Here is a 72,089-nt window from a genome sequence, read left to right on the forward strand (position 1 = left end):
CTCAGTAGAAAACTAAAATCAAGACTTATTGTAATGATTGGATCACTTTTTTTTTATTGCAATGATTAGAAAACCTCACACAATTTGAATAGATTTCAATTGTAAGCTTCACATTCAAAACCATTACGTATTATTTGAATACCAAGCTTCCCACGATTTGAATACAAGTCCTAGCCGCCAGTGATCTCAATTCCAAATAGCAATTTCAATTGCTTTTGGATTCCCGCGAAGACCAATCCTATTACGAAGTAACACTACAGTAGTCGAATTTTACCCGGAGTGCAAAATACGCAATCCCACATCCACAATTCACCTTCAAGATCTGCCTTATGACTTCTATAAATACAATACTCTTTATTCTATTAGTTTCACTTTCAGCATTTGCAAATTACTTAGGGGTCGTTTGGTTTGAATATAGTTTATGCCGGTATAAGTTATGATGGAATAAGTTATGCTGAGATTAGTTATGCTAGGATTGTTGTTTATCCACTGTTTGGTATGTTGTACAAAAAATAACAATTGCATAATTTCTAAGAAGAAGATATAAGTTATACCGGTGCTAATTACCCCATCCTCTATAAGGTATAAGTTATCCCAGTGTTAAAATTAATACCGGAATAACTTATAACCGGTTTGCTAACCAAACAGAATATTAAGGTGGTATTAAATTTTTATACCACCCTTATACCTTCTTACACCCCATACCAGATGACCCCTTTGAGTCTACTTTTGCTTGAGTCTTCTTCATGATCATCTCGTTAAACAAGAACACATCCTTCTTGTTTGACCTACCAAAAAAAAGGGACTCATATGTCCCCCTTAAGATTGGAAGTTATAGTTCTTTTTAAGGACAGACCCACGAAGAGACCAAATTAAAGTGCAAAGGGACTTATACATCCATCTTAAGATTGGAAAGTTATAGTTTTCTTTTAAGGACAGACCCACCAACTTGGAAAACTTTAAAGATTTGGCGGACTTTGCACATTTTAACTTGAAGACCGACAAACTTGAAGATTCAACGGACTTTGACGTTTCAACCTGAAAACCGACAAACATAAAGTTTCGATAGACTTTGACGTTTCAACCTGAAAAATTTGAGGGCTCAAATATTTCCATGTGAAGACCGATAAGTTTGAGGACCTCAACTTGAAGACTTCAACTTGAATATTTGGAGGTTTAAATATTTCGACTTTAAGACCGACGAATTTGAAGACTGAAACTTGAAGACCGACGGACTTGAAGACTTCAACTTGGAGACTTGGAGGGCTTAAATATTTCAACTTGAAGGGTGGCGAACGTGAAGAATTCAACAGACCAACGAGTTTGAGGACCTCAACTTGAAGACCAACGAGTTTGAGGACCTCAACTTGAAGATTTGGAGGTTTAAATATTTCGACTTTAAGACCGACGAAATTGAAGACTTCAATTTGAAGACCAACGAGCTTGAAGATTTCAACTTGAAAACTTCGAGGGCTTAAATGTTTCAGCTTCTCTTTTGCTTTACATTGTCCAATTTTTATCTTAGGCATAATTTTCAGCTTTAAGCGCTTGTAACAAAAGATTCATATTTTGTCGTGGGAGAGTCCAAATAATGAACCGTTTGATTTCTCGAAAATTAGACTTCAATATCTAAAATATATTCAAAATCTAGAATGAAACACCTTCAGAATCGCCCCAGATAATATTTTTGAATCCAACTTTAGATTCTACCATGTTGAAAATTTCAGATTTGCGCAGTCTCTCCGATAAAATCATATCTTGGTGTGGAAAAGTCAAAATCACAAACCGTTTGATTTTTTGAAAACTTAACTTGCAAATCTATAACATATCCAAAATAAAAAATTTAATGCCTTAAGGATAGTTTCAGATAATAGTTCGAAATTAATATTAAATTCTAACGCACCGACAATTTCGGATTTGCGCAACTTTGCCAAATGTTTTGTATCTTGAAGTAGGAATGTCGAAATCTTGAACCCTTTGATCTATTGGAAACTTACTTACAAATTTATAACATATACAAAATGCAAAAATTTAATTCCTTGAGGATAGTTTTAGATAACATTTCGAAGTCAATACAAAATTCTTACACGGTGATAATTTCAGATTTGCACGACTTCACCAAAACCTTTGTATCTTGATGTAAGAACGTCAAAATTATGAACCACTTGATTTCTTGGAAACTAAACTTAAAAATCTAAAACATATCCAACACGTAAAATTTAATTCCTTAAGGATAGTTTCAGATAATTGTTCGGAATTGATATTAAATTATGATATGCCGACAGTTCCAAATTAGCGTGACTTCACCAAATTTTTTGTATCTTGGTGTGGAAGCCTCGAGATTGTAAGACCTTTTAAATTGACAGAAATTGAAATTTAAGAGCTTCATTCTCGCCAAATATCTTGGACTCAAGTCTCACTGAATTTGAAATGTCGTGAAGGTACACCAAAAACTTGAAGGTTTGACGAACATGAAGACATAGAGAATCCCTAGACTTCAATGCAAATGCTTGGAAATATCCTAAAAGATATTAATCATTTTATTGAAGACACCAATTTGCCATAGCGGCTTGCTCCCTTTAAATCAAATGGGATCCAAAGTTTAACAAAGAATGGTATCTCAGCTTGATTTTCAAATGTTGATTGAATGGATTACATTCCATCGTACTTCATTCGGACAACGATTGGGGGATTATATATCTTTTGAACTTATGCGACTGAACTTAGAATGAAACTCTAAGCTGCCTACATACCTCGGTGAAGAGGATCAAGTCATACCGAAGTTCAGAATGGGTAGAATTTTTTTTATGCCTAACTTTTGCCTGGGCCGCCTCTTTCGAGATTTTCAACCTAGCGGACTCTTTTTTGGGCCGTATAGAGTTTATACTCTTACGGTCCAGGAGTATAGGAACATGCAGTTTAGGCTTATGTGTCAAGGAGCTTTGCAACTTCAAGGATAATACTTCTTCAAAAACTTGTCATTGATAGGACCGATTCTCATGCCATCTGCATCAACCAGCTTGTAAGTTCCACATGAATAAGCTTCTTGCATGACATATGGCCCATCCCATTTTGAAGTGAACTTCCCTATAGGTTTACGACATATAATAATGGATCTTCTTATGGCAAGGACTTGATCTCCTACTTGAAAGGATCTTGGGCAAACTTTTTATTGAAGGCGCGAGACAATCTATATTGATAACATTCAAGACTCTGTTGAGCTTCCAATCTTTTCTCATCAAGAGCCTCTAACTTTGTTAATCGAGGTCGAGCATTTTCTTCATCAGTGATGCCTTCTTGCATAGCTAATCGTAATGAAGGTATTTGACGCTCGAGTGGCAAGACGACTTCAACTCCATAAACGAGTGCATAAGGGGTCGCTTGTGTTGGTATGCAGTGAGTTTTACTACATGCCCATAGAGCTTCTTCCATACAATCATGCCAATCACGTTTGGATTTGGAGACGACTTTCTTTAACAAGTTGCATAGAGTCTTATTGAATGCCTCGGCTAGACCATTGGCAGCAACAATGTACATAGAAGAGTTGTGTTGCTTGAAGCCAAAGAGTTCACAAATCTTGTTCATCAACCTATTGTCGAACGACTTGCCATTATCCGTTATTATGTAACGAGGAATGCCAAATCGATAGATAATATTTACTCGGATGAAACTTGCAACATTTTCTTTATTTACCTCCTTAAGAGCAACAGCTTCAACCCATTTTGAGAAGTAGTTAGTTGCAGCCAAGATGTATAGGTGCCCACCAGAGGACTTTGGCAGTGGTCCAATAACATCCAATCCCCAATCGTCAAACGGCTATGATGCAACAGTCGGGTGCAACACTTCAAGAGGTTGATGAATAAAATTCACATGAAATTTACAAGCCTTGCATCTTCGAGCGTAGTCCAAGCAATATTTTACCATCGTTGGCCAATAATATCCCATCCTTTTTATATGGAAGTGGAGCTTTGGTCCATACTGGTGTGACCCACATACCCTAGAATGTGTCTCTTGCAAAGCTTGGAGTGCTTCTTCTTCCCCTAAGCATCGCAAGAGCACTCCCTCGAATGACCTTCTGTATAGAGTATCTTTGTAGTAAAGGAAGCGAGGTGCACGATGACGGATTTCAGTCCTTCTCCTAGACTTTTCTGGAAGTATCCCATAGCATAAGCAGTTGATAATGGGTTGTCGCCATTCTTCTTTCTCCACTTCAGAACAACGACAAGATGCTTGAGTTTATTTTCTTCACCTTCAACCTCATTTGGAGGTGGTACTATCCATTTTTGGCAGATAGTAACTTGCGTTTGATCATGCAGGATTAACTATGAAGCTAGGGCAGCTAAAGCATCATCCTTCTTATTTTCTTTCCTTAGCACATGCTGAATAGTAATATCGTCGAGCCACCCCATTAATTTTTTAGCGTAATCATGATATGGGCGTAGTTCAGGCTTCTTGACCTGGTAACTACCTAAAAGCTGATTGAGCACTAACTGGGAGTCTCCAAAGACTTGCAATTGCAATTGCTTCATATCAACGGCCATTTCAAGCCTAAGTATTAATGCTTGATACTCAACAACATTGTTGGAACAGAGTTGTGTTAAGGTGAAGGAGTAGTGCAAGATTTCACCTTGGGAAGTGACAAATACTACACGAGCACCAGCTTCTCCACGATGCGCAGCACCATCAAAGTACATCTTCCATGAAGGTTGAACTTCAACGATCATTGCGTCCTCATCAGGTAGTCCGTCAGCTAGCTCCCAATCATCAGGTATAGGGTGATCTGCCAAGAAGTCCGCTAACGCTTGTCCTTTTATAGCCTTTTGAGGGATGTACACGATTTCAAATTGTTGAAACTGGAGGTACCAGCTTGCTAGTCGATCACTATAGACATGTTTTGACATCACGAACTTGATAGGATTTGCTTTAGAAACCAAATGAATGACATGGGTTTGAAAGTAGTGTTTCAACTTTTGGATTGAGAAGACTAGCGCCAAACATAACTTTTCAATTGGCGAATAATTCAGCTCATTCGGTGTCATCATCCTGCTTAAGTAGTAAAGAGAGTTTTCTTTCCCTTCACTATTTTCTTGGGACAACATCGCTCCAACAAACCTTTCTTGTACTGAAATGTATAGTATTAGTGGCTTTCCAAGTATGGGGTCTGCCAAAATCGGAGGCTTCATCAAGTAGGATTTAATGATCTCAAAGATATTGCTACACGCTTGGTCCTATTTGAAAGGTACACCTTTCTTCATAAGGCGACTGAATGGTTGGCACCTCCCAGCTAAGTTTAAGATGAATCTCCTAAGGTATGCTAGCTGTTGATACCCAATTTTTCCCTATATATTTCTAATATGCAAAATACTTTCAAAATAGCATATGTATACATATATAAGTATGTCCCAATGTTTTATTATTTTTCCTTAATTTTTAAAGATTTTAAAAATCAATTTATTGCCCTATTTTATCCATAAAAAATCCAATAATTATTTCCAAAATTATCATTTTTGGTGATTTATTTATTGGACTCCTATATTTATACTAAACTATATCTAATGTGATTTTTGCATATTTTTACAAATTTATTTAGTATTTTTAAAGCTAAATTGCATATAATTGCAATATTAGCCTCTTTTAGATTTAATCACGTTTATGTCTATAAAAATCAGGTCCAATATTTTTAATTTGATAATTACGTACTATTAATCATTTTAGTATCTTTAATTTATTTCCAAAAATTATTTTATTATTTTTTATAAATCAAATAGGGAAAAGTGACTATTTAAATTTTAGCCTCATTTTGTTTCAATTATGGCCTGAATTGAACCCCAATTTGGAGCCCAATTACTAGGACCCAATCCCTATCTGAACCGACCCATTACCCCTTTTAAACGACCCGTCCGGATTCCCATTTAATCCCAGCCGTTGATCGCTCAGATCAACGACTCACATTAAACCTTTCATTTTTTAATTCCCAACTACCCCTAACCCTAATCACTTTCCACCTGCAACTGCCTTTGAATTCCCCCTTCTCTCCCAATTCTCTCTCAAACTCCCTCAAACCCTAGCCGCCACCTTCAACCACCACCCTAAAACCGCCTGAATCAATGACTTCCAAAGCCATTAAAGGCCTATATCTACCTCTTATGACTTGTACCTGCCTGATTATCATGTTTTCAAGGCCGGACCTTGAATAAGTTTTGGTCCAGACCTGGGTTGATTTCAGTTCTATGGCTGTCTCCGACCTTGCTCCGGCCAGCCATGGCTATTCAAGCCTGATCTTGACTTCTCTTGCTTAGAACAATGACTTTCCAAGCCTTTCTCACCATCTGGGTTCTTCTGAAACCCTAAACCTTTGAGGTTCTTCCGATTCTTTTAGATCCATTATAGATCTGTGTTTACTCTAAACTTCTAAATGTTTTCTCAAAGTTTCTTTCAAAACTTTACCTTCAGAACCTTTATCTTTTCCGATTTAGGGTTTGGTTAAGTTATTTAGAAGCTTTCTCTAATCTTTAGCATGTTCTACTATGTTTCTTTATGTTGTTTTTCTACTGGAGTGTGCATGATTAAAAGTCTTAGTTCCTTCTTGAGTTTTCTGATTTTATTTTGTTGATGTTTTTGCCTGATTTACTTGTTTTTCATCTCTATACTCGAGTGTTGGTGAAAACCCTAAAATTTGGAGTTCATTTGAGTCCTGAAACTATTTGCTATGTGATTTACTTGTCATACTCTGAATACGATGGGTTTCAAAACCCTGATTCCTTTGAACCTATTCAAGTTTCTGAAGTTGCTTCACCTGTTGCTCGACTGAATTTCAAAATCTTTGTTTCTTTATATGATTCTGACTTCCTGCTAAACTCTATAAGGTCTTTTACTTGACCCCTTTAGCATGCTATTTGATACTCTCTCTTTTCTCTATTACTGAGTTACTAAGATTGACCTATGGGACTACTATGTTCATATAGTCCACTACTTACTGACTTTGTGACTGCATGACGCTTCTCTTTGTCCTAAATTCAGCCTTGCATGCCTAATACTTGTGTACTCTTTTATATGCTGAATTTCCCTCTGAAGTGACCTTCAATTTTGGGATTGATTTCAGAGCTCCTTGTGTAATTTTGATTGCATTCATGTGTTAAGTGATTGACTCTTTCCTTGTTTCGCCTTACTGATTTCCCTATTTTTTGGGTTGATTTGAAAACTTTCCTTAGACTTTCCATTCTCCTGTTTCTGATTTGGTTTATTTGTTTATTCATGGGAACCCATGTTATTCTCCCCAAATCCGTAATTTCAAATCCCTAACTCCTTGATTTACTATTTGCCTCTATATTCTGCAACTTTACTCTGTTTTTTACCTTATTTGGTTAACCGAGTATTTCAAAGATTCTTCCCTTAATTAAACCCCTATGTATTTACCCCTAATTTCCTACTTTGCACAAGATGCTTACTTGATTTCTTTCCTTAAAGGTTTTCTGTCCATTATCGTTTTAGTTTAAACTGCTTAATTAAAGGAAGCTCTTATACTGATTGATTTTAATTGGTACACAGTTCCATAATTATTTTCTTGCCTTATTTTTCTGCCTGTTTTCACACTATAAATACCTTGTTCTTTCATTAACACACACACACGAACACACTCAGTTCTAAAATCTCTTACACTATAAGCATTCTCTCCTGCTTTACTACTACTGTGACCCATTTAGCTGGCTAAAAGCCAAAGCTATTTTCAAAGTCTTGCTACCTGGTTTTACTGTATTTTTCTTCTTTGAACTGGTATGTTCCGATTAAAATTCCAGCATCACAACAATGTGTTTACTTAATACTTTTACCTTCTCGTTTGCCTACTACTTGTGTTCAGTCCAGTACTTATTTTAGCATGCTGTAATTTCCTTCTACCTATTTTGAATCTATTATGTGTCCTAAACCCCTACCCCAATATGTTTGATATTGATGGTTTGTTTGAGGCATGACAGTATTAAGTAGTGCTGTCTATGACTCAAATGTGATTCCCTCAGGATCATAGCCTCTATGTTACCATTATATGGTTGTGTATTCTGGTTGATTTTGTAAGCATAACATCACTCCCTATTGATGTGCATGCCCAGAATTAACTAATGCCTAAGTGTATAGGCCTTTTGCAATCCCCAATCCCTGAACCCCTTTGTGTGAAGTCCTTAATTCTGTAACTGTTTCCCAGCACCTCTTTCCATCTTCTTTACTCTATTTCTTCACCTGCACTCTCTCTTAGACTTAAGTTCTGCCCCCCTCTTGTAAGCCTTGCCTTGGGACCTATGAGCTCCCTCTGAACTTGGACACTTGAGGGCTGGCACATCCACACTGCACTGATCCCTATTCTGGTAATACAATTTGGGTGTGAGCACTGCCTGGAGTCCCATTGAGGCTCTTAGGGAACTCTGACATACTCAAATTGGAGAAAGGCTTTGGATCAATAATCTTTGAGTTGGTTTATCTCGTAACTCAGAGAGGAAGTCGAGAATCATGCCTCCTCTGGTTGTAATTTCTTTGTTGTTTTTCTGTTCTGATGTAATTCGTTATTCTGGTTTGTAATTCGTTGTAATAAACATTTGGGGCTGGCTAGTGAAAAGGGTTGGGTAGCTATGCATGCAAGGGTAGAAGTCATGCTTATAGGAATACTTTAATTTTTGTGTATTCAGTCACATATAGAAATCATGCCTATAGGGTTGTTCTAATTCTACACATTCAACTCCATATAGAAACCATGCTTATAGGACTATTTAATCATGTATACTCAACTGCATTTAGATACATGCCTATAAAGTTTAAAACAAGCTTCTGCATTTAGATACCATGTCTATAAGGCTTAAACGAGTCCTGCATTATGTCTGAAATCAGTCACGCATAGAAATCATACCTATAGGGTTTCTCGAGTAATTCTGATCCGTTCTCATTCACAACCGACGTTAGATATAAAATCAATAATAGTAGAACCTGTAATCAATTTGTTTAAATTCTGTATCTCTTTGAAAATCTAAGCCTCTCGCTTAATAAAGTTTAGCAAGCATGCTTATTGGGGTCAAACAATTCATTTCGAGTTTTACTGTCTTATCCCCTTCTGAATTCGGAAGATATCATGCCTATAGGACCCGTCTAATACTTAGGCAAGCCTTAGAGTAATAACTATAAACTGAACCTGCTCCTATTAATCATTACAACCAGCAGGTAGGCCTGATTCGGGCTTCTTATCTGAGTTATGTAATAAACTAAAACTGCTTCAACAGTCCCCTTTCCCTCGTCTTTAACACCTTAAAATCAGACCTAAATAGTATGTACAAGTCATGCTAATTATGTGCTTTCTTTGTTTAAGGAGGTATATATGAGCCTTGTTTGTGTATATGCTTTCCCCTTGATATGCAATATGTGTTTTGTATGTCGCCTTAGAATTTTTTTACCTTTGAAACTCTAAATAAGCACAACATCCCTCCCTTTTAGGATTAGTAGTCCTAGGTGCCTCCGGGACTGATAGGAATGGGACGGGTAATAGAATGCAGTAAGTAATTGAGACCAATCTGCGCTTTAATACCTTAACGGGGTGGGAAGGGTAGATATGGATATGATGACCACGTGATAATGTCATGTGTAGCCCCTCATTAAGGATTGATTACCAGACATTGTGTGGGGTGATCCATATTTTTTATAAATCTAGGACCCCCTTTTCTTTATTCTTTATTCTTTTAGCAATTTAACTCCTTATTCTAAAAAATCAGCTTTTCTAATTGTTCTTTCAAACTTTATTTATTTTCAAACCATCATGTGTTGAAATCCCCTCTTATTTGAGCCTTATTTGATTATATGGTAATTGCACTCCAAATTCACAATAATTGTTTGGTCGGGAACCACACTAGTGGATTCTGAGGGGTGCCTAACATTTCCCCTTTGAATAAGTTCTAGTCCTTACCCTATTTCTGGTCGTTCAAATCAAACCCTTTGGTGTCCTAATGCACCCTAATCATTAGGTGGCGACTCTTCAAATTCAAAGTCAATTCCCAAAAGGAATGAGTTGTACTTCCAAATGTCATAAACCCGGACTCCGTGAGGAAAAAGGGCGCGCGACAGTGTGGCGACTCTGCTGGGGATCTTTAAGCATTCAATTCCCTTTTCGATTGCCAAACTGACTTGTCTTCTTGTTTCTTTCCTTTACTGCTTTCCTTTACTACTGCTTTAAATTATGAAACTGTTGTATTTACTGTTTTCTTAAACGTGCAAATACATGACAACATGCCTTTAATTGTTGCATAATCATGTTCAACATCATATTCTACTCGTGCCAAAACAAATCATATAGCAACGCTTATAATGAGTGGTTGCGCTCTTCCGATATTATCACCTCCTAAATCCAGAAAAGGCGTATTTGCGGTAAAACCAGTCGATCAATGGTGTAGTCAATGATTCCATGCCTTTCCCCTTTGAGTTGTCCGCTCAAGAGTACCAGTCTAAAACCCCATAGAAACCTTACTCTCTTTAAACTGTGCATGCATCATGGTCAGCCTAGCCGAGTCAGTTATGTTATCCGCATAATGACTCCTTAAGATAGCCTTGTCCAAAGTCCACTAGGTTTCCCTAAACCCAAACGGACATTATCACATTCTGTGCATTTATTTGGAGAACTAAATGCTTTATGCCAATTGTTGATATTAAATAGTCGAGTCCGGTGTGGGTAAGGGCCTAACCCTTTTGTCTTGCAGAAATATGAGGCACAAAGTCCCCAGATTCAGCATGGTCACCAACATCCACCCAAAATTGCTAAGCTGGTGGGGGGATCTTTATTCCAGTGATCAGACTCTTGTTCGAAAATATCTGGGAAATCTACCTTCCCTTCTGGAAATCTAACCTAACAACAAGATCATAGAAGCTGCTACTCTATTCTAGGATTGCGAGAGGTATGTGTTCCGCTTCGGGGATATTGAAATGACCCCTTGCTAGAAGAAATAAGAGGATTGGCTGGTATACCGTGGGAAACTCGGGGTCTGTTAATGCCCGAGAACTGCAAGGGCAGGGGTTTCCTCAAAATGATGGGTCTAAACAAGAATCCGGACCTGACATGTCTGAAAGAATCCTATATCCCTTTTGATTATTTGTACGAGAGGTACGGTCACAACAAACCCTACCGTACCTATCCGGACGAGTTTGCTATCACCTCATTAGGGCATATTCTTTTAAGGGTCTTTGTATTCATGTTCTATTTCCTGGGTATGATCGTGTTTCCAATGAAGAAAGCAAGGATCCATACCAGGCTGGCTATGGTAACTAAAACTCTGATGGAGGGCATTGGTAGGCAGCCATTCAGTATTATGCCCATGATCATTGTGGAAATATATCGAGCCTTGGAAAAGTGTCAAGAGGAGCCAAACACTTCGAGGGCTGCAATTTGCTACTTCAGCTTTGGATTATGGAGCATCTTTAAAGAGGTAAATACCGACAAGAGATCCAACGAAGAGACTGGGATGATCATATCGCTTTCCATCATCCGAGGCGAATGAATTACATGCCCAACATGTTCGCCCAGCCAGAAGACGCAAAGGGATAGGTAGAGCTGTTTGAAAATCTAACTGAGGATCAGGTACAATTGATGTTCGAGTGGTTCCCTACCGAGGAATTCATCGCCCGGTCCAGGGATGCACCCTTTCTGATACTGAGAGGAACATACCCTTACATCCCTCACCGGGTTATGAGGCAAGCTGGTAGGAAGCAGGTTATACTCAGGGTCGACAAGATGAGTCATTTGTGGGCTGACTTCCAGGATGATGACAGCCCTTATAAGTGCTAAGCTCAGCATATATGGCACTACAAGATCATCATGGGAAGAGACACCATTGAGCCAGACAGATACCATGCTGGTTGCGCTCCCTACTATTCGGGCTGGTTGGAAGATAATCACGATGGTCTGGGCCAGCCAGGGTTTGCTAGGGATCACAGGATCATAGGTGAGAGGGCCGAGGCACAGGTTAAATACAATCAACTGCGCAAGGGGATACGGGAATGTGAAAGCGAGCACCGTGAGATACAGGAAGCCAACCAAAAGCTGATTGAGGAGTGGAAAAACATGGCTGTCAGTGCCAACAAGCGACTGGGATACTTGGAGTGAGGCATAATGGAGCTAGAAAGGAAGTTTCTTAAGAGGGTCAAGGACTACCAAAATGCTGAAGGAAACGAAGGCGGACATCTAGCCCGATCCTACCTATTGCTGGGACTTTGCGAGCTGGGAAAGCTGTTCGACAGAGCCAAGGATACCAAGTCTGGAGAGGGTCCTTCTGGGACCAAGTAGATAGGGATTTTTCTTTTGCTTTATGAAATGTAATAAGGCTAGTGGCCATTAGTGACTTTATTTCCTGTTATTTAGTGTCGATTTGAGATTCGTCTATTTTTTTTTAATCAATGAAATGAGGCATTTAGCATTCTGAGTTCTCCAAATCAACTTGTCGCTAGGCCTACCTCGGGCACAAAGAGGTTCCCAAATTAGGACACGATTTACATTCTTGCATTATGTGTTTAAATATTGCAACATTTTCTTATAATCCTCACTAACTTGTTACCTTTTGTTTTTATTTTTTGTTTTATTCCCCTCCCCAAAGGTTAGTTCGTGCACTCTGGCAACATCATCTTATTCCACGAGATCTAGAGGCCCTCCACCCACTCCTCCTCTTAGTCCTGTTAGAAACAAGAACAAAGGAAAAATGGAAGATTTGAACAACGCCAGAAAGGAGAATTCAACTGAACTGTACTCTGGTTCCTAAGGAAAGTGCATCCCAACTTGAACAAAAGCTGCTGAAATTCCAAGAAGAACTTGATCAGGTTCGGAATTTGGCGAATCTGGCATTTTCCCTCACCACTCCAGATGTCAATTTCCCAAATGCTCAGAACCCTACACCTCTACAAAATATCCCAAAACCACAAAACCATCCCGCTCCTTACCACCACTGCAACACCTGCCATACTTCCAACAATACTCTACTGCTCATCCCAGAACACTTGAACTCCACATATGACCACTTCTACACTCATCACAACACTCCCATCTATGTGGAGACCATGCCACACTCCACGCGACACATCTCAATCACACCCGAGTCTGATGATAAAGACTCGCTCATCAGGAACCTGGCGGAAGAACTTAAGAAATTGACTAGCTGAATTCAAAGCGTTGAAGGAAGTAAGGGAATTGAAAGGTTAAATTATGAGGATCTTTGCATACAGCCCGATGTTGAACTGCTCGAGGGGTACAAACCTCCAAAGTTCGAAATGTTTGATGGTACAGGGGATCCAAGGGTCCATTTGAGAACTTACTGTGACAAGCTGGTCGGAGTAGGGAAAGACGAGAGAATCCGTATGAAGCCTTTCATGAGAAGTCTGAAAGGAGATGATCTATCTTGGTACATTAGCAAAGATCCGAAGAAATGGTCAAACTAGGTAGGCATGGAGTCCGACTTTATGGACAGGTTCAGGTTCAACACGGAGAATGCGCTGGATGCGTTCTACATTCTAAATCTAAAGAAGAAACCTACAGAAACATTCGGCGAGTATGCTACTCGCTGGAGGTCTGAAGTTGCTAAGGTCAGACCTGCCTTAGAAGAGGAACAAATGAACAAATTCTTCGTCCGGGCTCAAGACCCACAGTATTATGAAAGGCTGATGTTAATTGAGAGCCATAAATTTTCCGACATTATCAAGCTGGGTGAAAGGATTGAAGAGGGCATCAAAAGTGGTACGGTTACAAACTTCGAGGCTTTGCAAGCTACCAATAAGGCCTTACAATCTGGTGGTATATCCAAAAAAGGAACATAGGGGTCGTAATGTTTGCAATATACACAACTATAATATAGCAAGGACAGCGGGTTAAGAGGGAATACAAAGCAAGACAATCAAAAGCTCAAAACTACGCAGACACTTCATGGCTAATTATTATATTTCATTTGTCTATTAGCTTACAAAATGTAATATCAGTGTTGAGATATCTACTCAATATTAATAATAGGTGCTATGTGATTCTCAAGTTTTATTTTTTTATTTTGTTAGATCTCAGGACAAATTGTTTTGTTTTTTGATTTTTCAATATATAAAAAACTAGCCCTAGGCTATGCCTAGTGGATTGTTAAAAAAAAGAACCGAATCTCCTATCAAATACCAAACCTATCCAATGCCTCCACTCACATATCAGCCTACTCCAAACTACCAAGCACCCTCACCCTCTTACCAGACTCCACCACCCACTTATCAATTACCTCCACCTCCCACATATCAGCCTACTTCACCTAGATATTCCCAACCAACACATGTTTACCAAGCCTACAATGCTCAACCGTCCCACTATCAATCACCTCCCACACGCCAAAACTTCCCTATACTTCGACCAAATTTTGACCGCAGACCTCCAAAACAGTATACAGCCATTGCGGAACCCATTGACCAGTTGTACGAGAGACTCAAAGCTGCTGGTTATGTCACCCCTATCCATGCCGTAACCCCTGAGAACCCTTCTTAGTGGATTAATCTAAACAAATCATGTGCATACCATTCTGGTATGAAAGGGCACACCATCGACGAATGTCGTTCCTTGACGGACAAGATCCAGGCTCTGATTCACAACAATATTATCGTGGCAAAGGAACCCGCTCCAAATGTCCGCAACAACCCTCTGCCAGACCATAAGGGTGGAGGCGTTCACATGATTGAAATAGAGGATGATTGGGATCCCGAGGGGTCTATCAGGTTGATCGCAGAAGGTGATGACCTAAAGAAGCCGATAATGACTATTAAACCGATCGAGGTCCAGATTCAGCCCTCGGGGAACACTGAGATAAATATGTCCGTGCCACTTGAGGTTGAAACCACATCATCTGCAAAGACACCAGCGCCAATTGAGGTCGAATTCGTGTCTCCATACGCCATACGCCATTCGAATTTGTAGTTTTTCCACCCAAAGCCCATGCTCCATTCAGAGTAAACATAGAAGCGCCGATCCCAGTGGCGATGTCGACCATGACACCATTCCACACAAAGGCTATACCATGGGACTATACAGCTGAGGCAAGGAGGAAAGGCAAGGTTAGGTTCGAGAAAATTGTTGTCGCACATGGTATGACAAGAACTGGTAGAGTCTATACCCCGGAACATCTAGCTGAGTCAAGCAAGTAGGCCTCCAATAGGTCGCCCATCATTGAGACGGGTCCAGACGATCTTTGGAGAAAGATACAGGCCAAGGAATACTCGATCATCGACCAGTTGAACAAAACACCGGCGCAGATCTCCATACTTGCTTTGCTACAAAATTCTGAGGCATACAAGAATGCTCTGTTGAAGGTGCTGAGTGAAACATACGTGCCAAATAACATCACTGGCGGGGAAATGGCCAGTATGGTCGGACAGGTATTGGAAAGTCATAAAATTACTTTTCATGAGGATGAGCTACTGCCTGAAGGGTTAGGACACAACAAAGCGTTGCACATCACTGTGCAATGCGAAGACTACTTCATCACCAAGATCCTGATCGAAGGGGGTTCCAGTCTCAACATCTATCCACTGGTAACACTCAAGAAGTTGGGAAAGGGATTGCACGAGGTAAAAGATATGTCGGCATCTTACAATCAACTGTTGGGACGGCCATGGATTCACACTGCCGGAGCCATAGCATCAACACTGCACTAGGCGGTAAAGTTTGAATGGAATCATCAGGAAGTGATCATTCACGGCGATGGTAGCAATCCTATATACAGTCGCCAGACCATTCCATCAATCGAGGGGAGATAGAAGCTGGGAGGAGAGACTTACCATTACATCGAGCGGGTAAATGCTATTGACAAAGACAAATGGTGGGATGACAAGATCAAAAGTATACTAAACTGGAGTAGGTACGAACCTGGCAAAGGGCTTGGAAAGAACCTCCAAGGAATCGTCAAGCCCATAAAACTCAAGAAACATGGCACCACTTTAGGTCTAGGATATGAGTATACTTGGGAAGAATTCAACAACTGGTCGGCACCATGGCGCGGTCCTTACTATCCGCTGGAGCAGCCAATACCACATTTGGAGCAGACTTTCCAACCGGCCGATGTTATCTATGGGTCAGAAGAAGAGGAAGCACTGGCAGCTGTGAAAAACTTATTCTTAGAGGACAATGACATGGATTGTTATATTGTTCTCGAGGAGGAGGGGGAGGAAGGCTCTTCCATACAGGCTGTAAGCAGAGGAGCACGCCTCAATAACTGGACTATTAGGACAACCAGGGCCCGACGAGCCTCGGGGTAGCAAGGCTAAAACAAGCACTATTTTGATTTCCTAAAAGATTTTGTTTTTCGCATGTTTTCAATTACTGCAATAAGATCTTCAACGTTCAAAACGATTATGCAGTTTATCAAAGTATTTTGACCTTTCTTATAAATCAACACTCATTATTATTTTTCTTATAACTTTACTTATACAGCATTACTATTACTTATCTTGATGAACCAATGATTGTGACATGCAACGAGACAACTCAACAAACGGACATAGATTCAGAGGAAGATGGCGTACTAGAAGAGATTATTAAAGAAGTTGAGAAATTTGAGAACAGACCTAAGTCCAACCTGGACGAAACAGAAGTGGTTAACTTGGGAGATGCAGAAAATGTCAAAGAAACACGAATCAACATCCACTTATCGCCATCAGAAAAGAAGGAATACACTAAATTTCTAAGAGAATATGAGGACATATTCGTCTAGTCGTATGATGACATGACTGGTCTAAGTACATCTATTGTGTCTCACAAACTGCCAACCGATCCAACATGTCCGCCGGTAAAGCAAAAGCTCAGAAAGTTGAAGCCTGACATGAGTCTGAAAATCAAGGAAGAAGTCACTAAGCAGGTCAAAGCTAAGGTTCTCAGGGTAGTAGAATACCCGACATGGTTAGCCAACATCGTGCCAGTACCAAAGAAAGACGGGAAGGTTAGAGTCTGTGTCGACTACCGGGATCTCAACCGGGCCAGTCCAAAAGACGACTTCCCTTTGCCAAATATACACATCCTGATCGACAATTGCGCCAAGCATGAGCTGCAATCATTTGTGGACTGTTTCGCTGGTTATCATCAGATCTGGATGGATGAAGAAGATATTAAGAAAACGACTTTCATTATGCCGTGAGGGATATACTATTACAAGATGATGTCGTTCGGCCTAAAGAATGCTGGGGCCACCTACATGAGGGCCATGACTACCATTTTTCACGATATGATACACAAGGAAATAGATGTGTATGTAGATGATGTTATCATCAAGTCCAAGAAGGCCACTGATCACATGGAAGATTTGAGGAAATTCTTCAATAGACTGAGAATGTACAACCTGAAACTAAATCCCGCGAAAAGTGCATTTGGGGTTCCAGCTGGAAAGTTGCTTGGGTTCATTGTGAGTCGTCGAGGGATAGAATTGGACCCATCGAAAGTCAAAGCTATTCAAGAATTGACATCGCCAAAGAACAAGATGAATGTGATGAGTTTCTTGGGGAGACTCAACTACATCAGTCGGTTCATAGCACAATCTATAGTCATCTGTGAGCTAATTTTTAAGATGTTAAAGAAGGACGCCTCTACCAAATGGACTGACGACTGCCAAAAAGCTTTCGACAAAATCAAGGAGTACTTGTCAACACCACCGATTTTGGTCCCGCCCGAGCCAGGTAGACCTCTATTACTCTACCTTGCAGTATTAGATGGATATTTTGGTTGCATTCTGGGGTAGCATGATGAAACGGGGAGTAAGGAGCAGGCCATTTATTACCTCAGTAAGAAGTTCAATCTGTACGAGGCCCGGTATTCTCTGTTAGAGCGCACCTGTTGTGCTTTGACTTGGGTAGCCCAGAAGCTGAGGCACTACTTTTGTGCCTATACCACATACCTCATATCAAGGATGGATCCCTTGAAGTACATCTTTCAGAAGCCCATGCCCACTGGAAAGCTAGCCAAGTGGCAAATCCTGTTGAGAGAATTTGACATTGTCTACGTAACTCAGAAGGCAATCAAGGGACAGGCACTAGCAGATCACCTCGCTAAAAATCCCGTGGACGGAGAATACGAACCCCTGAAAACGTATTTTCCTAACGAGGAGGTATCATTCATAGGAGAAGATATTGCAGAATCCTATGACGGTTGGAGAATGTTTTTTGATGGATCGACAAATTTCAAAGGAGTTGGTATAGGAGCAGTTCTAGTATCGAAAACCGGTCAGCATTATCCAGTGTATGCCAAACTCAAGTTCTCGTGCACCAACAATATGGCCAAATACGAAGCTTGCATCCTAGGGCTCAAGATGGCTATTGACATGAACATTCAGGAGTTGCTAGTGATAGGTGATTCAGACCTACTTATATATCAAGTCCGAGAAGAATGGGCGACCAAGAACTCCAAGATACTTCTGTATCTGCATTATGTGAGCACGTGATTTTTGCCCTACAAGAACTACTCCCAAAAATTCAAAATAAAATAGTTTTGCGTTGTTTGTAATTTATTTGTACTTGTCTGAGCATGTTCATTTTTTACTTTAATTAAGAAAAATACAAAAATATATGTGTTGCATTTGCATTTATAATTTAGGATTAATTAAACAGTAATTTGTTTTACGAAAATAAAAAGATCACAAAAATAATGTACTTTAACATTTTTTGCATTTAATGTCGAATTGTGTGAGTTTATTGTCAATTGGTATTTAATTATATGTGGTAAATATTATTAAGGGTTAATTAGTATTTCCTAAGTTAATTTTGGTTTTACAATTTAATTTATAACTTTTGGTAATTAGGAATTAAAAAAGAAAATAAAAGAAAAGGAAGAAATGAAAGAAAGAGTTGATAAACTCGGACCAGGCCAATTTTTCTACAGGCCCAAACAATATGTCCACAGGCCTAGTTCGAATACCCCTTTTACCCGGTCCAACCGACCTGGCAATACGATGTCCAAACGACGTCGTATCTGTCATGTCCAATCTCAACCGTCCATCCCAATCCATCAATGACCAAGATCATCTCTCCCTTACCCGTTCCTATACCCGCCCTGACCCCGTTACTACCAAACGACCCTGTTTTGATCAACAAATCGATCGTGGCCATTGGATTCCCATCATCCAACGGCCGAAATCAATTGATTAAACTCTAACCTATCAAACCCCCTCCAAATCCCCTACCCTTCTCATTTCCAAACCCCCCCAGTCGTCTCTTTTAGAGACGAACCAAACGACCCTGAAAACCCTACCCGCCACCGTTCCCTTCGCCTTAAAACCCGGCGGCCTGAGGTATGATGACCCTCAAATTCACACCCCTGAGCCTTCTAACCACCCTCAACACAAATCCCTACCCTTTTAACCTCGAATCATCCCGGTTTGTTTCGAATCTTCAATCGAAGATTCGAGCAAAACCCTAAACCAACCCAACCAGTCCCAAGTTCACACCCCAACTCCACCTGACCTCCCTCATTCCCAAACCACCCCTACTTTGGCTCGAATCTTGCTAGAACTGGTCGAATTTTAAATCGATTGAAGAACCCTAGAAGGACCAAACCTGGAGTCGGTCCGAGGGGAAAAAGAAATTGGTGTTTTAATCGACTTTAGTCGAGTGTTCTCAGTCGAGAACACTCGATTAAAGTTCGTTTTTACCTCAAAAGGTTCAAGTCGAAGGTCAAACTGATTGGAGTTCGGTCTATAGATTTTGAGGTATTTCCTTTCCATTTATTTTTCATTTTTTTGTTGTTGTTTGTTGTTTATCTGTTTAAAGTTTCATTGTAGTCCGGTTTTGTTAATGATTTTCCTCCTCCTCTCTTCGAACCTTTTTCTTGGTCCAAATTTTCTAATGTTGATTATATGTTATAATTGTTTAATCAATTGAATAAGTTTCGTCGATTAGTCCGGTAGGTTTGAGTGTTAGTTTAACACGATAGTAGTTTAATTTAGGTTTTGATTTCATAGTTCATTCCAGTCTGTTTCCCCTCCTGCTTCGTTTATGTTCTAAATTTTGTGTTGAAATGAGCCTGTTGATATATTTGAACTTAGAAATGAGCTTGTTGGTATATTCAGTTCATCATATTGAACTGAATTTATTGGTCATTTGTTATCCTGAATCTGTCAATTCCCTTAAAGCTCTTATGGTTGTTTCTTCTTTTGTATTCCCATTTAATTAAGCGTATGCTCGTCTAGTTGATTTCAGTTCATTTGTTTCTGAGCTAAATATGATTGGTTACCCAATATAGTTATTTCAATATGTGCTGCCCTGAACCCTTAGTCTTCATTTTTATGCCATTCGATTTGATATGAGTTTCTATCTTGAATTACTGACTGATTTGATAAGTTGAATTGGTTATAGCTATTGTAGTTTGTTGGTTAATTAGGATTCAGCTTAGTTAGTTGGTAGGTTTGAATAGGTTAGAGCTGAAAGGTTTAATATAGATTAAAAGGGATTGGGTAGGACAGTAATTTCAGGGACTTTAGGAGGGTATTTTGGGATTTAAAAGGTTTGAAAATGGTTTAAGTTGAATGGTCTGACAGTAGGGTACTAAAGTACCATTAAACTAATGAATTATTTAGTAATAGTGGGGAACAAGGCTTAAGGGCGTGGGAGGTTGATTAAACAAGTTAAGTCACCCATAACCTTTGATTAAAACAAAAGAACAAGACATATTATGGTAGTGGGGGTTCAGGGAGTGTGGGCAGAATGTTTTCTGATTAGTTTAAGTGATTCAAGGCAGATAAGGGCTGTAGTTTTGGTATAAATAGGGGTCTGGACAGAGTTAAAAGGGGTTGGCTTTTGAAATTAGACTCAAAGGTGACACAAAAAGAATATCAGGAAATATAGAAAAAAAAGAAGCAATTAGTCCTCTTAGGTTCTGCATTTTAATCCTTCTTTAATCAGTAAAAAAGAGCATTGCAAGCTTGAAGTAAAGTGTCTGATTTTCAATTGTTGGGGGGGGGGGGGGTAGTTTCCAGTTTCCAGCCTGTTTACTGGGGTGTTTGAGGTTCATTGGTTGGTTTTCTTGTTGAGTTTGAGGTCTAATTAGTTGCCCGGAGTTATTTGTTGTTGCTGTTTGGGCTCACAACTGGTTATGAGCTGTGGTCAAGTTTTTTTCTGATTTGAAACTGGGTTTGGAGCTGTTTCTGAATTCCAATTGGCTGTCTGCTGGTGTTATTTGCTGCTGTTGTTGTTTGCTGTGTTGTACTGCTGCTGACTTTCTCTTTATTCTTCTGTTCACTCCAATCCAGGTACACAACTTGATCCTGGTTAATTGTAAACTGAAATGTGAAGAATGGCATAGAAACTGATACACGAGATCATGTGATATAGTCATTTGATTTAGGTGTCAGAATGTTTGATTTCTTAATATAGTAAGACCTTTGCTTGAAGTTGTACTAGTAGGACTGAAATTAGTTATGTAACAATAAACTAAAAAACTGTTGGTATTAGCACGGATTGTTAATCGTTTTGCCCTGAAATGTATGTCAGTTTTCAGCTTTAGTTCGAGTGTTAGTTGTGATTAGGTTCAATATAAGTTGGTATAATAAATTAGGTTAGCTTCAGCCAGTTTCCTATCATGTGCATCCTTTGTAAATACGTTTGAAAAACAAAACCGACAATAAGATAAACTTTCAGTAGTTATCTTTCCTTTCATTTGTAATTAAAAGGAATTTGGGGTATCTCATTTCACATCTGCTCTAATAACTGGAAGCCGGAAAAAGAAAGTATAACTTACAAAGCGAAATGAGTCCATTGCTTAGTTATGTCTGATTAAATGTCAAACACATCGGTGAGCCATTCTGTGGCTTGCTCGGCTATAAGGGTTCGATTCCTTAACCTCGCTTGGGCGGTTCCGCCCCATCCAACTTGGGTCACGTCTCAAGCCCAATATCATGCCTATTAATGTGACTAAGTTTAGACATCTTCTTAAACTGGACCTTAAGCTTTGAGAGTTTTAATTAATTAGGTTTTTTTCTTTGAGAGACAAAAGCAGAAAATCATAGACACTTTAGGATCAACCTGTGAATAAAAATGAGACGAGCCTTGCCAATTAAAAATGCAACTTTGCGGGGCCCTCAATAAATGTACTAAAAATACTTAAGCTTCGGGATGGGCCGTTTAGTGAATTTCACGGCTTTCCCCAGAAATAATAATACGCTAGTCACTTTAGGCGCGCTTTTAATAATTTACTTTCTTAAACTCGGGTGCACATTTATGTGACCCAAATCCAAATCTCAACGGAGTCGAAATGTGTCAATAACCACGAGTGCATTGATTTGACGTGGTTCGAGATGCGTTTTCACGATGTTGCAATTCCCATTAAAAATAATAATAATAAAAGCGGTCAAAAGTTAACCTTTGCACATAGGTTCAACATGTATTAAAACCAAATAAATAAGCCGGATATGACATTTGAGCGACCGTGCTAGAACCACGGAACTTGGGAATGCCTAACACCTTCTCCCGGGTTAACAGAATTACTTATCCGGATTTCTGGTTTGCGGACTGTAATACAGAGTCAATCTTTTCCTCGATTCGGGATTCAACCGGTGACTTGGGACACCATAAATATCCCAAGCGGCGACTCTGAATAAATAATAATAAATCCCGTTTCGATTGTCCTTTAATTGGAAAAACTCCCCCCTATGCCCCTGCGGGCGCAGATAAAAAAGGAGGTGTGACAGCTCTGGCGACTCTACTGGGGACCAAGAACCCAGAATCTCTAGTTCAGGGTTCAGAATTCGAGCTTTAAATAATTGTTATAATTGGCTTGTTTTATCCGATTTTTTACATGTTTGGGCCTAATGTGCTAAGTGATGCTTTTTACCGCTTTGATATTATCTGAACCGCATATAAACTGCTTCAAAGCCCTTCTCTTCTCATCTTCGGGGATGTGCTCGCTGGTCGAGACTCTCTATTCTGTTAGTGTCATACCTTGAAATAAGAAAGAGGCTCAGACAAGTTACTAAGCTGGATGGACTTTTGGTTCCCGGTACGTAGCCCCCTCATCGACTCGAGTTGTCCGCTCAGGTACACAGTCTAGAAAAAATACCCAGGTTATAAACCTAGAATAACTCAGCTTCATGCCGGATCTCTAGTAGGAACGTTTGTTTTCATCACGTGCATTTGACTTTAGAGGCTCAACATAGGGGTTGGGTCTGTCTAGGACATGTGTACCAAAAATGACAAAAGACCATCCTGATGCATCTTACTTGCTAGTTGTGCATTTGTTTGCTTCGGAATTGCATGTTGACCGACTTTTGAATATTTTTAAGGAAAGAGAGATATAGGTACGAGGGTGAAAAAGAGTTAATCGCATGTTTGAAAATAAACCAATGTCCACATAGTGTCGAAACTCTGCCGAATTTTTGAAGAAATGAAAAAGAAAAGGAAAAGAAAAAGAGAAAAAAGGTTTTGTTTATGAAAAATAGTTTTATTTGCCAATGAAAAAGAGTCTTGTTTTCAAAAGAAGTTTGTTTTATCTGCCCGAACTACGCCAGTTTGATTCTCATAGGGTGTGAGATACGTAGGCAACCCCCATCGGGTCCAACTCCACTTTTTGCGAAAATAGCCAAAAGAACAAAGTTTTAAAAAATAATTAGGATGGTGTCATTCTTGTTAGGAATAGCCGAATGTCCCTAAAAGTGCCCCGGAAGGCTATTTTTGCAAGAACAACCTCCTATGGTCATTTTTTCAAGGCTTTCCCCGGTTAGCCGACACAGCCTTAAAATCTTCAACCTCGAGGTGCTGAAAGGCAGTATTGGTAAAATCGGGTTTTATTTTAATTGAAAAAAAAGAAGAGAAAAGTGTCCATGTTATCTTTGAGTCAATTGAATCGTGATTTTGCTTAACCACCCTAATAAATGTGCAGAATGAGCATAGGTCAGAATTTACACGTAACAATTGTGAACAAGATCCCTTTGGAGTTGCATATGTGGTGGGATGACTTGGGCGAATCAGGGCGCGACACAGTCAATCTATACCTGGGAGGCCTCACTGGTTTGCTGAAGATTAATCCTAGGGGGGATGTCATAAAGGCCTTGGTCGCATTCTGGGACCCGGCTCACAATGTATTTCACTTCTCGAATTTTGAACTAACCCCAACATTGGAAGAAATAGCCGGATACATCGGGAGTCCCAAAGTTCCTCTGAGACACCAGTACCTGATTGCTCCAAGGGCCGTAGCCGTACATAGGTTCTTAGAGTCTTTGAAAATAAGCAGGGGGGTCCACAATCCAGACTTGGCAGCTGGTTTTTGTACTTTGCGGTTTATATACAACAGATATGGTCACATAGGGGGTTCAACAAGTCGGAAAACAAAATATGTAGTAAAGGAAACCGCCTTAAGTGGGTAGAACATAGGTGTTTTGCATTCATGATAGCCTTTTTGGGACTCCTGGTGTTTCCTAGAAAAGACGGGAACATTGACATACGAGTATCTGGGGTTGTCAACACTTTACTTACTCAGGCCAACAACAACCTCGCACCCATGATAGTAGCTGAAATCTTCCGCACTCTCACAGCCTGCAAAGCCGGGGTAGACTTTTTTGAGGGGTGCAACGCGTTGCTGCAGATGTGGATGATCGAACACCTATGTCGTCGTCCTCAATTTATGAGTTATGGGTCGACAGAGAAAATGTGCATAGAGGAAATTCCTACGAGGGTTGACGGAATCAGCTTACCAGAAGGGGTCACAGAGTGGACATCGCGCCTCCGTTCTGTCACTGCGGGCCAAATAGAATGGACACTTGGATGGTTGCATGTGGATGAAATCGTATATATGCCAGCCACTGGACCCTATTTCCTTTTGATGGGGCACAAGATTATCCAGCCCTATGCCCCTTATCGAGTTTTGAGGCAGTTGGGGAGATGCCAAATAGTTCCGAAAGATGAAGATCTCAGTGGCCAAGTAGTCGAGATTGGGCCCAACGGACAATTTCATGAAGCAGCGGTCCGACAAATTTGGAGAGAGTGTCAATACTTAACAGCAAATACATGTGTACGTGATCGGTCCAAGGGTGAAGTTTCGCTGGGATACCTTGCTTGGTTTAGGAAAGAAATTGAGTTTGGGAGACCGGCCAAAAGACCCCATCTCCAGGAGTTCGTCAAGGCGTCGCAAGAACAGTGGGATTGGTTGGCTAATGAAGAGAGTTATAGGGCATAAATAGGCAAGCTGAAGCAACAGATTAAAAACCTGGAATTTGAAAATAGTCTGCAAGTTGACGCCGATCAAGAACAAATTGGCCCAAGAAAATGAGGCGTTGAAAGCCCAAATCCGACAAATGAGGATAGATGCTGACAACCAACAAAGGAGTCGATCGGATGACCGGTTAATAAAAGGATTGAAAAGGGAAATCGGTGAGTGCTGGGATGATTTGAAGAAATCTAAGGATACCATACCACAACTCCAGGCACAATGGGCAAAAAGAACGAAAGAGCGCACACAGTACTTACAACAGGCAAGGAAAGATTATGAAAAGACCATTGTCAGTCTAAAAAGGAAGGTGACCACCCTAGAGAGCAAGGCGGCTAAACAAGCCAAGGCTTTTGAAACCAAAAGTAAACACTGCTATAATCTAATGGCCTCGATGGAAGATGAAATACAGCAGTTACAGAAACAACATCTGCATGATTCTCGGGTTTTGAAGGCTAGAGGGGATCAGATAGAACGCTTACTCCTAGAGAAAGACCGAAATAGGGACAATATTCTGACTATTGCTCATGTTATTACCAGGAAATGCCGGGTGTGTGAAAACATGACCCGCACTACTTTCTTCTCGGCGGTGATGATATTTGTGAAGCAAATCATGTATGAATTGGAACAGCTGGAAAGGGACCTTACACCTAAACCTGTGGCGAAGTCGAATGATGCCCCGCGGGCACCCAAATTTAAAACTTTTATGTGTTCATAGTTCGAATATGCATTTTCTTTTTTTAGAGTCTGTTGTCTGTTAGAGTCTATTTTTTCTTTCGCATCAGAGTCTGTCCGAAGTTATTGAGTTCGTACTTGGTTTGGTTTTGAGGCTGTTATTTTCCTTTCCACAAGCGTCTGAGTCGTAATAGAATGTTTATTAATGAAAAATCGAAAATTTCCAAAAAATTGTCTCTTTGCTTTTCACACTTATATGGGTCAGAACTACGCACGGTCTGATTCATGCGGGGACATGATACATAGGCAATCCACATAAGATTCGACCACCATCAAAAAGAAAAAAAATATATATATATATATATATATATATAGAAAAGAGAAAAAAGGAGAAAACAAAGAAAATAAAGGATAATAAGGCGTTCAAAAGGAGCACAATTATAAGAAGCCGGAATGACGCACGTAACTGAAGCAAATGCATTATAGAAAGGGTTAATTGCCTAGTTGCATTGCATCCTCCATGTGTGTTTTCCTATCTGTTGAAAACCCTAACGCTAACCGGTTGCTCCCATTTTGTTCTCTTTCAATCCAGAAAGGTGGTTGGTTATGGTTCTAAAGTAACGCTTCCCTGCAACACGAAGGCAAAAGACAATGGCAGAGAACAACAGAATTAATTGGGTTGGTACCGATGCCCGAAAATAGCTGGTTGAACAGGACTACGGGTTGGTAGAAGAGGTAAAAATGATGATACAACATGTGGAAGACATGTATCGGGCATGGATGACTGGGAAACCACCACTCCCACCACCGCCTAGCTTTCTGAACTCTATCCTTACCCAAACACCTAACACAATAACGGATGATCCTCCATACTCTCCATATCTACCCACTTATGACAGATTTCCCAGCCACCCGAGTAGCTCCATCACTCGTCGTCCAACTATGTTTTTCCAACACCACTCCCCTCCCCAACGCTACTTCTCTCCACGGGACTCCCAAAGACATGCTTCACTTTCCAAGTACCCAACTCCCCAAAGTGCCTATCTACCCCCACGAGCACACCAGAAACCCCCTGGATCAGGTTCTAGGCCAAATCTGGCATTTAGGAACGAGAGGTTGCTGAAACGAGAAAAGGCTCTCACCCCTATCAGAGAATCTTATGCAAGTCTACTTGAAAGGCTAAAGCATGCTGTCCTGATTGAGCCGCTCCCCGGATATACTCCAGATCCACGTGCAAGAAGCTTTGATCCTACTACATGATGCGCATACCACTCCAATGTCCCAGGGCATAGCATTGAGAGTTATCATTCGTTGAAAAGGGAAATAAAAAGAATGATTCACGAAGGAGTGATTGCGATCGACGACAGTAACAAAGAGCAGGTGAACCCTCTTGGGATATTGACTAAAGTTGAATATGTTGAAGTGGATAGTGGTCTCGATGCGAAGCTCAGTGGCTGAGATGCCATGCTTGGTAATTGGGAAGACGCTCCATTCTTTGGTCAGCCAGAGCGGGACTTTTGGTGGTTTATTTTGTTGTCATTTATGTTATCCGGATTATTCTAGGGTTGTGATACGGATATTGTCTTGTGTCAAACCCTCTTATCCTTCCATTTTGTCATAGCGGTTTGCTTAGTTTTGTCCAGGTTTGTTTCAGGTTTGTTCCAAGATTGTACTCTAGTTGCTTTACTTGTCTTGTTGTGCGAACCGTTTCACCAATTGTCTAATGCCAATTCTGGTCTTTTGTTACCTCCTGTCATCTTCTTTGTTTAGTTCTTTTTTATCCTTTTGTGTTTCTTTTGTTCAAACATCGATTCTAGTGACATGACATGCGCACACAGTTTAGGCCTAATCTTAAAAGTTAATTATAAAGCCATGGGGAGATGATCGGGACACTTAAGGGAAATAGGAACAGCTTGAGGTCATTTAAAGCCCGAGCCACGTAAAACTGGGGCAAGTAAAACATAAAGAAATCCATAAAAGCAAGTTAGCCATATTGGCAAGGGGGTCGTTCATGGTAACGAAAGTGAGAGTGTTGCCCAACGGTGCTTTAAAAATGACAAATGAAAAGGCGAATGTATGGATATGGTTATCAAGTCTGGCACAATCAGAAGATGTGGCGAACGTTTAAATGTGTTGTTTGTGCTTGGCATGTTTTGAAGATTGGAATGACGAAGGCATTTTATTCTTCTATCTAAATACTTTATCCTTCGTTAACCCTTTGAGCCTTATTGGTTTTCTTTCATACCCCTCGTTCGGAATCGGTAGCAAAGATTAGAAAACATGAGCATGGAAGATAAAGAAAAGAAAAAGAAAAAGGAAAAGAAAACAACAGAAACAACAAAACAACAAAAGAGAAAGGAGAAAGGAAAAGAAAAAGAAAAGAAAATAATAAATATGTGAAAAGGAAAACAAAAAAGGAATTGGGAAGTACGTCTGACCTGATTCCTCAAAGAGGATACGTAGGCGCTTCACGGCTCGGCGTAGTGTAACAAAAAATCAAAAATCCCCAAGCAGAAACTGGGGTAGAAGTTGTGTTTGAGGTAAAGAAATCTGGTTCCAAACGTTGTAAATTTTGAACCCAAATTGATTCGTTTTGAGCCGCTAGTACCCTTTTTTTCTAGCCCTATCCAAAATCCCACGTTACGGTCCAAAGAAAGAACTTTTGACCAGTCTTCGAAAGATGCCAAGTCATGCAAATGGAAGTCGAGAATAACACTCTGATCCTCGGCAGAAAAGTAATAAAATGAGAGAGTCTTATCGGTGAAAACCTTCACGGACACCTTGAGGCGGCTATAAGTTGAGAGAAAAACCAAAATAAGAGAGGCTTGATAGTGAAAACCCTTCGGGCACTACAAGTCGAATAAAGATTGAGAATCAGATAGGAAAGCACCAGACGAAGATTGTGAAAGGCGATTAACGACAGAGGATAGGCCACGTGTGCATGTCATGGCCAATAGAGTTGGTATCCACATCTGATAGGTTTTACTTTGTAGTTTTCTTGTTAGGAGTCATCTCTTTCTTTTGTCTTTTACTCCGTTCCTTTTTCATCTCCTCTTCGTGAGTTTTTTTGGTCAGAACAAGTGAGAAATGATTTCAAAATTTGCCATTAGCTTTAAAATTATGCAAGACGAGATCTGACTAGTACATCAAAGTGGTATAAGTTAGGAAAGAACAAGCGCAATGACCTGGTAATAGTCAACGTGCTTTGAGGTTCGCGCAAAATACCCAAGATTGGTCCATATCAATTCAGGGATAGTGCAACAAAAGGAGGGCCAGAAGGATTGAACCAAGGGTATATTCGATGGTAAGCTTGACAAAAGGGTGGACGAGTGTCAAGAAGGATATCTCCAGCACAAATCGAAGGTTATAAGGCCAAGGCCAGCAGAAAAATCAAGAAAGAACAACGCGGAAAGCGATGGATATAATTTGGAAATTCATAGGAGACTCAAAGGTTGGGGAAATGCTAGTTCACGAACAGTACCACAAAAGAAGATATTGGGTCTGCACGGGAAAAAGGTACCTCAGTAACACAGACGATGGAGAAAGTGGTTAATCAATAAACATGCAAGATCTTCAAGTGAAATCAGCTGTCATGAAAAATACATGGGGTCAAATAAGGAGACTGGGAAAATGGTTGAGAGTTTTGTGAATAAGGAATCGTCAAGAAGGTCGGAAGGTATCAGCCAAGTTTCAAGATGGTCAGACAACACATATCATGGAAAAAAGAAGGAAAACCATCCCCAGCAGGAGTATCACAACCAACCACCACATTTTAAACTGACCAAATTCTTTCTTTGATTTGAAATAGGGACAGGAAATGCTACTGATAACGGTAAGGTATGATATAAGGAAAGTTATCAAACTGGGGCAGAAAAATTTTCGTTTATTTTTGAAAATTTTCCTGAAGTCAGGTACCCACTTGAAAAAAAGTGTTATCCCCAACAGTTTGCGGAGGAATGAAACACCAGTTTAGAGGGGAGTAGTTTTGAAGAAGGAAAACAATACAAGTTTTGAGGGAAGCAGTTCTGAAGAAAGATAATTCAAGTTAGAAGAAAAATGGTTCAGGAGGCAAGGGGGAACAATGGCAATACGAATACAGTTCTAAGTTGTTGTTGAAGTCAGGAGCCTGCCTGAAGAGAGGAATGGTGTTTTATTTTCGAAGTTGTTGTTGAAGTCAGGAGCCCGCCTAAAGAGAGGAATGTCGTTTTATTTTCGAAGTTGTTGTTGAAGTCAGGAGCCCACCTAAAGAGAGGAATGACGTTTTATTTTCGAAGTTGTTGTTGAAGTCAGGAGCCCGCCTGAAGAGAGGAATGGCGTTTTATTTGCTAAGTTGTTGTTGAAGTCAGGATCCCGCCTGAAGAGAGGAATGGCGTTTTATTTTCGAAGTTGTTATTGAAGTCAGGAGCCCGCCTGAAGAGAGGAATGACGTTTTATTTTCGAAATTGTTGTTGAAGTCAGGAGCCCGCCTGAAGAGAGGAATGACATTTTATTTTCGAAGTTGTTATTGAAGTTAGGAGCCCGCCTGAAGAGAGGAATGGCGTTTTATTTTTTAGTTGTTGTTGAAGTCAGGAGCCCGCCTGAAGAGAGGAATGGCGTTTTATTTTCAAGTCTTGAAGTTGGGAGCCCGCCCATATAACAGAAGAATACATTTCAGTCTTTACATTTCAAGTATTGAAGTCGGAGGCCCGCCCATATAACAGAGGAATACATTGGAGTTTGAAGTCAGTAAAGCGGAGGGTTACAACAAAGATCCCCAGCATAAATTAAAGTTCAGAAGTCGGAAGGAAGGCAACTCTAGTCAAAGAAGGCAGTTCAAGCTTTGAAGGAAAAATAATTCGAAGCTCACAAGAAGGAAATAAGCAGTTCAAATTCGGCAATCAAGAGAGAATACAAGTCAAGTCAGAAGTAAAGAAACACCAGAGGATACACAAGGCAACAAGACTGCAAGGCAACAAGGCAACAACAGTCACATGACCAAGTTTGATAATAAATCTTTGTAATTCATAGACCATAGCTTAGTATAACTGCTTTGTTTTTATCAAGGTGTAATAAGGAGTTCAGTAAGCAGTATCAGCAGCAGCAACAGTAATAATGAAACCACAGTTCATGGTAGTCCCAGCTACCGAAACTTCCCGAACTACATTGACCTGATTCCCTTTTAGACAGGGATATGTAGGAAACCTTTGGATCAGAGGTTCGGTCAAATCTTTCAAAAAATGCTTCACACGGAGTAGCCGAACGGGCAAAAATCGCTCGTATCCGCTCACTTTATCTTTGCACGAAAACTCTTCATGTTTCCGGACAAAGAGGGGCAGCTGTGAGCACATGATTTTTGCCCTACAAGAACTACTCCCAAAAATTCAAAATAAAATAGTTTTGAATTGCTTGTAATTTATTTGTACTTGTCTGTGCATGTTCATTTTTTACTTTAATTAAGAAAAATACAAAAATATATGTGTTGCATTTGCATTTACAATTTAGGATTAATTAAACAGTAATTTGTTTTACGAAAATAAAAAGATCACAAAAATAATGTACTTTTACATTTTTTGCATTTAATGTCGAATTGTGTGAGTTTATTGTCAGTTGGTATTTAATTATATGTGGTAAATATTATTAAAGGTTAATTAGTATTTCCTAAGTTAATTCTGGTTTTACAATTTAATTTATAACTTTTGGTAATTAGGAATTAAAAAAGAAAATAAAAGAAAAGGAAGAAATGAAAGAAAGAGTTGATAAACTCGGACCAGGCCAATTTTTCTACAGGCCCAAACAATATGTCCACAGGCCCAGTCCGAATACCCCTTTTACCCGGTCCAACCGACCTGGCAATATGACGTCCAAACGACGTCGTATCTGTCACATCCAATCTCAACCGTCCATCCCAATCCATCAAGGACCAAGATCATCTATCCCTTACCCGTTCCTATACCAGCCCTGACCCAGTTACTACCAAACGACCCCGTTTTGATCAACAAATCGATCGTCGCCGTTGGATTCCTATCATCCAATGGCCAAAATCAATTGATTAAACTCTAACCTATCAAACCCCCTCCAAATCCCCTACCCCTCTCATTTCCAAACCCCCCCCCCCCAGTCGTCTCTTTTAGAGACGAACCAAACGACCCTGAAAACCCTAGCCGCCACTGTTCCCTTCGCCTGAAAACCCGGCGGCCTGAGGTCCGATGACCCTCAAATTCACACCCCTGAGCCTTCTAACCACCCTCAACACAAATCCCTACCCTTTTAACCTCGAATCATCCTGGTTTGTTTCGAATCTTCAATCGAAGATTCGAGCAAAACCCTAAACCTACCCAACCAGTCCCAAGTTCACACCCCAACTCCACCTGACCTCCCTCGTTCCCAAACCACCCCTACTTTGGCTCGAATCTTGCTAGAACTGGTCGAATTTTAAATCGATTGAAGAACCCTAGAAGGACCAAACCTGGAGTCGGTCCGAGTGGAAAAAGAAATTGGTGTTTTAATCGACTTTAGTCGAGTGTTGTCAGTCGAGAACACTCGATTAAAGTTCGTTTTTACCTCAAAAGGTTCAAGTCGAAGGTCAAACTGATTGGAGTTCGGTCTATAGATTTTGAGGTATTTCCTTTCCATTTCTTTTTCATTTTTTTGTTGTTGTTTGTTGTTTATCTGTTTAAAGTTTCATTGTAGTTCGGTTTTGTCAATGATTTTCCTCCTCCTCTCTTCGGACCTTTTTCTTGGTCCAAATTTTCTGTTGTTGATTATATGTTATAATTGTTTAATCAGTTGAATAAGTTTCATCGATTAGTCCGGTAGGTTTGAGTGTTAGTTTAAAATGATAGTAGTTTAATTTTGGTTTTGATTTCATAGTTAATTCCAGTCTGTTTCCCCTCCTGCTTCGTTTATGTTCTAAATTTTGTGTTGAAATGAGCATGTTGGTATATTTGAACTTAGAACTGATCCTGTTGGTATATTCAGTTCATCACATTGAACTGAATTTATTGGTCATTTGTTATCCTGAATTTGTCAATTCCCTTAAAGCTTTTCTGGCTGTTTCTTCTTTTGTATTCCAATTTAATTAAGCGTATGCTCGTCTAGTTGATTTCAGTTCATTTGTTTCTGAGCTAAATATGATTGGTTACCCAATATAGTTAGTTCAATATGTGCTGCCCTGAACCCTTAGTCTTCATTTTTGATGCCATTCGATTTGATATGAGTTTCTATCTTGAATTACTGACTGATTTGATAAGTTGAATTGGTTATAGCTATTGTAGTTTGTTGGTTAATTAGGATTCAGCTTAGTTAGTTGGTAGGTTTGAATAGGTTAGAGCTGAAAGGTTTAATACAGATTAAAAGGGATTGGGTAGGACAGTAATTTCAGGGACTTTAGGAGGGTATTTTGGGATTTAAAAGGTTTGAAAATGGTTTAAGTTGAATGGTCTGACAGTAGGGTACTAAAGTACCATTAAACTAATGAATTGTTTAGTAATAGTGGGGAACAAGGCTTAAGGGCGTGGGAAGTTGATTAAACAAGTTAAGTAACACATAACATTTGATTAAAACAAAAGAACAAGACATATTATGGTAGTGGGGGTTCAGGGAGTGTGGGCAGAATGTTTTCTGATTAGTTTAAGTGTTTCAAGGTAGATAAGGGCTGTAGTTTTGGTATAAATAGGGGTCTGGACAGAGTTAAAAGGGGTTGGCTTTTGAAATTAGACTCAAAGGTGACACAAAAAGAATATCAGGAAATATAGAAAAAAAGAAGAAGCAATTAGTCCTCTTAGGTTCTACATTTTAATCCTTCTTTAATCAGTAAAAAAGACCATTGCAAGCTTGAAGTAAAGTGTCTGATTTTCAATTGTTGGGGGGAGGGGGTAGTTTCCAGTTTCCAGCCTGTTTACTGGGGTGTTTGAGGTTCATTGGTTGGTTTTCTTGTTGAGTTTGAGGTCCAATTAGTTGCCCGGAGTTATTTGTTGTTACTGTTTGGGCTCACAACTGGTTATGAGCTGTGATCAAGTTTTTTTCTGATTTGAAACTGGGTTTGGAGCTGTTTCTGAATTCCAATTGGCTATCTGCTGGTGTTATTTGCTGTTGTTGTTGTTTGTTGTGTTGTACTGCTGCTGACTTCCTCTTTATTCTTCTGTTCACTCCAATCCAGGTACACGTCTTGATCCTGGTTAATTGTAAACTGAAATATGAAGAATGACATAGAAACTGAAGTACGATATCATGTGATTTAGTCATTTGATTTAGGTGTCAGAATGTTTGATTTCTTAATATAGTAAGACCTTTGATTGAAGTTGTACTAGTAGGACTGAAATTAGTTATGTAACAATAAACTAAAAAACTGTTGGTATTAGCATGGATTGTTAATCGTTTTTCCCTAAAATGTATGCTAGTTTTCAGCTTTAGTTCGAGTGTTAGTTGTGATTAGGTTCAATATAAATTGGTATAATAAATTAGGTTAGCTTCACCCAGTTTCCTATCATGTGCATCCTTTGTAAATACGTTTGAAAAACCAAACCAACAATAAGATAAACTTTCAGTAGTTATCTTTCCTTTCATTTGTAATTAAAAGGAATTTGGGGTATCTCATTTCACATCTGCTCTAATAACTGGAAGCCGGAAAAAGAAAGTATAACTTACGAAGCGAAATGAGTCCATTTCTTAGTTATGTCTGATTAAATGTCAAACACATCGGTGAGCCATTCTGTGGCTTGCTCGGCTATAAGGGTTCGATTCCTTAACCTCGCTTGGGCAGTTCCGCCCCATCCAACTTGGGTCCCGTCTCAAGCCCAATATCATGCCTATTAATGTGACTAAGTTTAGACATCTTCTTAAACTGGACCTTAAGCTTTGAGCGTTTTAATTAATTAGGTTTTTTTTTCTTTGAGATGCAAAAGCAGAAAATCGTAGACACTTTAGGATCAACCTGTGAATAAAAATGAGACGAGCCTCGACAATTAAAAATGCAACTTTGCGGGGCCCTCAATAAATGTACTAAAAATACTTAAGCTTCGGGATGGGCCGTTTAGTGAATTTCACGGCTTTCCCCAGAAATAATAATACGCTAGTCACTTTAGGCGCGCTTTTAATAATTTACTTTCTTAAACTCGGGTGCACATTTATGTGACCCAAATCCAAATCTCAACGGAGTCGAAATGTGTCAATAACCACGAATGCATTGATTTGACGTGGTTCGAGATGCGTTTTCACGATGTTGCAATTCCCATTAAAAATAATAATAATAAAAGCGGTCAAAAGTTAACCTTTGCACATAGGTTCAACATGTATTAAAACCAAATAAATAAGCCGGATATGACATTTGAGCGACCGTGCTAGAACCACGGAACTTGGGAATGCCTAACACCTTCTCCCGGGTTAACAGAATTACTTATCCGGATTTCTGGTTTGCGGACTGTAATACAGAGTCAATCTTTTCCTCGATTCGGGATTCAACCGGTGACTTGGGACACCATAAATATCCCAAGCGGCGACTCTGAATAAATAATAATAAATCCCGTTTCGATTGTCCTTTAATTGGAAAAACTCCCCCCTATGCCCCTGCGGGCGCAGATAAAAAAGGAGGTGTGACAGCTCTGGCGACTCTACTGGGGACCAAGAACCCAGAATCTCTAGTTCAGGGTTCAGAATTCGAGCTTTAAATAATTGTTATAATTGGCTTCTTTTATCCGATTTTTTTACATGTTTGGGCCTAATGTGCTAAGTGATGCTTTTTACCGCTTTGATACTATCTGAACCGCATATAAACTGCTACGAAGCCCTTCTCTTCTCATCTTCGGGAATGTGCTCTCTGGTCGAGACTCTCTATTCTGTTAGTGTCATAACTTGAAATAAGAAAGAGGCTCGGACAAGTTACTAAGTCGGATGGCCTTTTGGTTCCCGGTACGTAGCCCCTTCCTCGACTCGAGTTGTCCGCTCGGGTACACAGTCTAGAACAAATACCCAGGTTATAAACCTAGAATAACTCAGCTTCATGCCGGATCCCTAGTAGTAACGTTTGTTTGCATCACGTGCATTTGACTTTGGAGGCTCAACACAGGGGTTGGGTCTGTCTAGGACAGGTGTACCAAAAATGACAAAAGACCATCCTGATGCATCTTACTTGCTACTTGTGCATTTGTTTTCTTCGGAATTGCATGTTGACCGGCTTTTGAATATTTTTAAGGAAAGAGAGATAGAGGTACGAGGGTTAAGAAGAGTTAATCGCATGTTTGAAAAAAAACTAATGTCCACATAGTGTCGAAACTCTGCCGAATTTTTGAAGAAATGGAAAAGAAAAGGAAAAGAAAAAGAGAAAAAGAAAAAAAGGTTTTGTTTATGAAAAATAGTTTTATTTGCCAATGAAAAAGAGTCTTATTTTCAAAAGAAGTTTGTTTTATCTGTCTGAACTATGCCAGTTTGATTCTCACAGGGTGTGAGATACGTAGGCCGTATTGGTAAAACCGGATTTTATTTTAAATGAAAAAAAAGAGAAAAGTGTCCATGTTATATTTGAGTCAATTGAATCGTGATTTTGCTTAACCACCCTAATAAATGTGCAGAATGAGCACAGGTCAGAATTTACACGTAACAATTGTGAACAAGATCCCTTTGGAGTTGCATATGTGGTGGGATGACTTGGGCGAATCAGGGCGTGACACAGTCAATCTATACCTGGGAGGCCTCACTGGTTTGCTGAAGATTAATCCTAGGGGGGATGTCATAAAGGCCTTGGTCGCATTCTGGGACCCGGCTCACAATGTATTTCACTTCTCAGATTTTGAACTAACCCAAACATTGGAAGAAGTAGCCGGATACATCGGGAGTCCCAAAGTTCCTCTGAGACACCAGTACCTGATTGCTCCAAGGGCCGTAGCCGTACACAGGTTCCTAGACTCTTTGAAAATAAGCAGGGGGGTCCACAATCCAGACTTGGCAGCTGGTTTTTGTACTTTGTGGTTTATATACAACAGATATGGTCACATAGGGGGGTTCAACAAGCCGGAAAACAAAATTTGTAGCAAAGGAAACCGCCTTAAGTGGGAAGAACATAGGTGTTTTGCATTCATGATAGCCTTTTTGGGACTCCTGGTGTTTCCTAGAAAAGATGGGAACATTGACATATGAGTATCTGGGGTTGTCAACACTTTACTTACTCAGGCCAACAGCAACCTCGCACCCATGATAGTAGTTGAAATCTTCCGCGCTCTCACAACCTGCAAAGCTGGGGGAGACTTTTTTGAGGGGTGCAACGCGTTGCTGCAGATGTGGATGATCGAACACCTATGTCGTCGTCCTTAATTTATGAGTTATGGGTCGACAGAGAAAACGTGCATAGAGGAAATTCCTACGAGGGTTGATGGAATCATCTTACCAGAAGGGGTCACAGAGTGGACATCGCACCTCCGTTCTGTCACTGCGGGCCAAATAGAATGGACACTTGGATGGTTACCTATGGATGAAATCTTATATATGCTAGCCACTGGACTCTATTTCCTTTTGATGGGGCTCAGGAGTATCCAGCCCTACGCCCTTTATCGAGTTTTGAGGCAGTTGGGAAGATGCCAAATAGTTCCGAAAGATGAAGATCTTAGTGGCCAAGTAGTCGAGATCGGGCCCAACGGACAATTTCATGAAGCAGCGGTCCGACAAATTTGGAGAGAGTGTCAATACTTAACAGCAAATACATGTGTACGTGATCGGTCCAAGGGTGAAGTTTCGCTTGGATACCTTGCTTGGTTTAGGAAAGAAATTGAGTTTGGGATACCGGCCAAAAGACCCCATCTCCAGGAGTTCGTCAAGGCGTCGCAAGAACAGTGGGATTGGTTGGCTAAAGAAGAGAGTTACAGGGCATAAATAGGCAAGCTGAAGCAACAGATTAAAAACCTGGAATTTGAAAATAGTCTTCAAGTTGACGCCGATCAGGGAGAAAAGAACAAATTGGCCTAAGAAAATGAGGCGTTGAAAGCCCAAATCCGAAAAATGAGGATAGATGCCGACAACCAACAAAGGAGTCGATCGGATGAGCGGTTAATAAAAGGGTTGAAAAAAAGAAATCAGTGAGTGCCGGAAAGATTTGAAGCAATCTGAGGGTACCATAGCATCACTCCAGGAACAACGGGCAAAAAGAACAAAAGAGCGCACACAGTACTTACAGCAGGCAAGGAAAGATTATGAAAAGACCATTGTCAGTCTAAAAAGGAAGGTGACCACCCTAGAGAGCAAGGCGCCTAAACAAGCCAAGGCTTTTGAAACCGAAAGTAAACACTGCTATAATCTAATGGCCTCGATGGAAGATGAAATACAACAGTTACAGAAACAACATCTGCATGATTCTCGGGTTTTGAAGGCTAGAGGGGATCAGATAGAACGCTTACTCCTAGAGAAAGACCGAAATAGGGACAAGATTCTGACTATTGCTCATGTTATTACCAGGAAATGTCGGGTGTGTGAAAACATGACCCGCACTACTTTCTTCTCGGCGGTGATGATATTTGTGAAGCAAATCATGTATGAATTGGAACAGCTGGAAAGGGACCTTACACCTAAACCCGCGGCGAGGCCGAATGATGCCCCGCGGGCACCCAAATTTAAAACTTTAATGTGTTCATAGTTCGAATCTGCATTTTCTTTTCTTTAGAGTCTGTTGTCTGTTAGAGTCTGTTTTTTCTTTCGCATCAGAGTTTGTCCGAAGTTATTGAGTTCGTACTTGGTTTGGTTTTGAGGCTGTTATTTTCCTTTCCACAATCGTCTGAGTCGTAATAGAATGTTTATTAATGAAAAATCGAAAATTTCCAAAAAATTGTCTCTTTGCTTTTCACACTTATATGGGTCAGAACTACACACGGTCTGATTCATGCGGGGACATGATACGTAGGTAATCCACATAAGATTCGACCATCAAAAAAAGAATATATATATATATATATATATATATATATATATATATATATATATATATATATATATATATATATATAGAAAAGAGAAAAAAGGAGAAAACAAAGAAAATAAAGGATAATAAGGCGTTCAAAAGGAGCACAATTATAAGAAGCCGGAATGACGCACGTAACTGAAGCAAATGCATTATAGAAAGGGTTAATTGCCTAGTTGCATTGCATCCTCCATGTGTGTTTTCCTATCTGTTGAAAACCCTAACGCTAACCGGTTGCTCCCATTTTGTTCTCTTTCAATCCAGAAAGGTGGTTGGTTGTGGTTCTAAAGTAACACTTCCCTGCATCACGAAGGCAAAAGACAATGGCAGAGAACAACAGAATTAATTGGGTTGGTACCGATGCCCGAAAACAGTTGGTTGAACAGGACTACGAGTTGGTAGAAGAGGTAAAAATGTTGAGACAGCATGTGGAAGACATGTATCGGGCATGGATGACTGGGAAAGCACCACCCTCGCCACCGCCTAGCTTCCTGAACTCTATCCTTACCCAAACACCTAACACAATAACGGATGATCCTCTATACTCTCCATATCTACCCACTTATGACAGATTTCCCAGCCATCCGAGTAGTTCCATCACTCGTTGTCCAACTATGTTTTTACAATGCCACTCCCCTCCCCAACGCTACGTCTCTCCATGGGATTCCCAAAGACATGCTTCACTTTCCAAGTACCCAGCTCCCCAAAATGCCTATCCACCCCCACGAGCACACCAGAAACCCCCTAGATCAGGTTTTAGGCCAAATCAGGCATTTAGGAACGAGAGGTTGCTGAAACGAGAAAAGGCTCTCACCCCTATCGGAGAATCTTATGCAAGTCTGTTTGAAAGGCTAAAGCATGCTGGCCTGATTGAGCCGCTCCCCGGATATACTCCAGATCCACGTGCAAGAAGCTTTGATCCTACTACATGATGCACATACCACTCCTATGTCCTTGGGCATAGCATTGAGAGTTGTCATTCGTTGAAAAGGGAAATAAAAAGAATGATTCACGAAGGAGTGATTGCGATCGACGATAGTAACAAAGAGCAGGTGAACCCTCTTGGGATATTGACTAAAGTCAAACATGTTGAAGCGGATAGTGGTCTCGATGCGAAACTCAGTGGCTGAGATGCCATGCTTGGTAATTGGGAAGACGCTCCATTCCTTGGTCAGCCGGAGTGGGGCTTTTGGTGGTTTATTTTGTTGTCATTTATGTTATCCGGGTTATTCTAGGGTTGTGATACGGATATTGTCTTGTGTCAAACCCTCTTATCCTTCCATTTTGTCATAGCGGTTTGCTTAGTTTTGTCCAGATTTGTTTCAGGTTTGTTCCAAGATTGTACTCTAGTTGCTTTACTTGTCTTGTTGTGCGAACCATTTCACCGATTGTCTAATGCCAATTCTGGTCTTTTGTTACCTCCAGTCATCTTCTTTGTTGTTCTTTTTTATCCTTTTGTGTTTTCTTTTGTTCAAACGTCGATTCTAGTGACATGACATGCGCGCACAGTTTAGGCCTAATCTTAAAAATTAATTATAAAGCCATGAGGAGATGATCGGGACACTTAAGGGAAATAGTAATAGCTTGAGGTCATTTGAAGCCCGAGCCATATGAAACTGGGGCAAGTAAAACATAAAGAAAACCATAAAAGCAAGTTAGCCATATTAGCAAGGGGGTCGTTCATGGTAACGAAAGTGAGAGTGTTGCCCAACGGTTCTTTAAAAATGACAAATGAAAAGGCGAATGTATGGATATGGTTATCAAGTCTGGCACAATCAGAAGATGTGGCGAACGTTTAAATGTGTTGTTTGTGCTTGGCATGTTTTGAAGATTGGAATGACGAAGACATTTTATTCTTCTATCTAAATACTTTATCCTTCGTTAACCCTTTGAGCCTTATTGGTTTTCTTTCATACCCCTCGTTCAGAATCGGTAGCAAAGATTAGAAAACATGAGCATGGAAGTTAAAGAAAAGAAAAAGAAAAAGGAAAAGAAAACAACAGAAACAACAAAACAACAAAAGAGAAAGGAGAAAAAAAAGGAAAAGTAAAGAAAATAATAAATAAGTGAAAAGGAAAACAAAAAAGAAATTGGGAAGTACGTCTGACCTGATTCCTCAAAGAGGATACGTAGGCGCTTCACGGCTCGGTCGTAGTGTAACAAAAAATCAAAAATCCCCAAGCAGAAACTGGGGCAGAAGTTGTGTTTGAGGTAAAGAAATCTGGTTCTGAAGGTTGTAAATTTTGAACCCAAATTGATTCGTTTTGAGCCGCTAGTACCCTTTCTTTCTAGCCCTATCCAAAATCCCACGGTACGGTCCAAAGAAAGAACTTTTGACCAGTCTTCGAAAGATGCCAAGTCATGCAAATGGAAGTCGAGAATAACACTCTGATCCCCAGCAGAAAAGTAATAAAATGAGAGAGTCTTATCGGTGAAAACCTTCATGGGCACCTTGAGGCGGCTATAAGTTGAGAGAAAAACCAAAATGAGAGAGGCTTGATAGTGAAAACCCTTCGGGCACTACAAGTCGAATAAAGATTGAGAATCTTACAGGAAAGCACCAGACGAAGATTGTGAAAGGCGATTAACGATGGAGGATAGGCCACGTGTGCATGTCATGGCCAATAGAGTTGGTATCCACATCTGATAGGTTTTACTTTGTAGTTTTCTTGTTAGGAGTCATCTCTTTCTTTTGTATTTTACTCCGTTCCTTTTTCATCTCCTCTTCGTGAGTCTCTTTGGTCAGAACAAGTAAGAAATGATTTCAAAATTTTCCATCAGTTTTCCAATTATGCAAGACGAGATCTGACTAGTACATCAAAGTGGTATAAGTCAGGAAAGAACAAGCGCAATGACCTGGTAATAGTCAACGTGCTTTGAGGTTCGCGCAAAATACCCAAGATTGGTCCATATCAATTTAGGGATAGTGCAACAAAAGGAGGGCCAAGAGGATTGAACCGAGGGTATATTCGATGGTGAGATTGACAAAAGGGTGGACGAGTTTCAAGAAGGATATCCCCAGCAGAAATCGAAGGTTATAAGGCCAAGGCCAGCAGAAAAATCAAGAAAGAACAATGCGGAAAGCGATGGACATAATTTGGAAATTCATAGGAGACTCAAAGGTTGGGGAAATGCCAGTTCACGAACAGTACCACAAAAGAAGATATTGGGTCTGCACGGGAAAAAGGTATCTCAGTAACACAGACGATGGAGAAAGTAGTTAATCAATAAACATGCAAGATCTTCAAGTGAAATCAGCTGTCATGAAAAATACATGGGGTCAGATAAGGAGACTGGGAAAATGGTTGAGAGTTTTGTGAATAAGGAATCATCAAGAAGTCGGAAGGTATCAGCCAAGTTTCAAGATGGTCAGACAACACATAGCATGGAAAAAAGAAGGAAAACCATCCCCAGCAGGAGTATCACAACCAACCACCACGTTTTAAACTGACTAAATTCTTTCTTTGATTTGAAATAGGGACAGGAAATGCTACTGATAACGGAAAGGTATGATATAAGGAAAGTTATCAAACTGGGGCAGAAAATTTTTTGTTCATCTTTGAAAATTTTCCTGAAGTCAGGTACCCACTTGAAAAAAAGTGTTATCCCCAACAGTTTGCGGAGGAATGAAACACCAGTTTTGAGGGGAGTAGTTTTGAAGAAGGAAGACAATACAAGTTTTGAGGGAAGCAGTTCTGAAGAAAGATAATTCAAGTTAGAAGGAAAATGGTTCAGGAGGCAGGGGGGAACAATGGCAATACGAATACAGTTCTAAGTTGTTGTTGAAGTCAGGAGCCCGCCTGAAGAGAGGAATGGCGTTTTATTTTCGAAGTTGTTGTTGAAGTCAGGAGCCCGTCTGAAGAGAGGAATGATGTTTTATTTTCTAAGTTGTTGTTGAAGTTAGGAGCCCGCCTGAAGAGAGGAATGGCGTTTTATTTTCGAAGTTGTTGTTGAAGTAAGGAGCCCGCCTAAAGAGAGGAATGACGTTTTATTTCCTAAGTTGTTGTTGAAGTTAGGAGCCCGCCTGAAGAGAGGAATGACGTTTTATTTTCTAAGTTATTGTTGAAGTCAGGAGCCCGCCTGAAGAGAGGAATGACATTTTATTTTCGAAGTTGTTGTTGAAGTCAGGAGCTCGCCTGAAGAGAGGAATGACGTTTTATTTGCTAAGTTGTTGTTGAAGTTAGGATCCCGCCTGAAGAGAGGAATGGCGTTTTATTTTCTAAGTTGTTGTTGAAGTCAGGAGCCCGCCTGAAGAGAGGATGGCGTTTTACTTTCGAAGTTGTTGTTGAAGTCAGGAGCCCGCCTGAAGAGAGGAATGACGTTTTATTTTCGAAGTTGTTGTTGAAGTCAGGAGCCCGCCTGAAGAGAGGAATGGCGTTTTATTTTCGAAGTTGTTGTTGAAGTCAGGAGCCCGCCTGAAGAGAGGAATGGCGTTTTATATTTTAGTTGTTGTTGAAGTCAGGAGCCCGCCTGAAGAGAGGAATGGCATTTTATTTTCAAGTCTTGAAGTTGGGAGCCCGCCCATATAACAGAGGAATACATTTCAGTCTTTACATTTCAAGTATTGAAGTTGGAGGCCCGCCCGTATAACAGAGGAATACATTGGAGTTTGAAGTCAGTAAAGCGGAGGGTTACAACAAAGATCCCCAGCATAAATTAAAGTTCAGAAGTCGGAAGGAAGGCAACACTAGTCAGAGAAGGCAGTTCAAGCTTTGAAGGAAAAATAATTCGAAGCTCACAAGAAGGAAATAAACAGTTCAAATTCGGCAATCAAGAGAGAATACAAGTCAAGTCAGAAGTAAAGAAACACCGGAGGAGACACAAGGCAACAAGACAGCAAGGCAACAAGGCAACAACAGTCACATGACCAAGTTTGAGAATAAATCTTTGTAATTCATAGACCATAGCTTAGTATAACTGCTTTGTTTTTATCAAGGTGTAATAAGGAGTTCAGTAAGCAGTATCAGCAGCAGCAACAGTAATAATGAAACCACAGTTCATGGTAGTCCCAGCTACCGAAACTTCCCGAACTACATTGACCTGATTCCCTTTTAGACAGAGATATGTAGGAAACCTTTGGATCAGAGGTTCGGTCAAATCTTTCAAAAAATACTTCACACGGAGTAGCCGAACGGGCAAAAATCGCTCGTATCCTCTTACTTTATCTTTGCACGAAAACTCTTCATGTTTCCGGATAAAGAGGGGCAGCTGTGAGCACGTGATTTTTGCCCTACAAGAACTACTACCAAAAATTCAAAATAAAATAGTTTTGCATTGCTTGTAATTTATTTGTAAGTGCATGTTCATTTTTTACTTTAATTAAGAAAAATACAAAAATATATGTGTTGCATTTGCATTTACAATTTAGGATAAATTAAACAGTAATATGTTTTACGAAAATAAAAAGATCACAAAAATAATGTACTTTTACATTTTTTGCATTTAATGTCGAATTGTGGGAGTTTATTGTCAATTGGTATTTAATTATATATGGTAAATATTATTAAAAGTTAATTAGTATTTCCTAAGTTAATTTTAGTTTTACAATTTAATTTATAACTTTTGGTAATTAGGAATTAAAAAAGAAAATAAAAGAAAAGGAAGAAATGAAAGAAAGAGTTGATAAACTCGGACCAGACCAATTTTTCTACAGGCCCAAACAATATGTCCACAGGCCCAGTCCGAATACCCTTTTTACCCGGTCCAACCGACCTGGCAATACGATGTCCAAACGACGTCGTATCTGTCACGTCCAATCTCAACCGTCCATCCCAATCCATCAACGACCAAGATCATCTCTCCATTACCCGTTCCTATACCCGCCCTGACCCAGTTACTACCAAACGACCCTGTTTTGATCAACAAATCGATCGTGGCCGTTGGATTCCCATCATTTAACGACCGAAATCAATTGATTAAACTCTAACCTATCAAACCCCCTCCCAGTCCCCTACCCCTCTCATTTCCAAACCCCCCCCCCCCAGTCGTCTCTTTTAGAGACGAACCAAATGACCCTTAAAACCCTAGCCGCCACTGTTCCCTTCGCCTGAAAACCCGGCGGCCTGAGGTTCGATGACCCTCAAATTCACACCCCTGAGCCTTCTAACCACCCTCAACACAAATCCCTACCCTTTTAACCTCGAATCATCCCGGTTTGTTTCGCATCTTCAATCGAAGATTCGAGCAAAACCCTAAACCTACCCAACCAGTCCAAGTTCACACCCCAACTCCACCTGACCTCCCTCGTTCCCAAACCACCCCTACTTTGGCTCAAATCTTGCTAGAACTGGTCGAATTTTAAATCGATTGAAGAACCCTAGAAGGACCAAACCTGGAGTCGGTCCGAGGGGAAAAAGAAATTGGGGTTTTAATCGACTTTAGTCGAGTGTTCTCAGTCGAGAACACTCGATTAAAGTTCGTTTTTACCTCAAAAAGTTCAAGTCGAAGGTCAAACTGATTGGAGTTCGGTCTATAGATTTTGAGGTATTTCCTTTCCATTTCTTTTTCATTTTTTTTGTTGTTTGTTGTTTATCTGTTTAAAGTTTTATTGTAGTCCGGTTTTGTCAATGATTTTCCTCCTCCTCTCTTCGGACCTTTTTCTTGGTCCAAATTTTCTGTTGTTGATTATATGTTATAATTGTTTAATCAGTTGAATACGTTTCATCGATTAGTCCGGTAGGTTTGAGTGTTACTTTAACATGATAGTAGTTTAATTTTGGTTTTGATTTCATAGTTCATTCCAGTCTGTTTCCCCTCCTGCTTCGTTTATGTTCTAAATTTTGTGTTGAAATGAGCCTGTTGGTATATTTGAACTTAGAACTGAGCCTGTTGGTATATTCAGTTAATCACATTGAACTGAATTTATTGGTCATTTGTTATCCTGAATCTGTCAATTCCCTTAAAGCTCTTCTGGCTGTTTCTTCTTTTGTATTCCAATTTTTTAAGCGTATGCTCGTCTAGTTGATTTCAGTTCATTTGTTTCTAAGCTAAATATGATTGGTTCCCCAATATAGTTAGTTCAATATGTGCTGCCCTGAACCCTTAGTCTTCATTTTTGATGCCATTCGATTTGATATGAGTTTCTATCTTGAATTACTGACTGATTTGATAAGTTGAATTGGTTATAGCTATTGTAATTTGTTGGTTAATTAGGATTCAGCGTAGTTAGTTGGTAGGTTTGAATAGGTTAGAGCTGAAAGGTTTAATACAGATTAAAAGGGATTGGGTAGGACAGTAATTTCAGGGACTTTAGGAGGGTATTTTGGGATTTAAAAGGTTTGAAAATGGTTTAAGTTGAATGGTCTGACAGTAGGGTACTAAAGTACCATTAAACTAATGAATTGTATAGTAATAGTGGGGAACAAGGCTTAATGGCGTGGGAAGTTGATTAAACAAGTTAAGTCACTCATAACCTTTGATTAAAACAAAAGAACAAGACATATTATGGTATTGGGGGTTCAGGGAGTGTGGGCAGAATGATTTCTGATTAGTTTAAGTGTTTCAAGGCAGATAAGGGCTGTAGTTATGGTATAAATAGTGGTCTGGACAGAGTTAAAAGGGGTTGGCTTTTGAAATTAAACTCAAAGGTGACACAAAAAGAATATCAGGAAATATAGAGAAAAAAAAGAAACAATTAGTCCTCTTAGGTTCTGCATTTTAATCCTTCTTTAATCAGTAAAAACGTGCATTGCAAGCTTGAAGTAAAGTGTCTGATTTTCAATTGTTGGGGGGGAGGGGGGTAGTTTCCAGTTTCCAGCCTGTTTACTGGGGTGTTTGAGGTTCATTGTTTGGTTTTCTTGTTGAGTTTGAGGTCCAATTAGTTGCCCGGAGTTATTTGTTGTTGCTGTTTGGGCTCACAACTGGTTATGAGTTGTGGTCAAGTTTTTTTCTGATTTGAAACTGGGTTTGGAGCTATTTCTGAATTCCAATTGGCTGTCTGCTGGTGTTATTTGTTGCTGTTGTTGTTTGCTGTGTTGTACTGCTGCTGACTTCCTCTTTATTCTTCTGTTCACTCCAATCCAGGTACACAGCTTGATCCTGGTTAATTGTAAACTGAAATGTGAAGAATGACATAGAAACTGAAGCACGATATCATGTGATATAGTCATTTGATTTAGGTGTCAGAATGTTTGATTTCTTAATATAGTAAGACCTTTGCTTGAAGTTGTACTAGTAGGACTGAAATTAGTTATGTAACAATAATCGTTTTGCCCTAAAATGTATGTAAGTTTTCAGCTTTAGTTCGAGTGTTAGTTGTGATTAGGTTCAATATAAGTTGGTATAATAAGTTAGGTTAACTTCAGCCAGTTTCCTATCATGTGCATCCTTTGTAAATACGTTTGAAAAACCAAACCAACAATAAGATAAACTTTCAGTCGTTATCTTTCCTTTCATTTGTAATTAAAAGGAATTTGGGGTATCTCATTTCACATCTGCTCTAATAACTGGAAGCCGGAAAAAGAAAGTATAACTTACGAAGCGAAATGAGTCCATTGCTTAGTTATGTCTAATTAAATGTCAAACACATCGGTGAGCCATTTCGTGGCTTGCTCGGCTACAAGGGTTCGATTCCTTAACCTCGCTTGGGCGGTTCCGCCCCATCCAACTTGGGTCCCGTCTCAAGCCCAATATCATGCCTATTAATGTGACTAAGTTTAGACATCTTCTTAAACTGGACCTTAAGCTTTGAGCGTTTTAATTAATTAGGTTTTTTTTTCTTTGAGAGACAAAAGCAGATAATCATAGACACTTTAGGATCAACCTGTGAATAAAAATGAGACGAGCCTCGCCAATTAAAAATGCAACTTTGCGGGGCCCTCAATAAATGTACTAAAAATACTTAGGCTTCGGGATGGGTCGTTTAGTGAATTTCACGGCCTTCCCCAGAAATAATAATACGCTAGTCACTTTAGGCGCGCTTTTAATAATTTACTTTCTTAAACTCGGGTGCACATTTATGTGACCCAAATCCAAATCTCAACGGAGTCGAAATGTGTCAATAACCACGGGTGCATTGATGTGACGTGGTTCGAGATGCGTTTTCACGACGTTGCAATTCGTATTAAAAATAATAATAATAAAAGCGGTCAAAAGTTAACCTTTACACATAGGTTCAACATGTATTAAAATCACATAAATAAGCCGGATATGACATTTGAGCGACCGTGCTAGAACCACGGAACTCGGAAATGCCTAACACCTTCTCCCGAGTTAACAGAATTCCTTATCCGGATTTCTGGTTCGCGGACTGTAATATAGAGTCAATCTTTTCCTCGATTCGGGATTCAACCGGTGACTTGGGACACCATAAATATCCCAAGTGGAAACTCTGAATAAATAATAATAAATCCCGCTTCGATTGTCCTTTAATTGGAAAAACTCCCCCTACGCCCCTGCGGGCGCAGGTAAAAAAGGATGTGTGACACATTATGTATAGGAATTGAGAAAGAGGTTCACAAAGACGGAATTCCAACATTTTCCTAGAGTCCAGAACGAGTTCGTCGATGCATTGGCTACCCTATCATCTATGATACAACATCCAGACAAAAACTTCATTGATATCATTCCAGTAAGGATCTGTGATCAGCTAACTTATTGTGCCCATGTTGAAGAAGAAGCATACGGAAAGCCTTGGTTTCATGATATCAAGGAATATTTGGCAAAAGGTGAATACCCAGAACTTGCAAATCCTACTCAGAAACGCACACTTCGGAGGTTGTCCAATAATTTCTTTCATAGGGAGGAATCCTGCATATGAGGACTCCTGATCTTGGATTATTAAGGTGTGTCGACGCAAGGAAGCATCCAGGCTGCTAGAGGAAGTTCATGCTGGGACCTACAGTCCACATATGAATGATTTTCTCTTAGCAAAGAAGATACTCTGAGCCGGTTACTTTTGGATGACTATGGAGACAGACTGCATCCAGTATGTCCGGAAATGCCACCGCTGCCAGATACATGTAGACATGATAAAGGTATACCCAAACGAACTCAATGCAACAAGCTCACCGTGGTCGTTCGCCGCCTGAGGAATGGACGTTATTGGACCAATTGAACCTGCCGCTTCCAACGGGCATAGGTTTATCCTAGTAACAATCGACTATTTCACCAAGTGGGTCGAAGCAGCATCCTACAGGGCAGTAACTAAGAGGGTCATGGCAGACTTTGTCCGCGACCACATCATTTGTCGATTCGGCATTCCAGAATCAATCATTACCGATAATGGCTCCAATCTCAATAGTGACTTGATGAAAGCTATGTGTGAAACTTTCAAGATCAAACACAAGAATTCTACAGCCTACAAACCTCAGATGAACGGGGCCGTAGAAGCTGCTAATAAGAATATCAAGAAGATACTAAGTAAAATGATAGAGGAGCATAATTAGTGGCACGAGAATCTATCATTTGCTTTATTGGGGTATCGTACCACAATCCGCACATCAACTGGGGAAACCCCCTATATGCTGGTCTATGGCACAGAAGTTGTCATTCCCACCGAAGTGGAAATTGATTCCTTAAGAATCATACAGGAAGCAGATCTCGACAACGTAGAATGGATGAAGAGTCGCTACGAGCAGCTGGCTCTTTTAGATGGGAAAAGAATGAATGCAGTCTACCATGGTCAACTTAATCAGAACAGAATGTCCAGAGCCTTCAACAAAAGAGTCAAGCCAAGACAGTTCATACCAGGGCAACTGGTGTTAAAGAAAATCTTTCCACACCAAGATTAAGTCAAGGGAAAATTCTCTCCCAACTGGCAGGGTCCATACATGGTTCATTGGGTCCTGATAGGAGGAGCCCTCATACTTACAGAAATGGATGGCGCAGTCTGGCCAAAGCCGATCAATTCAGATGCAGTCAAGCGTTACTATGTGTAATCTTATGATTTCCTATACGATGTAAATTGAACTACGCCTGACCTAATTCTTATTTAAGAGGGGATACGTAGGCAGCCCTATGGGTTCGGTCAGAATGCAATAAAATTTTTATATCCCCCGAAATTGGAAACTGGGGCAGAATTTTGAGGAGGACCCTCAAAATTCCGAAGTGATTTCAGTCAAACGTTGCAAACAACAGTCAGAAGCATCAACCCACCAAACTGGGGCAGAATTTTGAGGAGGGCCCTCAAAATTCCGTAGCAAGAGAGGTTACAATGTCTTGAACCACGTCACAGTCGCCGGTTCATCTAAAAAGTTATTTCTTGATTATATACTTATGTCATATTTTTACAAAATCATGCATGTTTATTGCTGAAATTGCCTTGTTTAGCAATGCTACCCCAATGATACATATAGCATCACCAGATCGAACCCGAGAAAGTCAAAAAAAGCCAATAGGGATACGAACTAACCTTCCCCCTTTACAAAACTAATGATTTATCTTTGGATGCAGGCACTGGGATTGCGAAAGCATCAGACATACTATACACTCATGAGATGAACGTTGTTCAGGAATACGACTCCCAGAACTATTTCACTTACCAACATTTTCTATCCACGCACGTCGGTGATATTCCGTGTGTCACAATATCCCCAGCAGTCATGATACAGTAATCTCCTATCAGCTAAAAAAGCTCTATCATCATTTGCCATTTTATTTCTTGTATAAGGCTACCATTCTGTCTTCCGAGGTTAAGCCCTGTCTCCATCTACATTTCTGCATTGCATAAGGCTACCATTCTGCCTTCCGAGACTAAGCCTTGTCTCCATCTGTATTCTTGCATTGCATAAGGCTACCATTCTCCCTTCCGAGACTAAGCCCTGTCTCCATCTACATTTTTGCATTGCATAAGGCTACTTTTTCCTTCCAAGTTTAATCTCTACCTCCATCTGCATTTCTACATTGCATAAGGCTACCATTCTACCTTCCGAGACTAAGCTTTGTCTCCATCTGCATTTCTGCATTGCATAAGGCTACCATTCTGCCTTCTGAGACTAAGCCATGTCTCCATCTGCATTCTTGCATTGCATAAGGCTACCATTCTGCCTTCCGAGGTTAATTTCTACCTCCATCTGCATTTTTGCATTGCATAAGGCTACCATTCTGCCTTCCGAGACTAAGCCCTGTCTCCATCTGCATTCTTGAATTGCATAAGGCTACCATTCTGCCTTCCATGGTTAAGCTCTACCTCCATCTGCATTTCTGCATTGCATAAGGCTACCATTCTGCCTTCCGAGACTAAGCTTTGTCTCCAACTGCATTTCTGCATTGCATAAGGCTACCATTCTGCCTTCTGAGACTAAGCTCTGTCTCCATCTACATTTCTGCATTGCACAAGGCTACCATTCTGCCTTCCGAGGTTAAGCTCTACCTCTATCTGCATCTGCACGGCTGAAAGATCGTCGCCTTATTTACTCTTGCATGGCTGAAAGATCGCCGCCTTATTTACACTTGCATGGCTGAAAGATCGCCGCCTGATTTACACTTGCATGGCTAAAAGATCGCCGCCTTATTTACACTTGCATGGTTGAAAGATCTCCACCCTATTTACGCTTACATGGCCGAAAAGATCGCCACCATATTTACATCTGCATGGCTGAAAGATCACCGACTAATGCATTTCATGGGCTGAAAGATCACCGCATACTGCATCTCATGGGCTGAAAGATCACCAAATTGTCCAAAGGCATCATCATTCGGAGGCACCATTTTTATAGCCCGAGAACACCATGCCATGGCCTGAGGACCCTTTTTAATCTTTTGCATATCATTATTCAAAGGCATCATGGTTCGGAGGCATCATTCTCATGGCCCGAGAGCATCATTTCATGGCTTGCGAATCCTTTATTATACATTTCATGGACCAGGACATCACGGTCTAAGGACGCCATCCTAACCTTCCGAAGACAAACATTCATGGTCCGACGGGAATTTGCATCATGTTTAAATTTACACATAATACACGCTTGTGTTACTTATTTGAAGGTGAACCGGTGAGCAACGGCCATCTCGGCAGGGGCGATCCCGCTCTAGCTCCCGCAGCCCTATCAGACTTCAACCATTCACCCCGTCTTAAATACTACGTCTGTTCTTGAAAGTCTCTATCGGCATACTCCGCCGATGGATCTTGAACTACATATGGCCTGATTCCTGTAAGACCAGGGATATGTAGGCAGCTCAGAAGTTAGAGCACGGCCTATGTCTCCTCGAATCATTTCGTTCGGTCAAAATTGGCCATCATATCTTTACCCGACAACTCTTTCATTCTTCCCGGGTAAAGAGGGGCAGCTGTTGATACCCAAATTTTCCCTATATATTTCTAATATGCAAAATACTTTCAAAATAGCATATGTATACATATATAAGTATGTCCAAATGTTTTATTATTTTTCCTTAATTTTTAAAGATTTGAAAAATCAATTCATTGCCCTATTTTATCCATAAAACCCCCAATAATTATTCTCAAAATTATCATTTTTGGTGATTCATTTATTGAACTCCCATATTTATACTAAAATATAGCTAATGTGATTTTTGCATATTTTTAAAAATTTATTTATTATTTTTAAAGCTAAATTGCATATAATTGCAATATTAGCCTCTTTTAGATTTAATTACGTTTATGTCTATAAAATTCAGGTCCAATATTTTTAATTTGATAATTATATACTATTAATCATTTTAGTACCTTTAATTTATTTCCAAAAATTATTTTATTATTTTTTATAAATCAAATAGGGAAAAGTGGCTATTTAAATGTTAGCCTCATTTTGTTTCAATTATGGCCTGAATTGAACCCCAATTTGGAGACCAATTACCAGGACCCAATCCCTATCTGAATCGACCCATGACCCCTTTTAAACAACCAGCCCAGATTTCCATTTAATCCCAGCCGTTGATCGCTCAGATCAACGGCTCACATTAAACCTTTCCTTTTTTAATTCCCAACTAGCCCCTAACCATAATCACTTTCCACCTGCAACCGCCTTTGAATTCCCCCTTCTCTCCCAATTCTCTCTCAAACTCCCTCTCAAACCCTAGCTGCCACCTTCAACCACCACCCTAAAACCGCCTGAATCATTGGCTTCCAAAGCCATTAAAGGCCTGTATCTACCTCATATGACTTCTACCTGCCTGATTATCATGTTTTCAAGGTCGGACCTTGAAGAAGTTTTGGTCCAAACCTGGGTTGATTTAAGTTATATGGTTGTCTCCGACCTTGCTCCGGCCAACCATGGCTATTTAAGCCTGATTTTGACTTCTCTTGCTTAGATCAGTGACTTTCCAAGCCTTTCTCACCATCTGGGTTCTTCTGAAACCCTAAACCTTCGAGGTTCTTCCGATTCTTTTAGATCCGTTGTAGATTTGTGTTTACTCTAAACTTCTAAACATTTTCTCAAAGTTTCTTTCAAAACTTTACCTTCAGAACCTTTATCTTTTCCGATTTAGGGTTTGGTTAAGTTATTCAGAATCTTTCTCTAATCTTTAGCATGTTCTACTGTGTTTCTTTATGTTGTTCTTCTACTGGAGTGTGCATAATTAAAAATTTTAGTTCCTTCTTGAGTTTTCTGATTTTATTTTGTTGATATTTTTGCCTGATTTACTTGTTTTTCATCTCTATACTCGAGTGATGGTGAAAACCCTAAAATTTGGAGTTCGTTCGAGTCCTGAGACTATTTGCTATGTGATTTACTTGTCATACTCTGAATACGATGGGTTTCAAAACCCTGATTCCTTTGAACCTATTCAAGTTTCTGAAGTTGTTTCACTTGTTGCTCGACTGAATTTCAAAATCTTTATTTCTTTATATGATTCTGACTTCCTGCTAAGCTCTATAAGGTCTTTTACTTGACCTCTTTTGCATGTTATTTGATACTCTTTATTTTCTCTATTACCGAGTTACTAAGATTGACCTATGGGACTACTATGTTCCTATAGTCCACTACTTACTGACTTTGTGATTGCATGACGCTTCTCTTTATCCTAAATTCAGCCTTGCATGTCTAATACTTGTGTACTCTTTTATATGCTGAATTTCCCTCTGAAGTGACCTTCAATTTTGGGATTGATTTCAGACCTCCTAGTCTAATTTTGATTGCATTCATGTGTTAAGTGATTGACTTTTTCCTTGTTTCGCCTTACAGATTTCCCTGTTTCTTGGGTTGATTTGAAAACTTTCCTTAGACTTTCCATTCTCATGTTTCTGACTTGGTTTATTTGTTTATTCATGGGAACCATTGTTATTTTCCCCAAATCCGTAATTTCAAATCCCTGACTCCTTGATTTACTATTTGCCTCTATATTTTGCAACTTTACTCTATTTTCTTACCTTATTTGGTTAACCGAGTATTTCAAAGATTCTTCCCTTAATTAAACCCTTATGTATCAAAGATTCTGTTCATTACTGTTTTAGTTTAAACTCCTTAATTAAAGGAAGCTCTTATACTGATTGATTTTAATTGGTAAATAGTTCCATAATTATTTTCTTGCCTTATTTTTCTGCCTGTTTTCACACTATAAATACCTTGTTCTTTCATTAACACACACACAAATACACTCAGTTCTAAAATCTCTTACACTAAAAGCATTCTCTCCTGCTTTACTACTATTGTGACCCAATTAGCTGGCTGAAAGCCAAAGCTATTTTCAAAGTCTTGCTATCTTCTTTTACTATATTTTGCTTCTTTGAACTGGTATGTTCCGATTAAAATTCCAGCATCACAACAATGTGTTTACTTAATACTTTTACCTTCTCGTTTGCCTACTGCTTGTGTTCAGTCCAGTACTTATTTTAGCTTGCTATAAATTCCTTCTACCTGTTTTGAATCTATTATGTGTCCTAAACCCCTACCCCAATGTGTTTGATATTGATGGATTGTTTGAGGCATGACAGTATTAAGTATTGTTGTCTATGACTCAAACGTGATTCCCTCAAGATCATAGCCTCTATGTTACCATTATACGGTTGTGTATTCTGGTTGATTTTGTAAGCATAACAGCACTCCCTATTGCTGTGCATGCCCAGAATTAACTAATGCCTAAGTGTATAGGCCTTTTGCAATCCCCAATCCCTGAACCCCTTTGTGTAAAGTCCTTAATTCTGTAACTGTTTCCCAGCACTTCTTTCCCTCTTCTTTACTTTGTTTCTTCACCTGCACTCTCTCTTAGACTTAAGTTTTGCCCTCCTCTTGTGAGCCTTGCCTTGGGACCTATGAGCTCCCTCTGAACTTGGACACTTGAGGGCTGGTACTTCCACACTGCATTGGTCCCTATTCTGGTAATATAATTTGGGTGTGAGAACTGCCCGGAGTCCCATTGAGGCTCTTAGGGAACTCTGACACACTCAAATTGGAGAAAGGCTTTGGATCAATGATCTTTGAGTTGGTTTATCTCGTAACTCATAGAGGAAGTCAAGAATCAGGCCTCTTCTGGTTGTAATTTCTTTGTATTTTTTCTATTTTAATGTAATTCGTTATTCTGGTTTGTAATTTGTTGTAATAAACATTTGGGGCTAGCTAGTGAAAAGGGTTGGGTAGCTATGCATACAAGGGTAGAAGTCATGCTTATAGGAATACTTTAATTTTTGCGTATTCAGTCACATATAGAAATCATGCCTATAGGGTTGTTCTAATTCTGCACATTTAACTCCATATAGAAACCATGATTATAGGACTATTTAATCTTGTATACTCAACCGCATTTAGATACCATGCCTATAAGGTTTAAAACAAACTTCTGCATTTAGATACCATGTCTATAAGGCTTAAACGAGTCCTGCATTTTGTCTAAAATCAGTCATGCATAACAATCATGCCTATAGGGTTTCTCGAGTAATTCTGATCCGTTCTCATTCACAACCGACGTTAGATATAAAATCAGTAATAGTAGAACCTGTAATCAATTTGTTTAAATTCTGCATCTCTTTGACAATCTAAGCCCCTCGCTTAATAAAGTTTAGCAAGCATGCCTATAGGGGTCAAACAATTCATTTCGAGTTTTACTGTCTTATCCCCTTCTGAATTCGGTAGATATCATGCCTATAGGACCCGTCTAACACTTAGGCAAGCCTTAGAGTAATAACTATAAACTGAACCTGCTCATGTTAATCATTACAACCAGCAGACAGGCCTGATTCGGGCTTCTTATCTGAGTTAGGTAATAAACTAAAACTGCTTCAACAATCCCCTTTCCCTCGTCTTTAATACCTTAAAATCAGACCTAAACAATATGTGCAAGTCATGCTAATTATGTGTTTTCTTTGTTTAAGGAGGTATATATCAGCCTTGTTTGTGTATATGCTTTCCCCTTGATATGCAATATGTGTTTTGTATGTCGCCTTAGAATTTGTTTACCTTTGAAACTCCAAATAAGCCCAGCATCCCTCCCTTTTAGGATTAGTAGTCCTAGGTGCCTTTGGGACTGATAGGAATGGGACGGGTAATAACATGCAATAAGTAATCGAGACCAATCCGCGCTTTAATACCTTAACGGGTGGGAAGGGTAGATATGGATATGATGACCACGCGATAATGTCACGTGTAGCCCCTCATTGAGGAGTGATTACCGAACATTGTGTGGGGTGATCCATATTTTTTATAAACCTAGGACTCCCTTTTCTTTATTCTTTATTCTTTTAGCAATTTAACTCCTTATATCTAAAAAATCAGCTTTTTTAATGTTCTTTCAAACTTTATTTACTTTCAAACCATCATGTGTTGAAATACCCTCTTATTTGAGCCTTATTTGCTTATATGGTAATTGCACTCCAAATTCACAATAATTGTTTGGTTGGGAACCACACTAGTGGATTCTGAGGGGTGCCTAACACCTTCCCCTTGGAATAATTTCAAGCCCTTACCCTATCTCTGGTTGTTCAAATCAAGCCCTTTGGTGTCCTAATACACCCTAATCATTAGGTGGCGACTCTTCAAATTCAAACCCAATTCCCAAAAGGAATGAGTTGTCCTTCCAAATGTCATAAACACGGACTCCGTGAGGAAAAAGGGGGCGCGACACTAGCTTTCCTTGCAGACTTTTCAATTCATGAATATTGCGGGGCTCAGGCATTTTCAAGATTGCATCTACTTTAGCTTGATCTGTTTTAATTCCTCGATGTCGAAAAATGAAACCCAGGAACTTTCCGGAGGTAACTCCAAAGGCGCATTTTAATGCATTCATCCTAAGTTGGTATCTTCGGAGCAACTCAAACACCATTCTCAAGTCTTTCAAGTGGTCGGTTTTCTTTCTTGATTTTACCACCAAGTCATAAATATAGCATTCGACATTCTTGTGGAGAAGGTGATCAAAAATATTCTGCATAGCTTTTTGGTAAGTAGAACCAGCGTTCTTCAAGCCAAAAGCCATTAGCTTGAAGCAATAAATACCCTTGGGGGTACAGAATGTAGTAAGCTCTTCATTTTTTTGGCTCCATGCGAATTTGGTTACAGCCTGATGAACCGTCCATAAATGACATTGCCTCGTACCCAGTAGTAGCATCGATCATCAGTTCTAGAATAAGAAGCAGGAATTCATCTTTCGGACATGCATTGTTAAGATCCCTAAAGTCAACACACACTCGAATGTGGCCATTTTTCTTCCTTATAAGGACAATACTTGAAACCCATGTTGGGTATTTAACTTCACGAATAAAGCGAGCTTCGATGAGTTTGTTAACTTTGGTTTCAATCAAGGGAATTAAGTCCGGTCTAAAGTGCCTTTGAGCTTGTTTAACAGGGCGAGTGCCATTTTTGACTACAAGGTGATGGACTGCTACTTTCGGGTCCAAGCCAGGCATCTCTTTGTAACTCCAAGCAAAGACATCCCTGAACTCCTTGAGTAACTTAATATAAGTTCTCTCTTCATCAACTTCTAGTAAAGCACATAGGTAGGTGGGTCTTGGTTTTTCATCGGTGCCAAAGTTAGCTTCTTTTAAGGGATCAACTGTTGTCTCCACTCCTTCTTCAAGTTCAGGTGGAGCTTCTTTTGCATTTTCATCTTCTTGAGGGTCCCCATCGTTGAAGGATATGTGATAACATGGTGAAACATCCTCTCAATATCTCAATTCTCCCGGCATGATCATAGGCTCAATATCTCAATCTGCCCGGCATGGTCATAGAAGAACCCACACTTTCTTCATCTTCATCACGTTCCTTAGTGTAGACTACAGTATATGGCTTTACTTTTAGTACTTCTTTACATAAAACCACAAATTTTGTTTGTCGCTTCATTCTAGAAGGAACCAAACTTTGGAAATCCTTAGAGATCTTCCGGATTTTGGGCAAAGCGGGTGTTCTTATGCTTTGAAAATTTCTCTAGAGCTTGTTCCCCTTCTTTAATGGACCCAATAAAACACAGAGGTCGTCACAGGTGATTTTCCAAGTCGATCAAAGACAGAAGGCTGGTTAGAAGTGGTTGATTCACTTCTACAGTGATATAATTGCTGCTCCCCCTTCTTATGGAGATGCGCACTAGTGACGGTTGCTTGTATCCCAAACCTTCACGTGGTTGTCTCGTTGTAGCTTCTAATGGTAGCTTCTCTAACTTTGACGGCTCATTAGGATTGTATCAGCTTTTGCAAATAGTCTGTAAGCGCTAGGATCAAAACCTTCATTTGTTCGCTTTGTAGGGAGTGCCATATTCTGCAAACGATTTTGGGCCACAAACCCTGAAAGTGGCTTTGAGGACAACTTTACTGCTTCAATTCATTTTACCGGAAGAGTTAACTCCTTTAGCATGTTAGTTTGGAGATTAAATGATTCACCTTCATCTTTCTTCCTTTTAGGGACATATTGGAGTGCATGACTTGCTTTCTTTCCATAGACATAATATTCCCTCTATAAGATTTATTCGCGTTGGGTTGTACCTCCTCAGTAACAGCTTTGGCTTTACCAATAGTCACCTCAGCTCTTTTAGGTATGGGCTCGTCATTCTTGCTTTTGATGCCATCATCAACTTTTATCTCCTTCACAATGCGGTTCTTCAAGAAGAACTTTGCATCGACGAATTATGACTCTGCCTCGGTGAATGACTCATCATCAGCAATTATCTTCTTCTCGACTTCACCCTCATAGTATTTTAAACATTGATGGTAGGTAGATGGAACTACTTTATTATCATGTATCCAAGGTCTTCCAAGCAAGACATTGTATGAAGTATTTGCGTCGATTGCATGCAGCAATGCACTTGATTGCATATCTTCAATGGTGATTTGCATCCTGATCGCGCCTATGGATCTTTTCCCCCTTGGTTGAAACCTTGGATTATCACACGACTTTCTGAGAGTTCATTTATGGGAATACCAAGTTCTTTCACAGTAGGAATTGGCAAAATGTTCACTGAGGATCCTCCATCAACCAAAATTCGATTTACCCTTTCATCACGCATATAGCAAACCAGGTACAATGGACGGTTATGAAGAGTATGTCATTTGTGAACGTGACTTTTTCCTCACAAGCATTAACTTCTTGATGAGTGGACTCGATGAGCTTTTCTGAAGATGGTGCCAACAGTAGGTCATCACTCTTTTCTTCCCCTTTATCAGCATTGCAACAAGAGGCCTCAATACCATCACGGGAAATCTTCAAGCGGAACTAAGATGGCAAGAAATCCTCCAAGGTCATTACTTGTCGTGGCTTTTGAGGGTGGTGCATCTCCACTTTTACTTTCTTCAAATGCCTAACTAGATTCTTTTTCGTTGGTCTTTTTACCATCATCTTCCTTGTTGATTGTTCTATTTATTCTTTTTGTGGGCTCCTTTTGTGGCGCCTATGACGAGTCACCAACGTCCAACCTTCATCATCATCAGGTTGATCGTCTTCAACTTTGTTGTTCTCAAGTAATTCTTCATTTTTTATTCCTTTTAAACTACATAACTCATCTAAACTGAATTAGCCAAAGGTGATAGAGACTTAGTTCGCGCTTGCTTTCTCATCTTCAAGCACGATCTTCTTTTCACGGGCCAAGTCCATAACTTTGTCCTTGAAGACAAAGCACTTCTCCAGAGGGTGGCTTACAAGTCAGTGATATTTGTAGTAATTTGGGTCATTCGTTTTCCCAGCTTTATTTGGTCGCTTCATCTCCGGAAGCTCAATAAGATTTAACTCGAGGAGTTCTTCGAAAATGGCTGGCGCATCAGAATTAAAAAATGGGTACTCTTTCTCTTGCATTCCTTTTAGAGTCAACTTTCCACTTGGCTTATCTTGAAAATAAGTGGATTTCATACTCTGCTTCTTGCTCACCTTCGTCGTGAACTTCACAGGTGACGTGTTGACATTCATAGCTTTTTTGCTTTCAGACTTGGGTACGAACTTTCCCCACTTCCTGACTTCTTTCTTGTCATTCCCTTTGCGATGTTCATAGATGAGCAGCCTTTCATTTCTAGTGGAGGCCATGCTCAATTCTATGTCATGGGCACGAGTTGCAAGCTCTTCAAATGTGCCAAGTTTGATACCTGGCAAGATATAGCACAATCCTCAATGCATGCTTTGGATGCACATCTCTATGCATGAAGCTTCACTAAACATGTCTTTGCAGTTGAGTCTTGCATTTCTCCAACGATTGATAAAGTCGATAGCTGGTTCCCCCTTTCGTTGACGAGTAGTTGTAAGTTCTATCATACTCACAGTACGTCTCGTACTATAAAAGCGATTGAGGAACTCTTGCTCTAGTTGATCCCAGTTATCGATAGATCCAGCCTCGAGGTCTGTGTACCAGTCAAAAGCATTTCCTTTTAGTGAGCGGACAAACTACTTGATGAGTAATCTCCATAAGCCCCGGCATTGTTGCACGTCTCCACGAAGTGCGCCACATGGTTCTTTGGGTTACCTTTACCATCAAACTGTTGAAACTTTGGAGGTTGATAGCCAGCAGGCATCTTCAACATATAGACCCTTGTAGTGTACGACTTTGCATATGTAAGAGAGGATTTGGCAGCAACTTTATATTTGTTCTTAATGGTTCCTTCAATGAACTCTTTCAGTTGATCGATTGTAATCATCTCTTCACATGAGACAGAGATATCCTTAGTGGATGCTACTTGTCTTGGGGGAGAGTCACTCTCTAAAACTTTTGGGAGCTTGCCGGGTGCATGGGTGGATTCTTCTTCCATCAAGATTCCCACCCTGTCTGTTAGCTTGTCAATTCTAGCCGCTTGAATTTGCATGCATTTGGTCAAGCCAGCGATTGCTTCCGTCAAGTTTGCCAATTGCTCCTCCACAGATGAAGTGTTTGTCACCATGGCTTGCATGATTGTTGTGGACAATGGAGAGTAGCATGGATTGTTACACAAATTGATCCTTGATTGGCTCATGCTATGGATTTTATCCGATAAAATTTTGATGTATACAATTAGTATAAGTTTGGTTACAATAATTAATAACTAAAACTATTTAAAAAGCATATAAAAGATTATTATTATAAACAGATTCTTTTAAACTTTTCAAATAGTAAGTATCACGTAAACTGGTAAACTGAGACAGAAGGAATAGTCCATATTTTTTAGCAGGCTTCTTTATAATTGAGGGACAAAAAAAGCAATTTATTTCAAAAAAAGTTAGGTTACGTAAATTTATTTGAAAGAAAGATACACGTGAGCTTATTTTGTTCAAAGATAGAAGTTCATCGATTTATCAGTGTCGAGGGACCAACAATAAGTTTATGAGAAAAATATATGTGGAGTTATTTTGGAACGTGTATCATTTTAATTAATTACAAAGATTAAACACAATTTTTTTTGCCAATACCCAGACCCACTGCCACAGTATAAAATAATACTAAGTACGTTGTTGTTTTTTACCATTAATGAAGTGGACATATGTATTATGCTGTGAGGCTAATTAATTTCCTCTATATGTAATATACGATGCTCTCGTGAAAAGAATCCTTCGGGTTACTGATGAAGCAAAATTGGAAGAGTTAAAAACTTATGTCACATCACTTACCAGAAAATTTTCAGAAAAGAGACATAGGATTTAGTAGTGGTGGGGGACCTGAAATGAATATTAGTAGTGTCAATTAATGTTCAACAATTCGACAGAACATTCAACTGTGTCCAGATTAAATTGTGTTAATTACTCGAATTTTGTATTGCCAGATTTCTCATTTTTCAACCAGTTATTATCTACTTTTCGTTGAAACGTATAGTATAACGCACTTCTGTTTCGAGTGAGGTAAAATTTGGTTGCTGCATTGACTATAAGGAAAAATAATGTAAGAGTCGGCTTGAATCAACTCATCACATTTAATCCGTGGCCATATATTAAGTTCGATCTTTTTTCCTTGGCTATATCAATGGTGGATCTAACATTTCGACGGATTTTGAATTAAGAGTGTGCTTTTGAAAATGTATATATACAATTCTATCTATAGTTGTTTTGTACATATACATATAAAGATCAATCGGAAGCACTAGAGTTCGCCAAACTCAACCAACGCGAGTTAGGGGGTCTAAGGGGGTTCATCAGAAAATAATAATGTATATGGGTCAACATCATTTTTTATGTATATATAATAAAAGTTGATTCTTCTTTAACATTTTTGTGGATTTACTTCTATATATTTTGAATTAGCTTGGTCAAAAATTCTGGCTCCTTCATTACTAAGGGTGTATATAAGTCGGGCCGGTTCGGATTTTTCAATTACCAAATTAATGGCGTCGGATATTTAAATCTGTAAACCAAACTAAACCAATAAAGTCGGGTTTTTCAATATCGATTTTTCACAGATTTTTCGGTTTTTTCGGGTTTTCGAGTTTTTTCCCCGTAAAGTCTTCATAGCACAAAATATTAACTTGTGCTCCAAACATTTCTTTAGTCCTAGTAGGATAAAACTATATAATATATTTTTCAAGAAAATAACACAATATATGAGATGAGTCATAGCATTGTAGTAAAATATTCAATAACAAAGATAATAAAATCGCATAAAAAATATTTCTAATTAATATGCCATAATAAAAATTAACATAATCTAAAAATACTACATAGGTCATGCTAAAATAAATACAGGTAATAAGTACTATTAATTATACAACTAACCACTAAAGAAAAAGATAAATTAGGTTATGTTTTTTCATTATAAACCAATGCAAAACTAAAAAATAAATATCCAATACCATTGTCATTCGTAGTGTTGAATTGAATTTCCTTTATTAACATTATTATTGATTTGAACTTATTTAACTTATGACCTTTATGAGCTATAAAATTTATTGGACCATTCAAGAATGTTAAGTGCAAACTTTAAATAAAAGGTTTAAAGATAAAACTGTGAACAAGTTTAAGAAATATTTATAAATTATATTACAATAAATATTTATATGTATAAATATTTTTAAAAATTATATAGTTACAGTGATTATCTGAAGGGAAGTGATAATATAGTTTATAACTTTCAGGTTCCAAACAAAAATTTACCTTGAGGGAAAACATAGGGTTTCAAGAGAACTAAATATGTGGAAAACAAGCAGAGTAGGGCACATATGAAAAGAAGTAGCATTAGAAAATGTGGAAAACAAGTTAGATGCTGCCGTCGTCATAGTCACAACAACAATATGTTTGTTTCCTATATTTACACCCTTTCGGGACGAAAGCCAGACTTTACTGAAAGAATCAGCCAAAGTATCTTTTCTTTAATTTGACACACAGCACATGTCAATCTTTGGCCAAACCAACACCTAAAGAGTGGATAACCAAGCCACTGCCATTATCCCATACACCCCCCAACTTTGGACGGTTTACATATTGCCTCACATGGTCCCACCTAAAAGGTGCTAAACAAAGCAGGTTACTACCTTCTATTGGTACTACAAAAATGAAGTCTTTTTAATTTTGTTTTGGAAAATGCCCTTATACTTCCCAATGTCTTTTCAGTGTTGCCATAAGTTTATTGAAAGTACGTAGTACTGAAGAATTTTTACATCTATCTTTTTATTGCATGTATTGAAATAGGTCGTTGTCCCTTTTAGATTTCTCTGCCTTGGGTGCTGCATAATCCACGTGAATATTTTTACCAAAACCATATTAACAATTTTCGAATCACTGTTTGTTTGTTTGTTTCTCTCTATCTGTGCATTCACTTTGGTGAGATGGAGGGTGGGTGGGAATATCATTATTTTCATTTGTCGCTTTGTCATGTACTCCTATTGATATACTTAGTCTTAGAGAGGAGCTAGAGTGAGCAAGAGTACTGAGAGCGGGTTCGGCCGAACTTAATAATTTTGGTTCAAATATTTTATTTGTCTTAAATTATTAATTTAGAACTCAATAATTTAAAACGATTAGAATTCAAAATTCATAAACTTGAAATCCTGATTCTGCCTCGGGATATACTGCATATGTGCCAAAACCCATTGACTACTAGAGCTTGTTTGGAAAACCACCAAGGAATTGGATTTGGGTATAATTGGGAGTAATTACACAGTTTGGCATGTTTGTTTGGCCAAGTAATTACTTGGTCAGCATGGAATTGGGTGTAATTTGAGGGGTATAATTACACTCTCAAATTCTCAAGGGGGAGGTGAGAATTGGTGGTAATTACACTATGTAATTATAAGGTTGCCTTTTAGTTTCTTTCCTTTTTATTTTAATTTTAATTTTTTTTCTTTACAACTTTTTATTTCTATTTTTTTAAAATTTTTTAATTTTATTTTACTTTTTTTTTGAAATATTAAAATATATTTTATTTGTACATTATTTATATTTTATTTCTCTACCTTTACTTCTTGTGATTCCATGAAATTGGTTATATAAATTTTATTATTATTATTATTCTATTTTTTTTTGAAACTACGCCTCCTAATATTAGAAATAATGAGTCATTAACAAACTTGGTATACATGAGTGAAGCAATTAAAGTGGAATTTCATTGTTGAATGTGGTTATAAACTTATTATGTTTCCTAATCTTAAGTTGTAGTGGAACTTACTATTATTATGTTGGAATTTGACATACGTTAAACTAATTTTTTTTGGATTTTAAATTTGTGTTATATTCATGGTTCCAATTTACTTATTTTAGTAGTATTGGCTCATATTGCACGTTGTTCATTTGAATAATGTTATGACATTATATTTATAAATATTAATTTATTTTATCAAACATGAATTCCATGATATTTTATAAAACATATGTTTTTAGTTTTTGTAAGTATCTAAATTAAATATTATTAATTTAGAATATATATAAAAATTATTTTTACAATATTATTTATAAATATATGATTACTAATTAATGTATGTTCACGAAAAATATACATCTTAAATACCAAATATAATATCATTTATATTTATACAAATTTATAGGCATATATTTATTATATTACCTTTTAAGTTTTAATAATTACATTATTTAAAAATTTATCTAACTGTGTAATTAGACGTGTGCAACCAAATAGTAAACTTGTAATTACACTATGGCAAATAAACAGATCGTCGTAATTACACAACTGTATAATTATTAGGTTGTGTAATTACTACCTAGTAATTACACCAATTCCAAATACAGCCTAGTAGTATTTGGTGAACTTCTACACTTCCAAGTTCCAAGTATAATCGAATGAAAGACAAGGGGACACTTCTTCAGCAAGGGAGTGGGATACTACCCAATACCCACATTAGTTGGTTCATTGGAAGCCTCTATGGAGCCATGCATGTGGAATTACGTGACGTCCTATTAATTATTTAGTGTACTCAACATTTCTAAATAGAGATTGATGTATACGGTCGAAGTCGGGCTCTTCTATTGCATGACATATCGGGGTTGAAACGTAAAGGATTGAAGATCGACCTCGAGTTCCATCGAATCAAGATACGAGGTTTACGTCTTCAAGATCATCGAGTCCGTGACTCCAAAACCGACCCCGATTCCAAATAAGCTCGAGGAAACGTTGTCAGACCGAATAACAGAAGGCCAAAATATCTATAACCAGTCGGATATCACGGCGGGAATCTCGGCACGTATCAATGAGAGACCGTCGGATTAGCTAATCATGGGATTTTCTACCTTTTATAGAATTGTACCTAAAGTAGGACTTGTTATATAAAGAGAGTCTGATAATTTATAAAATACATTGTAACACGCATCCCAAAGCACTATAATATTATTTTCTTTCTGCGAGCTACTGTTCTTCTGCATTTGACATCATTTGAATCACATATAGTTTGAGTGAGACTTATTTTCCAAGGTTATAATTGTTCAAGTCACACGATTTAGATTTACTTTATTATTATTTGCTTTATTTATAATTCAATCTATCACTCTGTGTCAAATTAATCCCCGTATCCTTAAAATAATTTATAAATTTAATTGTTATCCGATTTCGAGGGTAAATAGTTTGGCGCCCACCGTGGGGCTAAGGATAATAATGGTTATTTGATACAAATTTTCATAACACACTATTTTATAGTTGTTCTTTGAAGTGTCTCTGATTTCATGTTAAAGCTCAAAATGTCAAACTCACAATTGGCACCCCTACCTATTGACAATGAGTCTCGTCACCACGGTGAAAATAACAACATAGCTCCCGGTAACGAGGTATCGCCCGTAGATCCTATCAAAATTCCAATCGTGAACCCGTTGGATGCTAACTTGCATGTGGTTATCGACACAAACCTCATTACCGACCCCGAGAATAGCATCTGTGGTGGAATCCGATCGACAATGCAGAATACTCAAAATAATGGAGGATATGGGATCAATCTACGGATGATCTTCGAAGTGTTACAGGCTCAACATGCAGCGATAGCTCAGTTACAAAACCAAAATCGCACACCGAGAAGAATTGAACCCGATCTGTCCCAAAAAATCACCCGCAGGGAAGAACCGATCTCGGAGAGGTCGAATAGAAATGAGTTGGGGACTAACCTCAAGATTTTAAAAATGCTCGAGGAGTTGACGAAACGGATAGAATTAGGGGAGAAGAAAATAGAAGCAAACGACAAAAAGATGGAAACCTACAATTCCATAGTCAACCACATCCCCTGAGCACCGCCGATACTGAAAGGCATGGATTCCAAGAAATTCGTGCAAAAACCTTTCCCTCCAAGTGCGGCTCCAAAGCCTATCCCTAAAGAATTCTGCATGCCCGAGAGTCCTAAGTACAATGGTACGACTGACTCGAATGAGCATGTCACTTCATACACATGCGCCATCAAAGGAAATGAGTTGGAAGATTATGAGATCGAGTTTGTCTTGCTGAAGAAATTCGGAGAAACCTTGTCAAAGGGAGCTATGATATGGTATCAAAATTTACCTCCTAATTCTATTGACTCATTTGCTATGCTTGCAGACCCTTTCATGAAAGCGCACACTAGGGCCATCAAGGTCGAGACCAGGAAGTCGAACCTCTTCAAAGTAAGACAAAATGATAATGAAATGCTCAGAAAGTTCGTGTCTCGGTTTCAAATGAAATGGATGGACCTACCATCGGTAGCTGATGATTAAGCTGTTCAAGCTTTTACCCAAGGCCTCAATGTTTGAAGCTCGGTGGCTCGCAACAATTGAAGCAAAATCTGATAGAATAGCCGGTTGTTACTTGGGCTAATGTGCATAACCGATATCAATCGAAAACCAGAGTCGAAGATGATTAATTGGGGGCTTCTTCCGGGTATGTTTATCCTATTCGATCTGCCGATAGAGTCAAGAGAGATATCGACCGTGAACCAAGGTCGAACAGGGATCAGTATCAGTCTTACTGTCACGACCCAAAATCCATTAAAGGTCGTGATGGCGCCTAACACCGCTGTTAGGCAAGCCAACAATAACTGATTAACTTAATTACTCATTTTAGTATTTTTTTTGAAATTCATAATTTCCTTTAATTAAATAGTAAGAAATAGAATTTACAGGGTAAATGATAATATTTTCACAACTACAATAATGAACAACCCATAAGCACCCCCAAAATCCGGTGTCACAAGTGCATGAGTATCAACTAGGAAATATGGTAAAATACAACATCTGTCTGGAATATAAATTAGACAGGAGAGTGTAAATAAGTCTGATAGAGACTTTGTATGTTGCAGACTCGTAACATGGGATGCAGCTCACCTAAGTCGCCTCAATAGCCGCGCTCTAAGCCCACAAGACTACTAGACATATATGTACCTGCACAAAATATGCAGCAAGTGTAGTATGAGTACGTAAATCAATGCATACCCAGTAAGTATCTAGTCTAACCTCGAAGAAGTAGTGACGAGGGTCGACTCCGACACTTACTATAGTCTAACAATAAAATGTCGATATTATAATTAAGCATGGATCATGTAAAAATAGTTAAAAACTCAATAACAAGAAATAAGTAAACAATTCTTTCATTTATTCTAAATTAATTTCCATCATTTAACAAAGTAATATTTAAAGCCAATGAAACATTATCGATTACAAATGGTACTCCAATAATTTTTATGCATGAAATATGCCGAGGTCGTACGGCTCGATCCAACATACAAATATATAAACTATGTACTGCCGAGGGTCGAATGTCACGAACTATAGATGCATCTATCTACTACTGGGACGTTCGTCCCGTTCCACGAGAAGAGAAAATACTTTATAAACAGTCGATTCAAGATTTATTAAGAGGCTAATATTCAAAGAAATACCAATTCTCAATAATGGTCAAGTAACACGTCCAAAACTCAAGTAAATGAAATTTAACCTTTTACAATTCCTTTATCAAGTTTCAATATGACATAAGAAATTAAATTAATAAGTATGGTGCACACATCGCAAGTATAACATAGTCTGGGTCCTAAACTACCCAGACATAAGCATAATTAGTAGTTACGTACGGACTCTCGCCACGACGTGCGTACGCAACCCCCACAAATAGAAGCACATATTAAATGCATTCACCTATGGGGTTAATTCCCTCTTACAAGGTTAGAAAAGAAACTTACCTCGCTCTGAAGTTTCATAACGGGCTCCAAAGATTTTCTAACAACTCCAACCGATACCCGTCGCTCCAAAACTAGTCAAACAATGTGCAAGCCAATGAAAATATACTCGAGTACTCATAACAAATCAATTTAGAAAATTTTCAACTCCACTCGAAAAGTCGATAAAGTCACCCACGTGCCCTGATTCTAAAACTTTTCGAAGATAATCATTACCCATAACACTACGAACCCAAATATATGATTTATTCCAAATTCCATGTCCAATTTCGTGGTCAAGATCCAAAAATACCAATTTCTAGGTTTTCCTTCAAAATCCCAAATTTTCTAGGTTTTCCTTCCAAATCGCAAATTTTCACAAACTTTTCATGAATTCCCATGTTAAAATATATATAAAATCTAAGTATTTAATTTGCAATAGGTGGGAATCACTTACCTTGTGTTGCTTGATGAAAATCTTCACTTGAAGCTCTCCAAACTCGTCCAATCCAAGAGAGAAGGAAGGAAAAATGACCAAATCTCGCACTTAAGCAAGCCTACTACCCAGCGATCCTTGCACTTGCGGTCACTAGACCGCTTTTGCAGTTCTGTAGGTGCGGAAAAAAATTCGCTTCTGCGGGAATGCCCCCAGCTGCCCCAGTCCGCTTCTGCGTTGCCAAGACCGCATCTGTGATCACGCATGTGCGGAAATTCCTTCGCACCTGCGGCCTCTGCCCCATTCACTCCCATCCGCATCTTCGGTTCACTGCCTCGCTTCTGCGGGGCCGCTTCTACAATGAAGCTTCCGCAAAAGTGGTTGCACCAGCAACCAGAATCCTTCAGCTTCTCCTTCAAGTCAAAAATCGATCCATTAACGATCCGGAATCCACCCCAGGCCCTCGGGACATCAACCAATTATACCAACACGTCCCAAAAAGCAATAAGAACTTAGTCGAAGCCTCAAACCATGTCAAACAACATCAAATTTACAAGTTGCACATCGATTCAAGCTTAATGAACCATTAAACTTCTAACTTCCTTATTCGATGCCGAAACCTATCAAATCATATTCGATTGACCTCAAATTTTGCATACAAGTTAAATTTGACATTATGAACCTACTCCAACTTCTGGAATCGGAATTCGAACCCGATATCAAAAAGTCCACTCCCCGTCAAACTTTTCCAAAACCTTCAAATTTTCAACTTTCGCCAAATGACCCTGAAATGACCTACACATCTCCAAATCCATATCCGGACGCACTCCTAAGACCGGAATCACCATAAAGAGATATTCCTAGACTAAGAATTCCAAACGGACACCGATAACATTAAAATACACTTCAACCCAAATTTATGAAATCCTTCCAAAATACCAACTTTCAACAATAAGCGATGTAATGCTCCCGGGCCATCCAAAACCTGATCCGGACATATGGCCAAGTCCAAAATTACCATACGAACCTGTTGGAACCTTAAATCCCGATTCCGAGGTCATTTATTCAAAATTCAAACCTTAGTAAATTCTTCCAACTTAAAGCTTCCGAAATGAGAATTTTCTTTCCAATTCAACTCTGAACTTCCCAAAATTAAATTCTGACCATATGTACAAGTCATAATACCTGAAGTGAAGCTACTAAATGCCTCAAACCACCGAACAATGTGCTAGAGCTCAAAATGGCCGGTCGTGTTGTTATATTCTCTCCCCCTTAAACATACGTTCGTCCTTAAACGTGCTAAGAACTGCTCCGTAGTTGTCCAAAATCATTGTTTAACATCTCGTGCACCTACCCATGCCACCACAACCAAGTTGAGCATATTAGCTCGAGCTAGACTGAAGATCCTTCCTGCTACCTTAGCTAACAAGCTTTAGAACCAAATTCCAACATCCGGAATTCTCCACGATACTAGATTCTAACACACAAACACCGTATCAATCCCAGACACTAAACCTGATGTGACCATGCTCCTCTACTGAAATCATACCATGCACCACATAACTCATTTAGCCAAGACACTCTCCCCCAAGCGCAACAGCTGAAATTTCCACTGACTCGAAGCTCGTAGTATACCTCATAACAAATACAAGCCTTGTTTCAACTCTCGCAATACTACCACGACAGGAGAAATATGTAGAAACTCATAACCACATGCCGAATCACAAATTATGGAGTCTCCCCTCCTGACAAGAACCATTACTTCATTCTGAACTAATAACAATATTTTCTCTTTAATATAACCTTCCAAACTCCAATCACACTGATCCTAGGTCCAATAACCTCGTCTCCCCCATTACCAGCCGCTCAGGAAATAAGCTATCTCAAACACTCCCAAAAGTCTCATATGATGCCTTTATGTGCCAACAAGCTACCAACTCGAATATGATACAAAAGGAAAATGAACTCTGTGCTCAACCCACGTAACTAATTAAACAAACGAAAAGATGTTACGAACCTTCCTCAAAAAACAAGAAACAAAACACACAAGACTAGATATAGGGAACTGTACTCAACATCACACTGTTGCGGAGTACAACCGATCCACACATGATACCGTTGCGGCATACAACCCGATCCAAACAACATACCCGTGGCAGCATGCCACCTGATCCAAACAACATACCCGTGGCGGCATGCCACCCGATCCGCACATAACAATTAAGAAGAAAACATACACAAGTTGTAACGCTCATACCCACAAAATGCCTGAATATCAACCACAAGCACGTGAAGTGCATAATACAAATCCTGGGATGACGGAGCGCCATACTCTATGAAAATCAAGCACAACTAAGGTGCAATAAATGACCTGTATCTCAAGAGCCATCGTGCTCGCATAACACTACAAGCTACACCGGATCACAATATATGCGTGAATAACTAAGCCACCTCACAACCCACATGGCATAATATAGATTAAACAGAATAGCTAACTACAGAAATAACATCCAAGGCCCGAAGACTCCTCCGTAAGCAACACTATGTTGAAATATACACATCCGGCATGATATTGAGCACACATTCATATTTAGATCCATCCACGGACCTCAAGCCAATTCTGATCGTACCGTACTAGGTTAATAACCTTTCAAGGATCCAAAATAACCTTTTTCTCATGACACACAAGAACAGTCATCAAATACGGAACAAACTTCCACGGTCCACGACCAAATGAATAGAGCGCCCTTCAGGCATAAATTCTCACATTAGCGATAGTACCACGGCCTCCATACTTATTTTTAATCTTTAATCAATCAAGTGACTTACATGTCACACTTATACAAATCTCCTCGTGGGGCACGCTCCTACGACCTTCCGCTCAGGTAGCAAAGTCCGCACATCCATACCACCAACCGTTCCAATTTGTAAAGTGAGTCAAAAAATCCGCAAGTCAATACACAAAGCCTCTTCCACAAAACACCATTCTCAGGTGACATTAAAGAAAAATGCTATCTTACTCTGGACATCTGAATTCACCCCTGCTCATCCG

The sequence above is a fragment of the Nicotiana tabacum genome, chromosome 6 (genome assembly GCF_000715075.1).
Source record: "Nicotiana tabacum cultivar K326 chromosome 6, ASM71507v2, whole genome shotgun sequence".
In the NCBI taxonomy this organism is placed as follows: Eukaryota; Viridiplantae; Streptophyta; class Magnoliopsida; order Solanales; family Solanaceae; genus Nicotiana; species Nicotiana tabacum.